The sequence below is a fragment of the Cricetulus griseus genome, assembly GCF_003668045.3.
Source record: "Cricetulus griseus strain 17A/GY chromosome 1 unlocalized genomic scaffold, alternate assembly CriGri-PICRH-1.0 chr1_0, whole genome shotgun sequence".
Classification (NCBI taxonomy): domain Eukaryota; kingdom Metazoa; phylum Chordata; class Mammalia; order Rodentia; family Cricetidae; genus Cricetulus; species Cricetulus griseus.
In genome coordinates this window covers 128241627-128313715 of record NW_023276806.1, presented here as the reverse complement: position 1 = coordinate 128313715, position 72089 = coordinate 128241627, and the positions used below count along the sequence as shown (strand labels likewise).

At 37.3% G+C, this 72089-nt stretch overlaps 6 protein-coding genes across 6 annotated transcripts in view; 1 reads left to right on the top strand and 5 right to left on the bottom strand.

Moving 5' to 3' along the window:
* Window positions 1-2515: 2515 nt before the first annotated feature.
* On the bottom strand, window positions 2516-3466 carry LOC100755509 (olfactory receptor 10A7). Its single transcript, XM_027391889.1, has one exon. The coding sequence runs from the start codon at window positions 3464-3466 to the stop codon at window positions 2516-2518; it is 951 nt and encodes a 316-aa protein (XP_027247690.1).
* Window positions 3467-11356: 7890 nt separating this feature from the next.
* LOC100752862 (olfactory receptor 10C1) lies at window positions 11357-12319 on the top strand. The gene has a single exon (XM_027391832.1). The coding sequence runs from the start codon at window positions 11357-11359 to the stop codon at window positions 12317-12319; it is 963 nt and encodes a 320-aa protein (XP_027247633.1).
* A 29345-nt stretch (window positions 12320-41664) lies between these two features.
* On the bottom strand, window positions 41665-42606 carry LOC100752561 (olfactory receptor 12). The gene has a single exon (XM_027391831.1). The coding sequence runs from the start codon at window positions 42604-42606 to the stop codon at window positions 41665-41667; it is 942 nt and encodes a 313-aa protein (XP_027247632.1).
* A 9550-nt stretch (window positions 42607-52156) lies between these two features.
* Window positions 52157-53101, bottom strand: LOC100752264 (olfactory receptor 12). Its single transcript, XM_027391830.1, has one exon. It carries the CDS (start codon window positions 53099-53101, stop codon window positions 52157-52159), a length of 945 nt encoding a protein of 314 aa, XP_027247631.1.
* A 9360-nt stretch (window positions 53102-62461) lies between these two features.
* LOC100755219 (olfactory receptor 9K2) lies at window positions 62462-63427 on the bottom strand. The gene has a single exon (XM_027391829.1). The coding sequence runs from the start codon at window positions 63401-63403 to the stop codon at window positions 62462-62464; it is 942 nt and encodes a 313-aa protein (XP_027247630.1). The 5' UTR covers window positions 63404-63427.
* A 7897-nt stretch (window positions 63428-71324) lies between these two features.
* Window positions 71325-72089, bottom strand: part of LOC100754927 (olfactory receptor 9K2) — a 969-nt gene continuing 204 nt past the window's right edge. Inside the window, exon 1 of the mRNA XM_027391828.1 lies at window positions 71325-72089. This exon is cut by the window's right edge and continues 204 nt beyond it. Within this exon, the coding sequence (XP_027247629.1) occupies window positions 71325-72089 (765 nt within the window).

The window sequence follows — 72089 nt, the reverse complement described above, 5'->3', positions numbered from 1 at the left end:
CCCTAAAAATTATATTGCCCTTCCAGGTCCCATTTCTAGTTTCGTGGTCTAGAACCACACTCATTTTCACATAAATACATATATATGTATGTATGAAGTCTAGACTCTAGGATCCACATATGAGCAAAGAAACACGGTATGCATCTTTCTTAGTCTGGGTTACCCCACTCAATATAATAATTTCCAGATTCAAACATATTTTTTTATGTGTGAAAATATCCACCAACAAATGAATGGATCACGAAGAGGTGTGGTATGTGTACACAGTGGAATTTTATACAACTTTAGTGAAAATGTATGTTATTTTCAGTGTCAAGCTAATCTAGGTGGTAGCTTTGTCATAATAAAAATAATGCTTGGAGCTATTCATGACATTAATATAATGGATTTAAAATTCAAGAAGAATAGAATTAAGCGGAGAAGTGGCCGCCTCTCAGTAATTCTGCTTTGTCAAGATATTTATGCTGTTTGATACTCATTTTTGTTCATGAAAAACAAAGATTCAGTAGAATTTAATCACTCGATTTGCCCCAGGAGTATTACCACAGCAAGTCATATTTGTAATATTGCTATTATTTTAATTTAAACATTTTTCCTTACAATATATTTTGATAGTGCTTTCCCCTCCCCATCTCCTCCCAGATCCTCCCCACCTACTCAATTTTATATTTTCTCTTCTCTCCTTTTCAAAAATGACACAAAAATGAAACTCAAACACAACACCAATTAGACAGAAAAATGTCAAAAATAAACAAAAAACCCATAACAAAAGCAAAACAAATACCCCAAACATGAAGTTTCTTTTGTGTTGACCAACTGCTCCTAATCATTGATCCTGTCTTGGAGTGTGACTGATATACTAAGCGATACTTCATTACAGAAAACTGATTTTCCCTTTGTTTGCATGTATCAGTGGCAAACAACTTCTTGATTAGTCCTGGGAGGCCACCTGATTTGAACCTGTGCAGGTCTTGTGGGTGCTGCCATAGTCTCTGTGAGTCCATATGTGCATCAGTGAGGTGTCTTCTTGGAGTCATCCATCCTCTTCGGTTCTTACAATCCTTCAACTTCCTCTTGCCATAGATCTCTGAGCCTTGAGAGAAGAAGGAGTTTGATGAAGACATCCTATTTAGGACTGAATGCTCCCAAGTGTCTCACTCTCTACACATTGTCCAGTTGTGGGTCTCTGTGTTAGTTCCCGGGTACTGCAAGAAGAAGCTTCTCTTATGAGCAAGGCACTGATCTATAGGTTTAGCAATGTGTCGTTAGGAATCATTTTATCATTTTGTTCACTTAGCAGAATTTTCTCTTAGGCCTGTGACTTAGCTACTCTTTTTTTTTTAAGCATACCAGTTTTTTTTTAAGATTTATTTATTTATCATGTATACAGTGTTCTGTCTGCATGTATCCCTGCAGGCCAGAAGAGGGTATCAGATCTCATTACAGATGGTTGTGGGCCACCATGTGGTTGCTGGGAATTGAACTCAGAATCTCTGGAAGACCAGCTACTCTTATTAGTCACTTTAGCACTGGCAGTTATAAGGTCGATCTCATGGAGTAAACCTTAAATCCAATCAAAGAGTGGTTGATCACTCCCGTAACATTTGTGCCAACTATGTAAGCATGTGTTGCAGCAGATCTCTGTTCTGGTTTGTGTGCCATGGTGTCATGTGAATACTTTTATTTAAACTATAAAGACAGATGATTAGCAAATAACTAATGCTGAATTTAGCCTCTGAGCAAAAAGTCCATAGTCATATAATCAAATTTTAATTCTAAGATAATTTTACTTTAAAGGCTCATTTAAGTATGAACCTCACATTAAGAGTTTGTATGCTGAATTCCTTGAATCTGTAAATCTCATTTTTTTAAAAAAATCTACATTAATTAAAAATAGCTTAAATAACCTTACATTCTTCTATCTCATTAACCATAGATCACATCATGGTTTGTGGTGGGTGTTTGCATTCACACTGCTTCAAATTTCTTACCCTTTTCCATCTGGCTCCTTCCCCCAAAAGTCTGGGTCTTCATATACTGAGTCAAAGAGAGTTTCATTCTCTGTTTCAGATTTGGTTTGGGGAAAAACAGAAGCCAATCATATATTTAAAAAGATAAAAACAGAGTAAAACTGGGATCACTGCTTTTTTTTTTTTTTTTTTGTGCCGAGCTCCTGTAGTTTTTCATATCGAATGTCCTGAGGGACATATGCATATGAGCAGTTAATAAAAGCACTTACCACTTCAGGCCAAGGTTGTCCAGTTTCCATCATGTGACCTCAGTGGCAAACACATAAACTTCCCCACAGTCTTTAATGTCTTTTCCATAATCTTTTCCTTAATTACTTCAACTTAAGAGTTCCATTTCTTTCTTGTGAGGATCATGTTTGATGGCCTGGGATGAGCCCCGTATTGAAGTGATTCTGATGGAACAAGAAAAACTGTCCACTCCTTTCCCTGAAATATGGGTGAATACTGTATCACCACTTTCCTTGAAACACTCTGTGTGAAGGATCTTATAATGCATCTAACTTCTTCAAGACCTTTCTAGTGAAAGTTCTCTTGACTGCGCCTTTCACTTCATTGTTCCTTAGGCTGTAAATGATGGGGTTTAACATAGGTGTAATGACAGTGTAAGACAGAGACACAAGTTTCTTGCTCTCAGGAGACTGGTTAGATTTGGGCCTTAGATAAGTCAAGCTGGCTGTCCCATAGAAGAGGGATACCACAATCAGGTGTGATGAGCAAGTAGAAAATGCCTTCTGTCGACCAGTAGCAGATGGCATCCTCAAAATGGTCCCAATAATGCGGGTATAAGAAACCAAAATGAGAGAAAATGGAAACATGATAAAGAGAAGAGTGGAGGCAAGTGCTTGCATTTCATACGTAGTTGTATCTTCAGTAACTAACTTTAAAACTGGAGGACCGTCACAAAAAAAATGGTCTACAGAATTGGGCCCACAGAAAGGAAGGGCCATCATCCAAGCTGTCTGTAGCATGGATACGGGAACACCAGACATCCAAGAACCTATGGCCATACACAAGCACAGGGACCTATTCATTATGACAGAATAACGGAGAGGGTTACAGATGGCCACAAAGCGGTCATAAGCCATCATAGAGAGGAGAAAACATTCAGAGCTGCCAAAGAAGAAGAAGAAGTACATCTGGGTGCCGCAGCCAATGAAAGAGATGACTTTCCTTGTTGATACTAGGTCTACCAGCATCTTAGGTACCATGACCAGAGTGAAACAAACCTCAAGCAGTGACAGGTTTCGCAGAAAGAAATACATGGGTGTTTGAAGAGCAGGGTCCACACTGGTAACTGTGACAATGAGAAAATTCCCCAGCAAGGTAACTGAATAGATTGCCAGAAACAAAACAAAGAGGGAAACCTGCATGTCAGGGTTGTTCGTGAATCCCAGAAGAACAAATTCAGTGATTCTGGTATGATTTTCACAAGTCATATTTTAGATAATTTCTGATAAAAAAATCAAGATATAATATATCAAAAGCATTCTACCAATATAACTACTATTTTAAATAAAATAACAATAAATAACAAACAAAAAATTCATAAAATAACATTCTTGTTCTCAGTAGATTATTGGGTTCTGATTTAATTAGTTATATCTTAGTGAGGCTGAAACAGTTATTCAAGAACCACTAAGCAATCAATTACCTTTTAACACAAGAAATAAACTTTTATTTCTCATTCTAGTTGATTTTGAAAAAAACTGTATATTTTTTTCATAAAAATAAGTTTGACTCAAATGTTGTTATGGGATGAATACCTATGAAAAGTTTTGAATATCTACAATATGAAACTGATGGTCTTAGGATTTCCTTAAAAATAACCCCTTTCTTTTTCATGAAATTCTAAAACCATCAGCAGAAAGGGGTTGTGATAGGGGGTGGGGGGGCAGTGGAGGAGGGGAGGGAGAGGGAACTGGAATTGACATGTAAAAGACGCTTGTTTCTCATTTAAAATTGGTCTAATTACAATTATAAAAATAAAAAAATTTCTTAAAAATAGCACTACTTCTTCCAACAAGTCTACACGAATATGAACAAATATCTTGGTGTCTGAATTGCACAGGCTTGTGTGATTAAAGTCCAAAGTTCTTCACTATTGCTTTATGAATACTCTGTTTTTAGCATTCCATGACTTTCCAGGTAATATAAGAGTTCCATCATCATTTGTTTTATTTTAATGCTAGAAAAAGTTATTACATTTTTCTCTAATTTAACAGTTCTATTATTTTTCTTAGAATGTTTTTGCAATACATGGATGCAAATATAGAAGTTGAGGGGAAAAAGAAGTCTCTGAGTATATCTTACCAACTAATGGCTGACATTTCTCCTTTAATTAGAAGTACAACAAATTTTTCAGAGTAATGATAACAGAACTTGAAATTTTCAATAGCTCAGTCTTCAGTGAAGCAAAAGGTTTAGATAGACTAACCTGCTTTGTTTGGCACTAAATGGTGGATATGTTGTAGTAATAATATTTAAAAGTGTAACTAACCTTGGGGAAATGATCTCTGGGACCTTCTAAAGGACTACTGTTAATTGAGCAATATTTTACCCCAAAGGGAGTGTATGAGTTGTTTTTTAGAATTGACTATGCTTTCTGTAAATTATGAATACATTTCAACATGAACTTCAGAATAATGCTTCTTTTGTTATGGGACTCTTGGGTATTACAAATATTACTGTATTAAGACTATTGAGGAATATATATTTTAATTTTTCCTATAATATTTTCACATTTATTGTGAGAAAAAATCAGATTCGGTATTTATATAAATTTATAACACAGACTTAAAACATAACTTTTAAATTTTATTTTAAATACCAAATAAACTAATTCAAAAGTGGTATATAAAATAACATTTAAACATGGAATGTATATAAAACTTTTACACCTGAGCATTTAAAACTGGGAATATTTATTTTAATTATATGACTACATTGTATGAACCCAAAAGTTACATTTTAAAGTCAAATAATGTACAGGAATAAACATGGAAGCTAAAATGTTTCTTTTAATATTAGATTAAAATACTACATACACATTTGAGATATTTTTATATAGACTAAAAAATTCATAAAATAAATTTACAATAAGAACTGTTCATTAGAAAATTCTAAGGGTAATAAAAACATGCTCAGCCAACACATTTACCATAATGCTCCAGGATACAGCTAACAATAAAATCCAGTGTATTTTCCCTGATAATTCAGTTCCAATACACTAATATAGAATTTTTTATTTCCAAAACAGATGGGTATCCTATCTAAGTACCAGCTCTTTAAGGTTTTTTAATAATAAGTGTATTATAAATTCTTGATGATACAAGTAAGATTTATATATTAAAGTAATATTCTAAATGTCACTTTAAATAAATGTTCAACTATTTAACCTATTTTTTTCAGTGCTAGAAAATGAAACAGTATATTGTGTGTGTTAGACAAGCACTCAAAAACTGGACTACAACACCAGCACTATTCAATGAACTAAAAATTATTTATGTTGCCACTTAATAGATAAAGATATAGTGATTTAGTCAGAGCCTGGATGAAGTGAGAAAATTCCTGAGACAAACAACTGGAAGAAGAAAGTATTTATTTTGGCTCATGGCTGCAGTCCAGGGTCACTTAGCTCTGTTGTTTCTGGGTATGTAGTAAGGCAGAATGCCATGGTTGGGATCACAATGCAACATGAAGCTGTTCTTTGCATGACAGCCAGGAAGCAAAGAGAATTCTGACTCAAACCCATTTTATAAAGAATTCCCAAAGTTATGAAATCCTGATTCCTCTTTGTTTAAGTTATTGGCTCAACTCTCTTTCTCTGTCTCTCTTTCTGTGTGTGTGTCTCTGTCTCTGTCTCTGTCTCTGTCTCTCTCTCTCTCTCTCTCTCTCTCTCTCTCTCTCTCTCTCTCTCTCACACACACACACACACACACACTTTTAATTTCATCACTTTGCTAAGAAATTTCCTCAGCCAGTTACCCAAGTCCAATATTTACAATCTCTGCTTCTAGACCATTTTAGTTTCTTTCTGGTTATTTTGATAAAATACCAAAAGCCCTTGGGTAGAAAATGGTTTATTTGGCTTATACTACCAGGTCAGAATTTATTAAAAAGCAAAAGTGTGCAAAAACTCAAGGCAACCTGAAGAAATGATGTTTGCTGGCTTACTTTCTGGCTCACCCATAGGCTCATGCTTAGCATTTTTATACAGAAGAGGACCACCTGCCGAGGAAATGTTGCTACCTCACAGTGGGCTTGGCTTCAGGGATGTATAAAATAAATGCATATAAAAAAACCTTACACAGTCAGATGTAGTATTGCATGCCTTTAACCCCAGCAATTGGGAGGCATTGTGAGATCACAAGTCTGCAGCCAAGTCTGTAGAGGGAGTTCCAGGAAGTAAGAGCTACATAGTAAAATCCTGTGTTTGAAAAAAACATGCAATTTAAAATTGCTAGTTCTCTGGGTTTGAACATTAGCATTGCAAAGAACAAATCGTTAAAATAAAGAGCAAGGAATTTGGCAGTTCTTTACATTGCACAAACACTAATGCAAAATGAAGGAAAATAATATTGTTTTATAGTTTTGCATTTTATCAGTAGATAAAATGATACAATTAATAGACTGGGTAATATATAGATAAGTTTTAGTTTCTGCATTCACATAAGGGCAATTAGAATTTTAATATATATTTTTATTTTAATTCTTATAAGTGCGCACTGTATTAATATAATTTCTATCTCTCCTGCTTCTGTCATCAATTACTCCCTTCTCTGCTCCACAGTTCTTTTTCAGATTCCTGACAATTTCTTGAAACCTACTCAGTTCATTTAGTGTTGTTTGTTGTATGCAAGTGCATTTAATAAAGAACTGAATGGCTGGTAGCTAAGCAAGAGAGAATAGGCAGGACTTCCAGAGGCAGAATGGAACTGGAGATGGATCTAGGCAGAAGGAATTCCATCAAGACACTGAGGAAGTCGGACATACAGAATGAAAGAGAGGTAAAAAGCCACATGCTAATGTAAAGTTAATCATAGTGCACTATATAATATTATTCCTGGTCAATACATGTAATGTTATAGTCTAAGCAGAAATCCTTGACATTTAATGCTTAATATTATGGCATCATCATGTAGTGCTCAACTGTAGGTGCCAGTTTGGCTGGTTAAGGATGCCTTGAAACCTAGCAAAGTGATATTATGATGTTAACTTGCGATGATGTTTGCAAAGGAGTAATAATCTGTGTGAGTCTTGAGAGATTGAAAAGGGAAGATCCACATGGAACCTTTTGTCCCTTCCACTACACCTCTATCTCTGGGTCTATGTTGTTGCTTGGTTATCATTTATTTAACAGCTAATGTCCACTTATAACTTAGTACATACCAGATTTACCTTTCTGGTTTATCTCATTAAGGATGGTCTCCTGGGAGGGGCAAATAGAATAAATTTTATGGGGCAGAAGGACAGAAACAGGAGGGAGCATGAAGTCAAGGGAAGAAAACTGGGCGGGGATAACTAGAATTGAGAGGCATTTTAGGGGTAGTGTGGAAAATTCCTGAAATACATGAAGGCAATCCTAATAATGAAGAAATCAGAGTCCCAACTGGCCATCTCTTGTCACCAAGCAAAGATTCCTCTGCTGGAACTGAATTGCATTCAATTGAATTGTTCCCATGGAAATCCACAAACATCCTGAGCTATTGCTAAGACAATAGGTTTCTCTCCACACACTGACTCCAGTGCAGAAGACAACACCCACACAACTCATTGAATATGGAGATGGTGAGCTGGTGTCTACATAGAACCTTCACCCCTAAATTGTAATGTCTTTGGTATGGGAAGTTACTCTCTAGCTATCAATAAGAGAAATGTAAACACCAACCCACCCACCAAACCTTTGATCTATGATCTGTCCTGCTGTGACAATATGCTAAAGCAATGGTGACACAAAGCTAATGGGAGTAGTCAACCAATGTCTGAATTGACAGGCCCACTCTGCAAGACTGAACTCTTATCCAAAATACATGGGTGACCAAGAACCAGAGACTAGATAGCCCAGAGACATAGGGTGAACGAATTATTTCTGGTCTAAAAAAGTAACAATGTAAGGACTCCTAATGTTATTTTTGCTATACTCATAGATAAGTGCCTTATTAAACCAATATCAGAGATGTTTGCACCTGCAACAGATAAGAACAAATACAGAGACCCACAGCCAGACTTTACACACAGAAAGAGACATTGGAATACGTGGTTCTAAATGCAATGTCTCCATAAAATCCTCTTCTCAGAGGTCAGAGAACATCATGGAAGAGGAGACAGTGTAAGAACCAAAGGGGATGGAGGACACCAGAAGAACAAGCTCACTAAAGCAACTGAGAAAACCTCATATGAACTCACAGAGACTGAAGTAGCAAACATGGGGACAACACAGATCTACATCAGGTCTTCTGGGTATATAGTATAGCTTTCAGCTTAGTATTTTTGTAGGATTCTGAGTGTGTGAATGAATGAGTCTTTGATTCTTATGCCTGTTCTTAGGATTCTTTTCCTTTTGCTATTCTGTCTTGTCCAACTTCAATGTGATGGGTTTTTATTTTAGTTTGTTGTATTTTGTTGGTAATGTCTTAAAAGCTTGTTTTTTTCTAATGAGATACAGAAAGGGAATGGATCCATATTGGAGGGGAGGTGGGGAGGAACTTCGAGGAGCAGAGGCAGGAGAAACAGTAATCAGGGTGTATTATATGAGAAAAGAATCTAGTTTTTATATAAGGAGAAATTAAATAAAAACTTTAAAACAAAATATATATTGCAATTGGAGGGAGAGAGTAAGAGCCACAGTCAATGTGGGCAATATGATCCAATTATAATAACCTGGTAAGTTGTGAAAAACCAGGAGAGATAGAAATCTGATAGGGAAATGCCAATCTGACTATATCTTTGAGTGTGGATACACTCTTCTTAATTTCTTGGATATGAAAACTCTGAGATCTCTGACTTTAGTGATTTACAATTGTATCCTCAGATTCTCAGACTTCCAGTCTCATACTGAGAACTTATATGGTTAATTTTTCTGCTCCTGAGACTTTGGGCTAGAACCAAGCTGTAATACCAACATCCCAGTGTCTCCAACAGGTAGTTGGTTGTGGAACATCTAAGCCTCCTTAAACATGTGAGTCAATTCTATTGAAACCCCAGTACTGTCTGTTCAATGTATCTCAATTTGTATATCTATGCACTCATGCACCTTTCTTGTCTTGAATCATTTCCTCCTCCCTTGAGAATTCTCTCTTCTAAGAACTCCAGTGTTTGATTGCAATTGGAAGTTGTAGAAGTAGAAGACAGATTTACATAAAATAATATCTTCCAACTTGGTTTCTCAGTGCTCATTTCTTTTGCTTTTAGTTCTTATGATAGCATCTGAGAATATTGACTGTCAGTGAAAAGGTGTACTTTAACCAAAGGATAAACTTTTAATTAAAAAATATTGTAATTATATTATTTATTTGTTTAGTGTGTGTGTGTGTGTGTGTGTGTGTGTGTGTGTGTGTGTGTGTGTGTGTGTGTGTGATGTATGCATAAGCATGTATGGTAACTTCCTTACCATCTACAATATGGGTTAAAGAATTCAACTCTGGTCATCAAGTTATTACAGCAGATTTCTTTATCCATGGGCTGGGATGAGAGACCTCGAGCTGTTCATTTCTCATTTTTTAAATTTCATTTAAATAACATTTTTTATTTTTTTCCATACTCCTTCGTGGTCGGTCAGAGGTTCTGTTCTGCCTGGTCCTGCCACCCTTCAGCTCCAAATAAACACACAAAGACTTACATTAATTATGAACTGTTTGGCAGATGGCTCAGGCTTTTTATTACCTAGCTATCTCTTAATTATTAACCCATTTCTATTGATCTAAGTATTTCCACATGGTCTCATTTTACTGGAGAATGCCCCAGCATGTTTGGCTACATGGTGTCCCTTGGTGGCTCCTCTCTGCCTTCCTCTCCCAAGAATTCTCTTTATCTCATAGCCCCACCTATATTTTCTTCCTTGTTACTGGCCAATAGTGTTTTATTCATCGACCAGTAAGAGAAACATATATACCGAAGGACATCCCCCATCACTCTCTCCTCTCCTCCCAGTGCCCCCCCCCCGCAGTTTTCCATCTACTCACTCCCCTTCCAGTCCTCATCTGTCTCCATTCAGAAAGGGCAGACCTCCCATGGATTTGAACAAAGCATGACACATCAAGTTAAGGCAGGACCAAGCTTAAAAGAAACATAATTCAGGTCGTGCACACCTTTTCTTCTACCCAAACTGAAAGATTGATAGTGAAGGGATGGGAATATCTGTGTATGTTGTTTGGACTCTATTTGTGTTCTAAACTACACCCGATTATATTATAAAAGCTCTGAATGGTAACTTTGTAATCAAGCTTCATAAAGATTGCTGTGGCACAGTCCGTAGAGTTTCAGGTGAATCATGGGTATCGGTTAGAAACTTTTAGTTAACTGTATCTTTAATGAAATAATTGATAATAATAGATTATCTTTGGAAATACATTAAAAAATAACAAAAGTCAAATTGCACAAGAAACATGGTTTTGTTGTTTTTGAACATATTCCTCCTGAGACTAACATAATTACACAATACAGGGATATAATCCCTATGGTCTCTCATAAAACTTAAAACGTTGCTTGTGCTTATGATTCATGTTGTCATTTGGCATTTTAGAACACTTACAATACCAACAGCAAGAAGAAGCTTTTCCTTCTAGGCAATCTTCTCAGCCACAATACCCTGAAAAAGTTTATTAAGAATGAAAAGAAGATCCTATATGTTTTTCTATTTCTGTGTGTCTTACTTGCCTAATCGTTAACATATTCTATTTAAGCCAAAATTAGATTATTAAGTAGGTAAGTGCTAAATAAGGGACTGGAATGCACTTTCTGTTGGATAATTAAGTGGAGCCTTGAGATGATTGTAGAGGTCAGGTAATCAGAACACGGACACTTTCTTATTTAATGTTCTACCGTTTTGTAATTGAAACACTTCCATATGTCAATTGTAAAAGAGCTTGTGTGAATCACCAGGAAAAAATTGGAATTCTTCACCTAGTTTCTGTGAAAATAGAACAAGATGCACAACAGAAATCTGCTTCCACTTGAATGGTTTGTTTGTCTCACAGGCATTTGGGTGTCTTTGTTCTTTTGTTAGCATGCTGATAGTGGGACAGTTCCATTGCTGAGGGTGACTGACACCCGTGGTTGCTGACTGTGGTGTCCCTTGGAACTGTTTGCCAGCTCTGTTGTCTTCACAGATGTCTGACTCTGAGCTCATGAATAATGGAAGCCTGTCCCTCTGCGCTGAATTCACATTGGTGGCCTTTTCTTCCCTAGCAGAGCTGCAGCTTGTCCTCTTCTTTGTGTTCTTGGCTATCTACTTGTTTACTGTGGGAGGAAACCTCCTCATCATCTGTGTGATCTGGACCGCCCCTTCCCTACACACTCCCATGTACTTCTTCCTGGTCAACCTCTCCTTTCTGGAAATGTGCTATATCAGCAGTGTGGTGCCTCAGATGTTGGTGCACCTACTGGTGCAGCACAAGACCATAAGTGTGAGAGGCTGTGCAGCTCAGATGTATGTGTTCACCATCTTGGGGCTGACAGAATGCTGCCTGCTGGCAGCCATGGCTTATGATCGGTTTGTGGCTATTTGTTACCCACTGCATTATACTCTGCGGATGGGCCCTTCTGTCTGCCTGAAGTTGGCTGGGGCATCTTGGGCGACTGGGACAGTGGTGGAGTCAGTCCAGACCGCATGGATCTTCACTCTGCCTTTCTGTGGAACGGGAAAAATTCAGCATTTCTTTTGTGACATCATGCCTGTGGTAAAATTGGCATGTGTGGATACCTCCCGGAACGAAATTGTGCTATTTATTGTTTCCCTGATCTTCATCATGAGTCCCTGTGTCTTCATCCTGTGCTCCTATGTGCGCATTCTTGTGAGCATCCTGAGAATGCCCTCAGCATCAGGCCGACACAAAGCTTTCTCCACCTGCTCCTCTCACATTCTGGTTGTCTCACTCTTCTATGGCACTGCCTTGTTCACTTATCTCCAACCCAAAAGTTCACACACCCCAGACACAGACAAGGCTACCGCTCTCATGTACACTGTGGTCACCCCTGCTCTGAACCCTGTTATCTACACTTTGAGGAACAAGGAAGTGAAAGAAGCCTTTCGAAAGGTAATGGAGAGGAAGCTGCTTAGACAAATGGACTAGTTTCGACCCGGCAGCTGAAACTTTTACCATTGTGTAGAGAGTTTATTCAACTCTATGATGCCTTTATCCTTCCATGTTGTTATTGAAGCATTGATACCCTAACAAATACGTTTGCTTTAAAGTTTTCACTGTGAACAACTAAAGAGTAACACATACTAGGGTTATTTATTTATTTAATCATTCATACATCCAAGTGTTTTTTATGGTATTTAGAATTGAACTCAATCTAAGACAGTGCACTGCTACTGCTTTTTTTTTTTTTTTTTGCTTTGAAGTTTTCACTGTGAACAACTAAAGAGTAACACATACTAGGGTTATTTATTTGTTTAATCATTCATTCATCCAAGTTTTTTATGGTATTTAGAATTGAACTCAATATAAGACAGTGTACTGCTATCAGGATAAATCTATTCCTGGTTTTGTTTGTTTGTTTGTTTGTTTGTTTTTACTTTGAACTTTCAGACAAGCCTTGAACTCACTCTGTAGCCCAGTTAGGACTGAGTCCATGGTTTTCCTACCTCAGTCTCTTGAAAATCTGTGATTACAAGGCAGCACTAAATCTGGTTTGTTCAAATTTTCAATTTTGAAACCATCTGTCATGGCTACCATTATTTTAAAACTCTTAGAAATAATTAATCATGGAGCTAAAATATTGTAAAACACAGTCAAAAATGTGTTTCTCTTGAGATCTAGTAAGGTACTGAGTACATTTCTCATAACACCTAATTTTGCTTAAAGCTTGTTCCTGGAAGATTGAGAAATCTCATGTCACTGCTTGCTCACTGTTGGTTAGTGCAGATTTATAGAAATACAGTAGGGAATTTCTGTAAGTGTAAAGCATTTGGAATTGGACTTTGGAAATTGTAAGTTAAATTGGAGGGATATAGAAGGTACATTATCAGTAAAAAATAGAAACAACTAAACTGACATAATTGGTGTACCCATATTTGTTATTCACTAAATTAAAGATGAAGGACATATAGATATGATAAAGAATTGGTTTGTGTGATGATTATTTTTGGTTGTCAACTTGGCTACATCTGGAATTAACTAAAAACCCAAGCCATTGGACACACCTGTGAGGGATTTTCTTTCAAGTTAATTAGATCATTATGGTAGGAAGAACCAGCTTAAATCCAGATCACTTGAAGTTGGAAGATCCACCTTTAATTCCACATCTTCTTATGGAAGGCGATATAAAGGATAAGAAGAAAGAAGCTTTTGCTCTTTGCCCATTTCCTTGACTCTCCTGGAAAGTTCATTCCTTCACTGGCCTTAGAATCTACATCTTTGTGATTCCAGTGTAGATTGAAGACAAGATGAGACATCCAGACTTGCTGATTAGATTCTTGAACTTTCCATTAGATTTTTAAGCACTTTTTTCCATTTTGTTTTTATTTTTTTACAAATAACATTATGTTGACAGAATAGGTTATATTTGTATATACATATATACATACATATATGTCTACAAGAACTATTAGTGGAAAAGAGGCCATAAATCTGAAAGAGAATGGGGAGGGTTATGGCGCAGGGCTTGGAGGGAGGAAAGAGAAGGGAGAAATGTAATTATAAATAACATAATATAAAATGACATATATATAGTGCTGGATATGTTATCTTTATATTTATATACATATCATGTATAATAACTAAGCACATATCTACTAGAGCATCTATAACTTTTTTCTATTCCACTTTTATTTAAAATAGATTTTTCTCTCATACAATAATCCCAACCATAGTGTTCCCTTCCTTCACTCCTCCTAGCTCCCTGAAACACCTCTCCTTCCCCCAGGCCCACACCCTTCCATTTCTGAAAAGAGCAGGTCTCCAAGAAAGGACAAACAAGACAAAACAAGATACAATAAAACTAGGTAAAAGCCTTCATATTGAGAATGGGCAAGTTAACCCAGTAGGAGGAAAAGAGTCTCAAAATCAGGCAAAAGAGTCAGACATACACCCACTACTACTGTTAGGAATTCCATAAAAACACCAAACTAACAGCCATAACCTATATGCAGAGGACCTGGTATAGACCTATGCAGGCTCCATGCTTGCTGCTTCAGTCTCTGTGAGCCCATGTGAGTCCTGCTTAGTTGATTCAGTGGACCATATTCTTGTGGTATCCTCTATCTGCTCTGACTCCTACAGTCTTTCCCTTCCCTCTTCCTATGGGTTCCCCTATCTTTGAGGAAAGGAACCTGGTGGATACCTCCAATTTAGACTATCTCCTTATAATGTCTGTCTGTGGTTCTCTGCACCTGCTCCCATCTGTTGCTAGGGGAAGCCTCTCTAATGATGACTGGACAAGGCACCAATCTGAGAGTATAGTAGAATTTTTCCCATTTTTTTATTTTTAAATTTCATTTTACATTCCAACCACAATTCTCCCTCCCACACCTCCTCCTGCCCCCCACCTCCTCCTATCCTCCCTGCCCAGCTCCCATGCACTCCTCCCAACAGGTAAGGGCTCCCATGGGGAGTCAACCTAGTCTGGCATAGTAGGCTGGGTCAGGGTCAGGCTTCTCTCCCATGCACTAGGCTGAGCATGGCATCCCACCATAGGGAATGGGCTCCAACAAGCTAGCTCATGTACCAGGTTTGTATTGTGGTCCTACTTCCAGGGGATAGCAGAGTATTATTAGAAAACAATTTTTTTCTGGTTGTGTTTGGTTCCACTATCTCTGGGCTATCCTGTCTCTGGTTCCTGGCCATCCAGGCAGTGTAGGGCATAGACTCCCTCTTGTGGCAGGGACCTCAAATTAAACCAAACTTTGCTAGCCACTGCAAGTTCTGCACCATCATTGCTCCAGCAAACCATGCAGGCAGGACAGATTGTAAGTGGAGGATTTTGTGGCTGGGTTAGTGTCCAGGTTTCTTTTTCCATAGCCTGCAAAGGACCTTCCACCTCTAAAGAGGCTAGAACTTAGGTGTGAAGGCTGCAAGCTGGCACCAGCTTAACCTCTCTAAATTCAATGGGCTGTGTGGAAGTTGTCCTTAACAAGGAGATGCACTGTCAGTTTTCAGAGAGGGACTTCTGTCCTTTAAATATTTCATCTTCAGCCTATTTCCCATCTCTATTTTATATCTCAGATTTCTACAAAGCTTTTTATTCTCCAACCTCATACTACCTCCTAAAACTCTATTTACATGTTTCTCCTTGTCTGGTGTACCTGCAACTCAAGATTTATTTTCTAGATACTAGACTCTTAAGAAACCATAATTGATTGGGAATGTTCTTCTTTTTGGTTGATAAATAAAACACTGATTGTTCAGTAACCAGGCAGGAAGTATAGGCGGGTACAAGATGAGGAGAATTCTGGGGAGAAGATTTAAAGAGAGACTACCAGAGCAGACGAATGTGGCTGCTGAGGGAGCAAGATTCTCCAGTAAGATAAGACCACAAGGAAATAAATACTTGGATTACTAGAAATGGGTTAATAATTAAGAGGGAGCTAGCCAGTAAGAAGCCTGAGCCATCCGTCAAACAGTTTATATTAATATGTATCAGTGTGTTTAATTGGGACTAAATGGTTATGTTTTTGTGAACTCAAACAACCTTCCTGGGATAATTACTTTCTTTGTTTCATTCATGCATAAAAGAACATTGAAACTGAAGTGAAATGGTCTATAACATAAGACTGTAACTCGCCCCTTCTTTCAGGCCCTCAGATCCCAGGTCTCACAGACACATATCTACATAGGTTGATGAAAATCAACACTATGTCTATTTCACATCCTGTGAAAATATACTGTTTATGCCATTTTAAAAAGTATTTTACAATTTCAAGATCTTTTGCATTACAATTCTAGTATAAAGGAGGGAGAGGCTGACAAGACTCAACCCCTAGCTGAGGAACTATTTGTAGATGGTAGTCACTGGGTGAGTAAGAGTTTCATTCCTTGTGGATTGGCAACTGGTGGGTTGCCAATGCCGTAGCAGATGATCACCAACCCATGTCCATATTAGCTGTGCTAATTAGAGTTATTTAAAATTTTTAAGTAGACATGAAGTTGGAAGGGTGATGCGTTGGGGGACGAGGGTAGCTGAAGGGGGAAGTAGAAATGGATATGATCAAAATATAAGGACTATATATGTCTGAAATTTCCAAAACTGAGTAAAATATCGTGAAAGGAGGGTTGTACAAGTCTTAGCCACCATGGTCTACATGGTTGGTACCAGGATCATAAACATATGACCTCTATGGAGGGGGGACTATAACACCATGTACAGAAAATCAAAAATGTAAACAAATAGATTTCACATGGTGGTGGATAAGAAGACTCAGCACTGGACACGTTCATTAGGATAATGACAGTTGTTTTTTATGCTAATGTAACAAGCATGCTTCTATCAGGCCGTCATCCAGTCCTCAATATATTTTTTGATATGAGGTTTCTCACTGAACACAGAACTTGTTGGTTTTGCTATACAGGGTGTCAAACAAGCATCAAGAATCCTCCTGTCTCCATACACCATGCCCAAGCACGCCAGCCCTGGGATCACAGCACTAAGCTGAAGTGCCCAGCTTTTCGCATGGGTGCTGAGGATACAAACTCAGGTCCACATGCTTATATGGCAAGTGCTTGGCATACCGAAGCATCTTGCTAGCCCATATTTCACACTTTTAGAACCTACTTTTCCCTCAAGCACAAAACTATCTTTAGCCAATTTTTTTCAGTAAAGTACTCATAAAAATCAAAAGAACTCCTGAATATGCCTCTAAAAGAAGTTTGGGTATGGGTTTCATCTTGTGGAATGAGCCTTCCATCAAATAAGATATTGATTAATCCCAGAAGCTTTACATAGGCACCAGGTCAACTTCTTCATATTCAATGAATTATGGAGGTGTTGTCTTCAGCTATGGGGCCTTTCTGTTAGTTTTTAGAAAGCAACCTATAGTCTTGGTGATAGCTTGGGTTAGTTAGGAATTCCCATGGACCTGTTTGGCCAAAACTTAATTAGATGTAAACCAATCCTGGTACTGGAAACTTCATTTGGTGACAAGAAATGTCCATTTGGGGCTCTGTCTTTATTATTGTTTGGTAATTTCTTTTATAGCACCTCAAAATATGTACATATTTTCATATTTAAGAAGCTTGTATTGTATTGTTTCTCCACTACCCCTCAAATGGTCCTTAATTTTGCTATCTCTCCTCTTACATTCTCACTCATCCTTCTCTTCCATCCCCATCCCAAAATTTACTTTTAGAATTTTTGAAATTTTAAAATAATGTCTAAATGAGATGAAACAAACACTTTCTCCTTTAGTTGCCACTGCTAAGATAGCAGTCTATAACTAGTGATTAAGCTGACAGTATTGCTTCATCTGGTAAAAAAAGATCCAGAATAAGACTTTACAAATTTTCACCAAATCATACACTTCTTCTATTTCACACAGTCAAATCATTGATTATTAAATAAATGCCTTTTAAGAAAGGAAATTTCCTAAATTACACTGCGCAACAAAAAGTAGTTATTTTACTATATGAAGGGTGAGGTGATTGGCATGCAGATGAAAATTTAGCAGTGCCATCTGGTGGACAGAATTACTCTGACTGTGACTGTAGCTGAATGTTTGTCATACCTAGGCATTTCATACTTTCAAAAACTCCAATATGACCAATTGTGAAATTTGTAATGCATTTTCACTAAAAACATATTTATTTAAAGTTTACTCAAGTTGCCTCATTCTGTCCTTTAGTCCTTCACTCTGTCTCATGTGTATACTAAATGCATAATTCATATATGGCTCACCTCTTCACACTTAACTCTATGTTTTGTGAAGCATTCCCTGGCATGCAGAGAAGCTAGGAAACAAGGAGGACCCTAAGAGAGACATACATGGTCCCCTGGAGAAGGGGAAAGGGACAAGATCTCCAAAGCTAATTGGGAGCATGGGGGGAGAGGAAAGGGAGCTAGGAGAAAGAGAATGGGAGAAGAGGAGGGGTGAGGAGGACATGAGAGAGCAGGAAGATCTAGTCAGGGGAAGAATAGAGGAGAGAGAAAAAGACATACCATAGTAGAGGGAGCCATTATAGGTTTAAAGAGAATTCTGACACTAGGGAAATGTCCAGAGATACACAAGGATGACCCCAACTAACAATCTAAGCAATAGTGGAGAGGCTACCTTAAATGTCCTTCTCCAATAATGAGATTGATGAACTACCTTATATGCCATCCTAGAGCCTTCATCCAGTAGCTGATGGAAGCAGAAGCAGACACCCACAGCTTAAACACTGAGCTGAACTCCTGGAATCCAGTTGCAGACAGGGAGACGTAATGAGCAAAGGGGTCAAATCCAGGCTGGAGAAACCCACAGAAATAGCTGACCTGAACAAGGGGTTGCATATGGACCCAAGACTGATAACTGGGAAACCAGTATAGGACTGTTCCAGACACCCTGAATGAAGAGGTCAGTTTGGATGTCTGGACAATCTATGGGGCCACTGGTAGAAGATCAGTATTTATCCCTAGTACACAAATGGACTTTGGGAGCCCTCTCTACATAGAGGGATACTCTCTCAGCCTAGACACACTGGGGAGGGTCTAAGCCCTGCTCCAAATGATATAACAGACTTTGAAGATCCCCCATGGAAGGCCTCCCCTCCCTGGGGAGCAGAAAGGGGTTGGAACAGGGGTTAGGGGGGCAGGGGAGAAGGTGAGGGAGAGGAAACTGAGATTGACATGTAAAAGAACCTTGTTTCTAATTTAAATATAAATAAATAAATAAATAAATAAAAACAATTCCCTGGCATGGAATTTCAATGATTTTAATTGGTTTCACATTAGGGAAGCTTCTGTCTTAGTCATTGATGATTTCCACAATACAGAACAAGAATGTCCATGTAATGCATGCCATTACTCTTCAAAAGGAAGACCCACAGAGTAGTAAACACAGGTACTTTTTAACTATAATGATGAATTAGTAGTGTGTTAACTTATCAGTGCCACTACATTTTGAAGTTCAAATATTTCAGTTGAGTCAGTTGACAGTGGTGGCCATAGTTGCTGTGTTTGGATAGCATAGACAAGATTTAACCACAAGTATTATGAAAGCTCAGTATTTTCTGAGAAATCTGAAGTCATTGACATTGTGCATTTAAAGGGTGCACAAAGGAATTTGACTGATTCTCAAGGTGCAAAATGTGAAACTTAAAAATGACATGGGGACTCAATGAAAAGACCTTTTTGCTCAAAAAGAGGAAAATTTCACAAAGAACCAAAGTAATTGAAAATAAATGAACTGCCTTGAAAAACAAGAAATTCTCTACTGTGGTGCAAGGATGTTGCCACTTCATTGATTATTGATTTAGAAAGTATTCTGGTAGAATTCACTTTGAATAACTAAATTGTTTAAAATATATCTATAGCACTCAGGAGGCAGGGACAGGGGGATCTCTGAGTTTGAAACCAGCCAGGTCTATAGAGCAAGTCCAGGACAGCCAGGGCTACACAGAGAAATCCTGTTTTAAAACACACACACACACACACACACACACACACACACACACACACGTGCGCGTGCATGCACGCGCTTTAATATGTATGTATATAATATATACATATAATATTAAACTTTGAATGAGGATACCTGAAATCTAACTTTCATTTTTCTTTTTCTCTAAAGTTTTTACTTCCTACTTCTAGACAGATTATGATTTTGAATCTTTGAGGACATTATTTATGAAGTAATCATATAATAGGGAGTAAATGTTTCCTTAGGAATGATTATTTTCTGCCACACAATTGTCTAATATTCTGTTGTTTAAAGCAGTATTCTCAGAAAGAAATGGCATTGATGTTCATAGACTTTAGGGTTATCTTAAACATTTAAAGCACTGACTGTCCCTTTTAAGTGGAGACCTAACCTCTACTTGATATAGTTCTAGGAAACGTAAAAGGGGCAGGTTTGAAATTTTTAACCACATAATATATTGATTTACCTTCAGTCGCAAAGTAAAAATTCGTTAATTTTGATTGACATATAATACATTGCCTTGCTTCCTTTTTCTAAAGATTACTTTTATGTGACTTATAGAAACACAACATTCTTAGCATTGCTTGTGTTTAAAAATTTTGGTCATTACAATCATAGAGTTAATTCCCCTAATGATTTTCCGGGTTATCCCAAGTTTGACAAGAATTTAAAAAAAATGATTGAATATAAAGCTGTATTTGAAAAGACACAGCCAGCATATATGTACTCAACTATTATTATAGTTTGGAATGTGACATTGATTTCTAATTGTGTGAAGTCAAAAGATCATTAACAATGGAAAAATCAATTCATAATTCTGCTGTGTGTCTGCTGTTTAAAATAACTAGCACATTGTAGAATACAGTATCTAATGCAAATTGAAACAGAAAAACTGTTATTGACCAAAGAATATCTGTGAATTACATATGTGAATAGTGTCTCTGAACCTGATATGAGCTGAATGGAAGGCAAACAGTGAAAAACCAAGGATGTAAACTTTGCTACACACTTATATGAGTGAGTAGTGGAGACCTCTTACAACTATCCCAATAAATGTTAGTAGCATATTAATAGAAATTGTTAAACTTTTATATTAACATTCAAATGCACTTTTTAAAAGGAAAACTTCTCAAAAAATCCTTCTGAAGGATTTTGGCAAAATATCACCTTAGATAACTATACTGGAAGCAATAGGAACTATAGTTTTTACAAAAAATTGAAAGACTTTCTGAAAAAGAGCTTTGAGGTTTCCATTTGTCCTAAGCCACATTGCTTATCTGATGTATAATGTAACAGCACTTTTACTAAAGGAATGCTAAGTGGACATTGGTTTTAAATTAGCTTACAAAGATTAATATAGAGTCATTTATAATGAAATCTATAAATTATCCTTTCAAATAGATTTAAAAGAGAAAGGAGGAAGCATGGCATAATGTAGGTATAATTCTCCATGGAAGGTTGCAAACACATCAAAGTTACTTTTAACGTATGAACGCTTTGGGAAATAGTCTAATACAGTTTGCATCCACTGTGTGGGACAACACTGAAAATTTAAATTTTTCTCTGTGACTCTGTAATTCTTAACATCTAAGACACTACTGGAAACTCTGTAATGATATATCCAGGGATTCCTTAGGGTTACTTCTAATTTTGTTCCTTGCTAAATTCACTTTTTAATAAAGCCCTCTGAGACTGATTAAATTCTTGAGATATTTTTACACATGCTTCACTGAAGGTAATTCACAGCAGAATACAAAAGTTTTACTCCACCCTTTGAGAATCATCTAGTTGCCCTGCTACAATTAATAACTAATTGCAACAAAGCAGATCAATTTTTAAGTTTGAAGAGTTATCTTCTACATACCTAAATTGTACCCTGAGACCAGCAAGGTCCCAGTTCACATTAACCTTCTTAAAGACACAAATTATCTTTTGGGACTATCTACCTAATGCACCTAACTGTAAAAGTGAAGTATTAGGTTAAGCATCCATAGGGAATCACTCTATTTATAAATTGGCAATGTAAAATTGGCTTGAATATACTAGATCAAGAACGAATTTAACTTTAATTAGAAATATTTGTAAAAGCCGGCTCAACTGATGAAAATAATTAGTGGCAAGCATAAAAGAGTGTTACGCAAACTTTTGGATTTTCTCCAATGTTCACTGCGTTAAAAGTGCAAATTTATATGGACTAAAAAACTTCAGAAACCACCCATACTTTAGGTGAAAAAGGCACCTTAAAGGGATTAATGGAAGAACAGCCTGTCCCAGAGCAAAGATGACATTCTCCTCAAAAAACCAATCAGAAAATATTCACATCGATTTAATAAATTCTCAGGTTTAAAATGTGCACAGGTTTTAGGAAGCTGTAGAACTTAGCAAATGGAGAATCCTGTGGCAGTGGGGAAATTGAACCTGTGATGAGTCTGAATACACATTTGTTACTTTGTATTCTGTGAAGTCCTTTTTTTAAAGTATGAAGAACTCTGTGCTTATGTCACAGACTGTTTTATAGATTAAAGAGACAATGAAAACAAAGCATGTCTATTATTCCAATGTTCAGACTGACACAACTTCAACCCAAATTTAGGTAGCAATCATACTGTAGAAAACAAACAAACAAAAAAAAGGCAAAATAAAAAAATTGCCATCACCTCTTATTTCCCTTACACTTCCTATTGTAGTTCTAGTTCTTGTCAAAACAAGGACTTAGCAGGTAGAATTTATGAATCTATTTATATACATATTCATAATACCCTGAGAGCAGCAAGGTCCCATCTCACATTAGCATTCTAGAACAAAGACACAAATTTATCTTCTGGGAATCTTTAACTAATGTGCCTAACTATGAAAGTGTAGGTTGAGCATCCATAGAGAATCACTGTATTTGTAAATAATCAATACAGAATTGGCTTAAACATACTATATTGAAAAAGAGTTCACCTTTTTCTTTTTTAGGATTTCATCTTTAATTTGAAATATATGTATAAACTCAATGGATGAAAATAATTAATAGTAATTGTAGAAAAGTGTTATGTTTGGATTTCCAAATTAGGTGTGTGTGTGTGTGTGTGTGTGTGTGTTGTGTGTGTGTGTGTGTGTGTTGTATCAATTAAAGAGACACAGGCCATGAATTTGGAACAGAGAGAAGAGGGGATGCTTAGAACAGGCTGAAGGAAGGAAAGGTAAAGGGTAAATAATGTAATCATAATTTCAAAAATAAATATTATTCTGAAAAAAAAAAACAACTATCATTATTTACCCTGTATTTGTTCTTCACAATTATTTTTTGTTTAACCACAAAGTAAGGAAATATTCATGTAAATTTCACCATAATGACCAAAATGGCAAAATGAGCTGATTTAGTTAAAATATTTAAGGAGAAATTGAAGTATTTTAGCGAACAAGTAAGTTTGGCAAAAGACAAGTGGGGAAACTTAGTGAAGATATACAGGAAATAATTAACATCACTGAGCTTTTATTCTTACAGAAGGAGAAAAATATGGTAAGTTTGAAAACAAAAGCAAGCCAAAGTTTATAAAAATGTCTTAAATGTAGTAACAAAAAAACCCTGAAATTGTAAATAATTATAAAACAATTTTTGAATAGTAGTATGCATATATTTGCCAATATAAAAAGTACCATAGACATTAAATATTTTATTTTGTTTTTAAAAAATGAGGTTGAAAGATGCTTCAACGTGGTTAAGAGCACTTCTTGCTCTTGAAGAGGAGCTCAAATTCCCAGCACCCACACTGGGTATCTCACAAATGTTTGGAAGTCTCATTTCAGGGATTCTGAATCCTCTAATGCCCCCATGGACACCTTCATGTACATGGTGCACACACACACACACACACACACACACACACACACACACACACACAGGTAAATGATGATAAGGAACTGAATATTATAATCAAGAAAAGGGGTATAGTTAAATATTAGAGTGCTTGTTTAGTATATGTTAGGTTGTAAGCATTATTCCCACTCTGAAAGGAAAATTAAGAAAAATAACAAGATTAACAACTTGCCCTTTGCTCACATTATTGCTCCTCCTTCTCTATGACTGGACTCCAGGAGTTCAGCCCAGTGCTTAGCTATGGATCTCTGCATCTGCTTCCATCAGTTACTGGATGAAGGTTCTTTGATGACAATTAAGGCAGTCATTAATCTGATTACAGGGAAAGTGCAGTTAAAGTATCCTCTACACTATTAGATTCTTAGTTGGGGTCATCCTTGAGGATTTCTGGGAATTTCCCTACAGCCAGGTTTCTCATTAACACCATAATGGCTCCCTCTATCAAGGTATCTCTTTCCTTGCTCTCCTTTTTGTCCTTCCCCCACCTCAACCATTCCATTCCCTCATGTTCTCATGCCCCTCCCCTTCTCCCATACCCACTTCCCTACCAACCTCCCCTGTTCCTCCATGCTCCCAATTTACGCAGGAGATCTTGTCTATTTCCCCTTCCCAGGGGGTGGGGCTGCGATGCGGGGGCAGAATCCATGTATTCCCGCATTCTCTGGGGTTGTGGTCTGTAGGCTAGTTATCCTTTGCTTTATATCTAATATCCACTTATACAGAAACAGCTGTCAGGAGCAAGTGGGAGCCCACTGACTCCAGACTGACAGCTGGAGAACCTGCGTAGGACAGAGCTATGCCCTCTGAATGTGGGTGACAGTTGGGTGGCTTGGGCAGTTTGTGGGGCCACTAGTATGGGAATCAACCCTTATCCCTAGTGCATGAACTGGCTTTTTGGAGCCCATTCCCTGTGGAGAGATAACCTTGCTCAGCCTAGATACATGGGGGAGGGCTTTGGTCCTGCCTCAAGTGATATGACAAGTTTTTTGATTCCCCATGGGAGGTCACTCCCTTTCCATGCGTCACTAGAAAACAAACAAGCTTCTAATAAAATAATAATAATAAAATACAATAAGATGAAACAAAATTAACACATCTGAATTGGACAAAACAAATAGAAGGAAAAGAACCCAAGAATCAGAGACCCAGTAGTTCTCAGGAATCCCATAAAAACATAAACTGGAAGTCAATACATTACATGCACACACGCACGCACGCACGCACGCACGCACGCTCGCGATCTGGTTCAGGTCCATGCAAGTCCGGCACATTTTGCTCAATCTCTGTGAGTTCATATGATTTTAGATAACACTGATTTAGAGGGCCTTGTTTTCTTTGTGTTCTCCATCCCTTCTAGTTCTTACACTCTTTCTGCTTCCTCTTTACTTTGGTTCCCTGGGCTGAAGAGAAGGATTTAATGCAGACATTCCTTCAAGGGCTGTGTTGTGGAATATTGTTTTAACTGAGCAAAGATGTGTTACATTTGTTTATGCTGCAGAATATTACTTTAACTGTGTGAAGGTGTGTTACTTTTGTTTGTGTTGCATTTGTTTAATTATGAAAAGACGCATTCCTGTTTCACCTTGCCTGCCTAAAGCACCTGATTGGTCTAATAAAATGCTGAATGGTCAATAGCTAGGCAGGAGAGGGATAAGCAGGACTATCAGGCAGAGAGGATAGATAGGAGGAGAAATCTAGGCTCAGGGAGAGAGAAGAAGGAGAGAGAGGGACACTCCAGTGGCCAGAAGCTGTGCAGCTGCTAGCCAGACAGGAACAGTGAAAGTAAGATACACAAAATGAAGAAATGTAAAAAGCCCCAAGGCAAAAAATAGATAAAGAGAAATGGGTTAATTTAAATGAAAAGACCTAGCTGGAAACAAACCTAAGCTAGGTCGAGCATTCAAAACTAACATTAAGTTTCTGTGTCATGATTTGACACCTGGTTGGTGACCCCAAAAAGAATGTCTGCTATAGGACCCAGTGTTCCAAGTTCTCTTAATCTCTACATAATATCTGGATCTGGGTCTCAATATTTATTCCCATCTGCTGCAGTAAAATGCTACTCTGATAATGGCTGAGCAAGGTACTGGTCTATGAATACAGCAGAATGACTTTAGGGATCATTTTATTATTACAGGTTTTTGTTGTTTATTTGTTTGTTTTTGTAAGAACAGTATTTGGTTTTAACCTATCTAGTCTCTAGTTCTTGGTCAAACAAGCATTCAAACAGTGTCAAGTAAAGATTCCAATTCATGAAGTAAGCATGAATTCAAATGACATATTTTATGTCAACTTTTTATTTCTAATTTTGTTAATTTAGATAATCTCTCCATGCCTTTTAGTTAGTTTTGATAAGGGTTTGTAGATCATAATGATTTTTCTCAAAGGGTTATCTCTTTGTTTCATTTTTTTGTACTATTAAATTTATTTTCATTCTTAGTTTTATTATTTCTTACATACTAGTCCTTTTGGGTACAATTTCTTTTTTTGTTCTAGAGTTTTCATGTGTGCTGTTAAGTTACTAATTTGAGATCTCTCCAATTTTTTGAGTAGGTATTTAATATTATGAGCTTTCCTCTTAGAACTGCCTTCATTGTGTTTTATATGTTTGGGTATTTTGTATATCTATCTTTATTCTAGAAAGTCTTTAATTTCTTTCTTAACTTGTATCTTGACCCAATTTTCATTTAGTAGTGAGTTGTTCAGTTTCCATGTGTTTGTAAACTTTCTGTTGTTTCTGTTGTTGTCAATAGCCAGTTTTAATTCCATAGTGATCAAATAAAATTCAGGGCATTATTTCAATTTTCTTGTCTCTATTGAGACTTGCTTAGTGTCCAAATATTTGGTCAATTTTAGAGAAAGTTCCATGAGGTGGTGAGAAACATATTGTTTTGTGTGAAATGTTCTATAAGTATCCATTAGGTCCATTTGGTTTATAATATTGGTTAGCTCCAGTATTTCTGTTTAATTTTTGTCTTGATAGCCTGTGTTGATGAGAATTGGGTATTGAAGTTTCCCACTATCAGTGGGTAAGGTCCATATGGGATTTAACCTATAGTGGTGATAATTTTACAAAAAAGGCTGCTTTTGTATTTTGGGCACAGATGTTTAGAATTGAAATGTCTTCTTGGTGCACTTTTCTTTGATGAGCATGGAGTGTCCTTCCCTGTCTCTTCTGATTAGTTTTGGAATGAAATCATTTTAGTCAAATGACTATACCAACATTTTTCTTAGGTCCTTTTGCTTGTAGTATCTTTTTCCATCCTTTTACCTGAAAGTGATACCTATCCTTGATGTTAATGTGTGTTTCTTGGATGCAGAAGGACGGATACTGTTTTCACATCCATTCTGTTAGTCTGTTTCTTTGTATTGAGGAATTGAGTCCATTGATGTTGAGAGATAGCAATGGACAGTGTTTACTGATTCTTGTTATTTTCTTTTTTAATTGTGTGTGTGTGTGTGTGTGTGTGTGTGTGTGTTTCCCTTCATTTATTTGTTTATATTTTGGTCTGGTATTTATGATGGGCGTTCTTTAGTGTGGTTAACCTCTATAGGTTAGAGTTTTCCTTCTAGTACCTTTTGTAGGGCTGAATTTGTAGATATTGTTCAAATTTAGTTTTGTCATGTAATATCTTATTTTCATCAACTATTGTGATTGGAAATTTTGTTGAGTCTAGGTTGGCACCTATGATCTCATAGATTCTATAGAACATCAGTCTGGTCCTTCTAGCTTTTAGAGTCTCCATTGAGAAGTTGGGTATTATTCTAAAAGGACAGGCTTTATATGTTACATTTTCCCCTGAAGCCTTTAATATTCTTTCTTTGGTCTGGATGTTTAGTGCTTTGATTATTATGTGCCAAAGGGAATTTCTTTTCAGGCCCAGTCTATTTGGTGTTATTATGCTTCTTGTAGCTTTATAGGCATCACCTTCTGTAGGTTAGGGAAATTTTCTTTTACAATTTTGTTGAAAATATTTTCTGGATCTTTGACCTGGGTTTCTTTTTTTTTCTTTTTTCTTTTTTTTCTTTTTCTTTTTCTTTTTTGAGACAGGGTTTCTCTGTGTATCTTTGGAGCCTGTCCTGGCACTTGCTCTGGAGACCAGGCTGGCCTCGAACTCACAGGGATCCACCTGCCTCTGCCTCCCGAGTGCTGGGATTAAATTTCGCCGACCAACCTGGGACCTAGGTGAGTGAGTCTCTGCCCTTTCCCGACTCTCGCCCAAAAAAGCATCCACCCCGACCACCCCCACCCTCCCAACCCCAACTGCGCCTGTGGGCTTGGGTTAGACACGCCCAGGCAGGGAGGAGCTCCCTGTGCCCCGAATCTGCTAGCACCCCACCATACCATTCTGCCGTCCAACCCAGGAACTAGTGAGGAGACTACCAGGAGAGTCAAGACCATTCAGAGTTGTGGACATTGAATTCCTGGCCCCCACACACCACTGGGTCACAAGAGGAGATAGAGATACCCCACCTGCACCCACTAAAAGAAGATATGGGGAGAACACAGAATAAGATTTCACTCAACAACAGAAAGACCAATATGACACCACCAGAATCTAGGGACTCCACTCCAGCAAGATCTGAAAAGCCCAACACAGAGCATGAAGATGAGATGGACCTCAAAAATTATCTCAGCAAGATGATAGAGACCTTTAAGGAGGAAACAAGAAAATCCCTTAAAGAAATAGAAGAAAAAGCAAACAAGAAATTAAACAAAATGGAAGAAAAGACAAGCCAAAAAATTCAAGAAATAAATAAATCTCTTAAAGAATCTAAAGAAAGCCAAGAAAAAACATCCAAACAAGTGAAGGAAGCTCTTGAAACAGTTCAAAGCATGAAAGCTGAAATAGACACAATAAAGAAAACACAGAATGAGACCATGCTGGAAATGGAAAGGCTGGATAAACGATCAGGAACTAAAGATGTAAGTATAACCAATAAAATTCAAGAGATGGAAGAGAGAATCTCAGCTACTGAAGACTCGCTAGAGGATATACATTCATCAACCAAAGAAAACCTCAAGTCCAACAAATCCCTAACACAAAATGTCCAGGAAATATGGGACACCATAAAAAGGCCAAACCTAAGAATAATAGGTGTAGAAGAAGGTGAAGAAACACTGCTCAAAGGTACAGAAAACATATTCAACAAAATCATAGAAGAAAACTTCCCCAACCTACAGAAGGATATGCCTATGAAAGTACAAGAAGCTTACAGGACACCAAACAGACTGGACCACAAAAAGAAGTCCCCCTGACACATAATAATCAAAACTCCAAATCTACAGAATAAAGAGAAAATATTAAGAGCAGCAAAGGAAAAAGGCCAAGAAACATATAAAGGCAAACCAATCAGAATCACACCCAACTTCTCAATGGAAACTCTGAAAGCCAGAAGATCTTGGATAGATATCTTACAAGCACCAAGGGAGCATAGATGTCAACCCAAACTACTGTACCCAGCAAAACTTTCAATTACTATAGACAAAACAGATTTAAACAATACATATCCACAAATCCAGCACTACAGAAGGCTCTGGAAGGAAAACTCCAAACCAACGAACATAACTACACTCACAAAAACACTGGCAATAGATAATCTAATTTTACCAAACACAAAAAGAAACAGGAGAACAAAACCCACACGAAAAGACACCACCAACAATAAATCCAAAACAAAGAAGAACCAATGAACAATGGACATTAATATCCCTAAATGTCAATGGTCTTAACTTACCCATAAAAAGATATAAGCTAACAGAATGGATATGAAGACAGAATCCATCCTTCTGCTGTTTACAAGAAACACACCTCAACTTCAAAGATAGGCGATACCTCAGAGTAAAAGGATGGGAAAACATTTTCCAATCAAATGGGATCAAGAAACAAGCTGGGGTAGCAATCCTAATATCTAACAAATTAGACTTTAAACTGAAAGCAATCAAAAGAGATGAAGAAGGGCATTTCATACTCATCACAGGAAAAGTCCATCAAGATGAAGTCTCAATCCTGAACATCTATGCCCCTAATACGAAAGCACCCACATTTGTAAAAGAAACATTACTAAAGCTCAAACTACACATAAAACCACACACACTTATAGTAGGAGACTTCAACACCCCCCTTACATCACTGGACAGAACCACAAGACAGAAACTTAACAAAGAAACAAAGGATCTGACAGAAGTTATGACACAACTGGGTTTAACAGATATCTATAGAACATTCCATCCAAACACAAAAGAATATACCTTCTTCTCAGCGCCACATGGAACCTTCTCAAAAATTGACCACATACTTGACAGCAAAGCAAACGTCCGCAGATACAAAAGAATTGAAATAACCCCCCGTATCTTATCAGAACACCATGCATTAAAGCTAGAATTCAACAGCAACACGAATTGCAGAAAACCTACATTTGCGTGGAAAATGAATAACACCCAATTGCTCCATTCCTGGGTTGAGGAAGAAACAAAAAAAGAAATTAAAGACTTCCTAGAATTTAATGAGAATGCAGACACCATCCGAACATATGGGACACTCTGAAAGCAGTGCTAAGAGGGAAGTTCATAGCACTAAGTGCCCACATGAAGAAACTTGAGGAAAGTCACATTAGAGAATTGACAGAACAACTGAAAGGTTTAGAGCAAAAAGAAGCAAACACACCAAGGAGGAGTAGACACCAGGAAATAATCAACCTGAGAGCTGAAATCAACAAAGTAGAAACTAGGAAAACAGTACAAAGAATCAATGAAACAAAGAGTTGGTTCTTTGAGAAGATCAATAAGATAGACAAACCTCTAGCCAAACTAACCAAAAGGCAGAGAGAGAGCATGCTAATTAACAAAATCAGAAATGAAAAGGGGGATATAACAATGGACACTGAGGAAATCCAGAGAATCTTTAGGTCATACTTTGAAAAGCTGTATTCCACAAAATTGGAAAATCTAAAGGAAATGGACAGCTTTCTGGATAAATATCACTTACCAAAATTAAATTAAGATCAGATAAACAATTTAAATCAACCTATAACCCCTAATAAAATAAAACAGTCATCAAAAGCCTCCCAACCAAAAAAAGCCCAGGACCAGATGGCTTCACTGCAGAATTCTACCAGAAATTCAAACAAGAACTAATTCCAGTACAACCTCACACTGTTCTGCACAATAGAAGCTGATGGGATATTGCCAAACTCTTTCTATGAGGCTACAATCACACAAAGATATGACTAAGAAAGAGAAGTACAGACCGATACCCTCATGAACATCGATGCTAAAATACTCAATAAAATATTGGGCAACCGAATCCAAGAACATATCAGGAAAATCATCCAACATGATCAAGTAGGCTTCATCCCAGGCATACAAGGATGGTTCAACATACGAAAATCCATCAATGTAATCCACCATATAAACAAACTGAAAAAGAAAAACTACATGATCATCTCACTAGACGCTGAAAAAGCCTTTGATAAAATCCAACATCCCTTCATGATAAAAATCTTGGAGAGAACAGGAATAACAGGAACATATCTAAACATGATAAATGCAATATACACCAAACCAATAGCCAACATCAAACTAAATGGGGAGAAACTCAAAGCGTTTCCTCTAAAATCAGGAACAAGACAAGGCTGTCTACTCTCTCCATATCTCTTCAATATTGTTCTTGAAGTTCTGGCTATATCAATAAGACAAGAAAAGGGGATCAAAGGGATACAAATTGGAAAGGATGAAGTCAAACTTTCACTATTTGCAGATGACATGATAGTCTATGTTAGTGACCCGAAAAACTCTACCAGGGAACTCTTACGGCTGATAAACACCTTCAGCAAGGTAGCAGGATACAAATTAACTCAAAAAAATCAGTAGCCCTACTATATACAGATGATAAATCCAGTAAGAAAGAAATCAGGGAAATATCACCTTTCACAATATCCACAAGCAACATAAAATATCTTGGGATAACACTAACCAAAAACGTGAAAGACCTGTACAATAAGAACTTTGAGACTTTAAAGAAAGAAATTAAACAAGATACCAGAAAATGGATAGATCTCCCATGCTCTTGGATAGGTAGAATTAACATAGTAAAAATGGCAATCCTGCCAAAAGCAATCTACAGATTCAATGCAATCCCCATCAAAATCCCAACACAGTTTTTCACAGACATTGAAAGAACAATACTCAACTTTATATGGAAAAATAAAAAGCCCAGGATAGCCAAAACAACTCTTTACAATAGAGGATCTTCTGGAGGCATCACCATGCTCGACTTCAAGCTCTACTATAGAGCCATAGGTCTGAAAACAGCTTGGTATTGGCCCAAAAATAGACAGATAGACCAATGGAATCGAATTGAAAACCCTGATATTGACCCATGCACCTACGAATACCTTATTTTTGACAAAGGTGGTAAATCTATACAATGGAAAAAAGATAGCATCTTCAACAAATGGTGCTGGTACAATTGGATTCGTACATGCAGAAAATTGCAGATAGATCCATACCTGTCAACATGCACAAAACTTAAGTGCAAATGGATCAAAGATCTCAACATAAATCCAGCCACACTGAATCTTCTAGAAGAATAAGTGGGAATTACCCTTTAACAAATTGGCACAGGAGACCACTTCCTCAACATTATGCCAGTAGCACAGACACTGAAGTCTGCAATTAATAAATGGGACCTCTTGAAACTGAGAAGCTTCTGCAAGGCAAAGGAAACAGTCAATAGGACAAAACGACCACCCACAGAATGGGAAAAGATCTTCACCGATCCCACATCTGACAGAGGACTGATTTCCAAAATATATAAGGAGCTCAAGAAGCTAGCCACCAAAACACCAAACAATGAAATTAAAAAGTGGGGTGCAGAACTAAATAGGGAATTCTCAACAGAGGAATCTGAAATGGCTGAAAGACACTTAAGAAAGTGCTCAAAATCATTGGCCATCAGAGAAATGCAACTCAAAACAACTCTGAGATACCACCTCACGCCTGTCAGAATGGCTAAAATAAAAAATACCAATGACAATCTATGCTGGAGAGGATGCAGAGAAAATGGAACACTCCTCCATTGCTGGTGGGAGTGCGAACTTGTAAGACCACTCTGGAAATCAGTGTGGTGGTTGCTCAGAAAAATTGGAATCAGTCTACCTCAAGATCCAGCCATTCCTCTCTTGGGTATATACCCAAATAGTGCATGTTCATACAACAAGGACATATGTTCAACCATGTTCATAGCAGCATTGTAATAGCCAGAACCTGGAAGCAACCTAGATGCCCCTCAACTAAAGAGTGGATTGAGAAAATGTGGTACATTTATACAATGGAGTACTACTCAGCAGAAAAAAACAATGGAATTTTGAAATTCGAAGGCAAATGGATGGAACTAGAGGAAACCATCCTGAGTGAGGTAATCCAGTCACAAAAAGACAAACATGGTATGTACTCACTCATATATGAATTTTAGACATAGAGCAAAGGATTACCAGCCTATAATGCTCTTCACCAAAGAAACTAGGAAACATGAAGGACTCTAAGGGATAAATGGTCCCCAGGAATGGAAGTGGCATGAACTCCTGAACTAGTTGGGGGCATGAGGGTAGGGGGGGAAGGAGCTGCTACAAAAGAGCAAGAGAAGAGGAGTAGAGGAGAGGAAATAGAGGGGCAGAAATACTGATTTGGGGGAAGAATAGATGAAAGAGAGCAGGTTGAGAGATACCCTATCAGAGGGAGCCATTATAGGTCTGAGAAGAGATCTGGAACTAGGGAGATCTCCAGAGCCCTACAAGGATGACACAATCTGACAATCCAGGCAATGGAGGAGAGGATAACCTAAAAGCCCTCCCCCTAAAATGAGATTGATGACTTCTCTTTATGCCATCCTAGAGCCCCCACCCAGTGGCTGATGGAAGTAGAGACAGACATCCACAGATATACACTGAGCCAAAACTGGAAATTTAGTTGAAGAGAGGGAGGAATGAAGAACGAAGGGGTCTGTACCAGGTTGGAGAAACCCACAGGAACAGTTGACCTGAACAAGGGAGAGCACATCGACCCCAGATGCTGTCGGGAGGCCAGTACAAGACTGATCCAGACCCCTGAACATGGATGTCAATAAGGAGGCCTCTGCATTCCAGGGAGCCTCTGATGGTGGATTAGTATTTTTCCCTGGTGCAAGAAGGGACTTTGAGAGCCCATTCCATGTGAAGGGTTACACTCTGGCCCTGGACACATGGGGAAGGGCCCAGGACCAGCACAGGAAGATTTGGTGGACTTTGCAGAGCCCCCTTTGAGGGCCCTACCCTGCCTGGGGAGTGGTGGGTGGATGGGATGGGGGTGGGCTGGGGGTGGGGAGGAGGGTTGGGGTGAGGGGAGGGAGAGGGAGAAGGGACTTGAAACAAGCTTGTTCTCTAACAGAACTAATAAATAAATTAAAAAAAAATACAGTGGTAGAAGTGAAAGATCAAAAAAAAAAAAAAAAAAAAAAAAGACGTGTGCCACCAATGCCCGGCGACCTGGGTTTTGTAAGACTCTTTCCTCTATACCTATTATTCTTAGATTTAATGTTTTCATAATGTTCCAGATTTCCTGGATATTTTGTGACGTGTTTTTCTTTTAGATTTAATGTTTTCTTTTACCAAAGAGTCCATTTCTTCCTTTGTGTCTTCAGTGCCTGAGATTCTGTCTCTTATCTCTTTTACTCTATGGGTTTAGCTTGCCTCTGAGGATCCTGTTTGAGTTCTATTTTTTTTTTCTAAATTTCCCTCAGATTGTTTTTTCTTTATTGATTCTATTGATTCAGGTCTTGATTGTTTCATTAATTTTCTTCCACTCTCTATGTTTTCATCGACTTCTGTAAGGGATTTATCCATTTTGTCCTAAGGACTTCTAATACCTAAGGATTTTCATAGATGCTACCTTAAGGTATTCAGCAATATTATGATACTCAGTGCATACTGTTGTAGGAGCTGTAGCGGAAACATATTGACCTGGCTATTATTGATTGTGTTTTAGGCTGGCATCTAGGCATCTGAATTTGGGAAGATTGTAACTCTGGTTGCTGGATGGTCTTTACTGGATGAGTTTTTTGTTACTTGGTTTCTGCTGCCTTTTCTGTTCATAGGAAAGTGTGGTGGTACTGTGTGTTGCCTAGTAGGAAATTCTTCTGATAGGTGTGGACACTGAGGGTTCTGGGTAAAATGTGTTTCTAGGTATTGAGAGATAACACTTAGGAATGGGGATTGGTTGTGAGGGTGGCGAGGGGGGTCCACAAGAGTGAGGAAAGCAAAGCAGGGTGTTTCACCAGTATCTGGTTTGTTCTTTGGGAGTGGGGACAGATAGTAAGTAGAGGCCACAATAGGTAGTCTACTACAGAGTGGAGATGATTCTGAGAGATTGGATATGGAGGAAAAGAGGAAGAATGAAAATCTAAAGCTTGCTCATCTTCTTTTCTGACCTACTTACTTTTCTGGTCTGCTTGGTTAGAGTTCCCAGAGAATGCCTGCTGGGTTTGGGTGTAGGTGGAAGTTTCTGTCCCTTCCAGTTCTGCAGCAGTTTAGTCCCAAATATACACACAGAGGCTTATATTAATTATAAACTGTTTGGCCAATAGTCCAGGCTCCTTATTGACTAGCTCTCTCCTAATTATTAACCCATATCTATTAATCTATGTATCTTCGCATAGTTTTGGCTTACCAGAGAATGTCCTAGCTACATTGCATCTCCCTGGCAACTCATTGTCTATGTTCCTCTTCCCAGAACTCTCCTAGTCTTGTAGCCCCACCTATATTTCCTGTCTGGCTACATATTACCTGCCTATTGGCCAAAACAGCTTTATTCATCAACCAGTAATAGAAACATATATTCACAGCATACAGAAGGACGTCCCCCATCATTGGGGGGGGTGGCAGGGTGAGTAAAAAGAAAGAGTAGAGAATATCTTCATGATCTGCTGGAGATGGAGGCAGAAAGGAGGGAGAAGCTGTAACAGGTGGTCTGATACAGAGGTGGGGATAAGAATGTAGGTTTGTATTAGGAGGAGAGGAGGGAAAGGGGAAAATCCACAATTAGGCTGTCTGTTTCCCTGGAGTGACCTGCAGATTCTCAAGGAAAGCCTGCTAGAGTTGGGCACTGGGATAATATGATGAGTGACAAAGAAAAGTTGGAGGGGAAGATCTGTGTGATCTTCTGGAGATGGGGGCAGGAAGGGAGAACATTGCAGATGGTCTGTTACGAACCTGAGGATGAACCTGGGCATTGAGTTTGGAGGATAAGAAGAAGAGAAGATCTGCTGTTAGCTAATTGTTTTTCTGGCTACAGTGGCTAGTAGGGATCCAGGGAATACCTGCTAGTGTTGGAGGCTGGAGTAATGAGATAAGGGGTTAGGGGAAGTTGGAGGATGTCTATGTGATTCATTGAAGGTAGGCATCCAAGAGGAAGGGGAGACCACAGCATGAATTTTGCTACAGAGCCGAGGATGAGTCTGGGAGATTGGATTTAGAGGAGAGAATGGATAGGTGAATATCTGTTGTTAGCTTACTTACTCCCCTGGATAGAGTGGACTGCTGGTATCTCCTTTAGTAGTTATGCAAAGTTTTCTTCATGTATCTGTTAAGGAGAGAAGCACTGAGGTGCCCCACCATGCAAGCTTTCAATATGCTTTCACTTATATACAAAAGTTACATAGAACCTCTAAGCCACCTGTAAATTAATTCAGTCTATTTTTTACCCTGAACCTTCAGTAAACTTTCCTAGTCATTATAACAGTATTATAAGGATACTCATATATGTTACTATATTATACATGTGTATACAGGAGTAATTTCAGTTTTATATGTAAATTTAAAAAAATATGATACCTTAGAAGATCATATTAAGATTTAGATTTTTCTCAGGAGATCATGTCCCTTTCCCCTTCTCCAGGGGACCACGTATGTCTCTCTTAGGTGCCTCCTTTCTTCCTAGCTTCTCTGGAGGTGTGGATTGTAGGTTGGTAGTCCTTTGACCCATGTCTAATATCCATAGGTGAGTGAGTACATACCATGCTTGTCTTTCTGTGACTGGGTTACCTCACTCATGATGGTTTCTTCTAGTTCCATCCATTTGCCTGCAAATTTCAAGATTCCATTGTTGCTTTCTGCTGAGTAATACTCCATTGTGTAAATGAACCACATTTTCTCCATCCATTCTTCAGCTGAGGGGCGTCTAGGATCTGGCCATTACAAACAACACTGCCAAGGACATAGTTGAACAGGTGTCCTTGTTGTATGAATGTGCATCCTTTGGTTATATGCCCAAGAGTGGAATTGCTGGATCTTGAGGTAGGTTAATTCCCATTTTTCTGAGAAACCGCCATACTGATTTCCTCACAAGTTTACACTCCTACCAGCAATGGAGGAGTGTTCTTTTTCTACATCTTCTCCAGCACAAACTGTCATTGGTGTTTTGATTTTGGCCATTCTGACAGGAGTAAGATGGTATCTCAGAGTTGTTTTGAATTGCATTTCCCTGATGACTAAGAATGGGGGGAGAGGGGGAGGGAGGGAGGAAAAAGAGAAGGGGAGAAGAGGAGCGTGGAGGAGAACATGAGGGATCAGGAAGACTTAGACAGGGGAAGAATAGAGGAAAGCAAGAAAAGAGATACCTTAATAGAGGGAGCCATTATAGGTTTAAAGAGAAATCAGGCACTAGGGAAATGTACAGAGATCTACAAGGATGACCCCAACTAAGAATCTAAGCAATAGTGGGGAAGCTACCTTAAATGCCCTTCTATGATAATCAGACTGATGACCACCTTAAATGCCATCCTAGAGCCTTCATGCAGTAACTGATAGTATCAGAAGCAGACACCCTCAGCTAAGTACTGAGCTGAACTAGAATCCAGTTGTAAGAAGTGAGAAGGATGAACAAAAGGGTCAAGATCATATTGGAGAAACCCACAGAAACAGTGGACCTGACCAAGTGAGAGCACCAGGACTCAGTCATAAAGCTGGGGAACCAGCATTGGACCAAACCAAACCCTCTAATGTGGGTGCCAGTTAGGAGGCCTGGGCAGTCTATGGGACCTCTGACAGCAAAACCAGTGTTTATCCCTAGTATACAAATGGACTTTGGGAGCCCATTCCCCAAGGAGGAATATTCTGTTCACCCAGATACACTGATGAGGGCCTAGGCCCTCCCGAAAATGATATGACAGACACAGACTTTGATGATCCCCCATGGAGGGCCTCACCCTCCTTGGGGATTGGATGGGGGGGTGGGTTGGGGGGTCAGTGGGAGGCATGGGAGGATTAGAGGGAGAGGGAACTGGGATTGATAGGTAAAATAATTTTTTAAAAAGGTTTAGATTTTTCTACCACCTAAAAGAAGCAATTCTCTTATTGAAGGCAAATTTGTTTCTGTTAAGGCCACATGACCTCCAGCCCTGGTATGGTCAGACATTGAATTTTTTATCAATGTAATTGAATTTTAAGGTAATTTTGGTCATTTCTAGTCTCCAACCATGATTTTCATAAAACACCCTAATACAGAGATATTACTGTTTTATGAAATGTGCATTAATAATGATGGCCTGCTTCGTATTGGTTGGCTGTGTGTTTGTTATAAAATTCAGTACATAATATTAGTTTTTTTTGTTTGCATGATCTTCTTAAGTTCACTTTTATAATATCTTCTTACATGTTGTTCTTAAATTCCATTACATCAAATGAAGAAAGTGGAGTTACAATGACAGTTAAGATAATTCAGCAGTATCAGCTTTGGAAGAAGAGACCTCAGTAATAAATAAAGTCTGTCTCAACAGATTACAATCAAGATAATGAAATGTTCCCTTGAGTTTATGGAATCCTCAGGATTCAAAACTTGAGGACTGTCTTCAGAAAGACAGAGATGTAAATTGTAGAGTTCCTTTAGATACTATCAGTGTCTTCATCATCAGCTCCAGGGTCTTCAAACTGAATTTCTTCATCAGCTCCAGGATCAAATGTGTTGGTTTCATTGATTTGGGTACAAAGGAGCTCACAGTATGCCTTCATAGTTCCAGCTTCAGCTGCATTGTATTTCAAAATTGCATAGGCTTTGTTGTCTTGCTACTCTCACAGCCCTACCAATAGAATGTCTGAAGAATTTATCCAAGCATCCTTTTCTCACTCTCCCTCTGCTGTGGCATAAGCATTTATACCCCAAATATATTGTGTCTGGTCACCAGTTTTCTAACATTTTGATGGCTTGAGTGCTCATATGCTCTTGAACACCAGCTCTCACTTTTCAGATTCATTTTCAGTCTTACCTCCAGATTTGTTTACCTCATTTTCAATTATTCTTGCTCATGGGGGCAAAGACTGGTTGGCAGCACATAGGACTGTCCTCCTGGCTGTGGGACAGTGGCAGATATGAATGTGGATGCTAAACAAAGTGCCCATGAAAGTGGAAGGACATTGCTCTGGAGAAGCTGGGCACCCCTGCTCCCAAGAGCCCCCAGCACCGTGCTCAGCAGTGGCAAATAATCTATTATTTTTATATCCTGTGAACAAATTTTTTCATCTTGTATTTTACACTTTTCTGTGTTTTATATTTCTTATAGCCAAAATTTCTTATTTTTTACCAAGTTAAAAATTCTTAATTTTTACCATATTTGTATATGCATTCATTTATATTCTTAGAAGGCTGGTACCTTTTATAAACTTTGAACAACATATATTCTGTGATATGGTTGACCTAATTTTGTGATTTCTATATAAAGGTCACATATAAGTCTTGCTAAACTATTCCTAATTTTTTTGTGAACTTTGACTTGAAGTTATGCATTTTCCTCTAAATTTGAAAAATTATTTCTATAAAATGACGTCAAATATTTTCTCATTTTTACTTGAGCCTTTCAATATCTGAGGATATACATACTTTCTCATTATATCCTATAATATGATGCTATTTTCTCCCTTAGACATCCAAATGGTTTTACTGTAAACTTCATTTTGAGTTTTATATTTATTTTTTAAGTGTCTCATGGTGGTATATCATTATAAAATCATAAAATGCTTTTTCTATGACTTTAAATCTTTTGAGAAATTTTTCCTATTACTCTGAATTTTCTAATATTAAATCATCAGATATATGCATATACATATATATACACATACACATATATACCTATATACATATATATATATATATATATATATATATATATATATATATATCCCCAAGGCACCACTCCTGCCTAAGGGCCCAAGACACACAAATGCTGCTCTGGCCTCTATGTTTCCTCCATCACGTATGTGATGGAGGGGTGGGAAACAGAAAAAAATGGAATAGAGCATGCCCTACGGAGAGATGGGACTGGAGACGTAATAGCTGTAACAGGTGACAGAGTTGAGGTCTACATACTGTCATTGACCAAGAGGGTCAATGGGATTTTGTACAACAGCCTGTAGCTTATGTAGAGGCACAGTAACCCCTCAAACCTGCTTCCAACTTCAGGATTGCCTTGGCTCTGGGCGATGATGGAGGCCAGAGATGAAAGAAAGTTTCACTTTCTGGATTATGATAATGCCTGAGACCCATGTAGACAAATACAGTTTGTGTTGCTGCCTAATGCCTTGGTGATGTCCTCGGGATTTGCTGCATCAGGAAGCTGATGCGAGTGGCACGTGTAACCAACTGAGACTATGTTAAGGCTTGTGGTGCATGCAGCCACTGAGGGCTATAACTGGATCAATGGTCCTGATACAGCCAAGGGCCATGTTGATACCTGTGGCCTGTGGTACCACTAAAGGCCATGTGGATGCCCATGATCAGGGCTGTCGCCTGAAGCCAGGTTAATGTACATAACAGTGGGAAAGCTGGATCTGCCCCTCAAAGGACAGCTTCCCCCTTGATGGCTCACAGCACTGCAATACAGGAGGAGAGCTAGTCCTACCCCATTCCTGCCACTGCACAAAATAATTAAAAATAATAATAATTTCCCCAAGATCATTTTCCAGTTTCAGTGCTTTTAACTATAATAATAAAATTAGAAAAATAACTTAAAAGGAATGGGTCAAGTAAATGGACTGTGCTGAAATAAGTAAGAAATCCATTTAAACAGTCCTATAGTGAAAGCAAAACTACACTCTACAGAACAAGAACATATGAAAATGAAAATGCACATCTATAATGATGACTATACAGCTCTTCAAAACAATTAATGAAACTCAGGTAACATTATTCAATATTTAAATTCATAAAAAGAAAGTTAATAAAAATCAGAAAACCTTAGAAAATAGAACAATTATATGGCATGAAGATTTGTGTACAGATATCACACATTTAATATATTCAGTATATGCTTTAATTTTGCTATTTTTATAATTTTAATATACTTCAGCAAAATAAAACTAAAGCAAAGACATGTGTAACAACTTGACACACCACCAGAAAATATCCAAAAAATAGATATGAAACTCAAAATGAGCTTCACAGCAAAACCCTTGGCATGTCTAAGGGAGAAAAATGGATGAAAGTACCAGGATATAATGAGAAAGTGTGCATGTCTGCAGACATTGAAAGGGTCAAACTATTATGAGAAAATATTTTATGTCATTTCATAGAAATAATTTTTCAAATTTAAAGGAAAAAGCATAATTTTTAATTTAGATATAAAATTTTGAAATAAGGCACAAATATTTGGGGCTAATTAGACAAGCATAAGTGATACTGCCCATCAAAAATTTATTAGATATGCTGTGGAAAATTGTTTTTAATCAATTTTACATTATTTAATTTGTTAATAATGCATTTAATTATAGTTTTAATTTTTGTAATACCTAGCCATGACACTATTGTTTTATAGAAGAAACAATGAAAATCTAGGATATATGGATCACTAAAAGTAAAAAATAAAACTTAGCATCCCAAACTTTGAGATACCTTTAATAGGGCTATTCCATAAATTGTTGATAATGTTGCTTTTAGTTGATTCCACAGTTTTGAGGGAAATTGAAAGTCAATGCTAAGGTATTTTTCTCAGCAATGTTTTCTTCAAAGCATTTTTTACCTCTGTATTCCTTAAGCTATAAATCAAAGGATTCAGCATTGGGATGATAAGGGTGTAGAACACGGCTACAATCTTGCTTTTCTCTGGTGAGGAGATGGACCCAGGCTGGGCATACATGAAGAACACAGTTCCATAGAATAGACTCACCACTGTGATATGAGAGCTACAAGTGGAGAAAGTCTTACTCCTGCCGTGGGTGGAGGGGATCTTCAGGACAGTGGAAAGGATGTAGCCGTAGGAAATCAGAATCACTGTTGTGGTGGAGATGATGATGAGAGCAGAGAGAATAAACAGTACGATCTGATTCACGAAGGTGTCAACACATGAGATCTTAATCAGAGCTGGGACATCACAGAAAAAGTGGTCCAGCCTGTTTTCTCCACAGAAACGCAAACTGAAAGTGAATCCTGTCTGTATCATGGAGTTTATACATCCACAGATATAGGAGCCAGCCACCAATCGAATACAAGCTGGCTGAGACATGCGTACAGTGTACAGGAAAGGTGAACAAATGGCTGAGAAGCGGTCATATGCCATCACGGCCAGAAGGAAACCTTCTGTCCCAACAAAAAGAGCAAAGAAAAAGAACTGTGTTGCACATTCATTGTACGAAATTTTCTTTTCCTTGGAGAAAAAAGTAGCTAGAGTTTTGGGTGCAATGACTGTGGAATAGCAGAGATCTAAATAGGATAAATTTTGGAGAAAGAAATACATAGGTGTATGAAGTCTGGAGTCTATTTTAATGACAATTAACATGCTGATATTTCCCAATACAATGATCAGATAGATAAGCAAGAATAGTAAGAACAAGGGAACCCGAGCTTTTGGAGTTACCCAGAATCCCAGCAGAATAAACTCTGTCAGCTCGGTGTCATTCCTGCTGTGCTCCAGTTTCATGACTGAGACCTAGCTGAGAAAATAGATCACAGGGCACTGTGGTCAACTTGTGGTTCCTTTGGGGATGGGGATGCTGATATAAATTGATGCATTTTCAATAACTCATCTGACAAAATAGTTTTGTATTTGGATTAGGCAATGTAGTGTCAAAAATGAAGCCATTCATTAGCTGTAATATAACAAGCCCTGATATAAAGTGGGAAATGTGAATAGGTAGAAGTAGGCTCATTTTATATTGGATGCTACCCAGCCATGCCATGACACTTAGTTTTCAACCTAAGTAACTCTAAGATGCCTCTCAAACTTTCAGTACATCAAAGTCCTCTCTCCTGTAGAATGGGAACTGTTAATAATACCTGCCATGTAAGGTTGTTGTGAGGGTTACATGAATGAAGAAGCAGTATTTATCATTACTCAAACACATAAAAGATTAAAAAGTAGTCAAATACTTAAATACATACACATATAATCCTTTGAAATTTAGAAAAGAGAAATTGGTTGAATCTACTTCCCCACCAAAAGATGCAGTTAATTTGGTTCTTTTAACACAATACTTTATGAAGAAAAGAAACTATAAATGTGAAAGATGGCAAGGAGTGGTATCTGGGGTAGGTTGGAGGAAAGAAATGTAAGTGGAAAATGATGTAATTGCATTATAATATAAAATAATAAAAGAAATAAAAAATGTCATGTGTATGTAAAGACATTAGGACACAAGAGGTTGCAGTTTCACAAGGTGGAGTGAGTTACCAGCCTGGAAGAATGTCATCCAAGTGAAAAATCAGTCTTGTGTTCCCTGCACCAGCCTTGCATAGGTAGCCTCTGTTTTCTGCATCATTTACTGCTCATCCCAGAAGGCCAGAGGCTTCTTTTTGGGAAGCCAAGCCCCAGCACTTCTTTTCTTTTACTATTTTAGACATGTAAATTATTTATTTATGTGAAAATGTCATGGTTGACACCTATGATTAACTTCCCTAACAAGAATTATTTTTCTCTGTAAATATTCACAAAACACAAAACAAATAAATAGTGTCAAAGTCTGTATCACACAGGCTCTGGTTTGCTTCGTAAGCAAATAGAAATTAAATAACAAAGAGTGCATGAATAAAAAAATTAATGACAAAATACGTGAAAAGTTAAGCACCTATTCTAAGTAGAATAGGTGCTATAATCCTGGGGACCTAACTGTCATATTTAATTTCAGACCGACTAAAGCAGTTCTTTCTCTTTAAGGAACTCACTTAACCTTTGAAGTTGTACATTTTTACTTCAAAATCCCATAAAATTAAAAGTACAAGAGAGACCGAGGAAGTGAAAGTGACTTAGCTTCTGTCATATTTTACGAAGGACAAAAGTATTTGTTCATAAAATTATGATATTTTGGTCCATATAAATTTGGGTTATAGTGGGTGTCAGTGAGGAGACCTTGGAAATCTATGGGACCTCTTGTAGTGGATCAATACTTATTGCTACCATAGGAAGCCCATCCCACGTGGAGGGATACTCCCTGAGCCTAGAAACAAGGGGGTTGGCCTAGGCCCTGTTCAAAAGAATATGACAGACTGTGAAGACCCCCCCCCATGGAAGGTCTCACCCTTCATGGGGAGCAGAAAGGGTATGGGATGGGTAGGGCATTAGTTGGGGGGGCAGGGGAGGAGGGGAGGGAAAGGGGCCTGGGATTGACATGTAAAATAATCTTCTTTCGGAAAAAAATTGGGTTATAGTAGCTGCTGTTTGTGTCACTGGCTGTGTCATTTCAGCAACTTGGTTAAATTCTGTGTGTTTCTATTTTACTATCAGTAACTTGTGGAATAGAACATTGACTCAACAAATTGTCATAAGGATCCTCCAAAGTTACATATAAAAGTTAAGTAAAATATTTAGCCCTTGGAAAATGGGAAGTACTGAATAAATAATTCTTACTCGAGGGAATGAACTGAGAAACAGGAATTGTTTGCTAAAGTAACGTAACTACAGAAGAACTAAATTTATTTTTGAAGTCCATATCTGAAAAACCTCACTAATGAATTTTAAAAGCTTGTTTTGAAAGAACAAATATATTTTATCTTTCATATAGATTATTAAGTATCAAACCACATGCACCAACCCGGCCTGTTTGTTTGCCCGTGTCACGTGCCTCACCTCATTAACCTCAGAAGAAATTACTACACTGGGTCTTCAGTTCAGACTTCAAGAATATCTTCCTTATATTAGCAAATATGAAACTGAGAGTAGCTCCTACAACTGAAGTCCTTTGATCCAGCAGCATAATACTTTCAAACCAGGAAACCAAATCAGAAATTATATATATATAGTCCCTGATTTATATATATATATATATATATATATATATATATATATATATATATATATAATAAGTCCCAGAGGTCAATTAGGTCAGCATTTACTCTACTATCTGACTCATGGGAGTCACCTAGGAACATGTTTTGCTTTTCTTTTCAATATTGATTCTTGAGTGGTACCTGAGTATTAATTAACTAATCTGAAATTGTGAAAAGTCTACATGGGAGATGAGTTTAAGGTAGAATTTGTTCATATTCTGATTCCTACTGACTTATAATTTCAGTTTCTGCAAAAAAGAGTTCAGAGATAAGTAGACTACAGTGCTTCCAAGTAGAATAGATACTTCCTTATGCAAAATTAGTCATTGATTATAGAGAATATTTGGAAGGATATTACATTATCCTTCAGAAATACTGCTTCTAGGAGTTCCTGCCTTTATTCAACAAAAATGTAATAAATTATTTCTCTTATTTCTGATGTCAGTGCATGCCAAAAAGTGGATCACACATACCTAATATTGCTCACTGGAAAAACATTTAATTAATTAATTTAATAATTATTGATGCTTGACATAAAAAATAGAACTAATCCCATTAAAATGTATTTTTTAAGTGTTTTTATGATTTTTTGGGTAATTTCTACTTTATGTAGATTTTTCTTGGCATTGAAAGGTTATTAAAAATAACATGAAAATAGTAAACCTTTGTAATATACAGTGTTGGGTCTTTATAATATTTAAAGAAGCTTTTGAGTTATGAAATCCAAATAAAACATGTTGTTATTTTAGTTACATGTAATTTTCTTATTTATATTAATTTATAAAATAAGTGCTGACCTGAAATAATTAGTAATAAAAATGAGAAAGAAGTGATTTTGCTGGGTGGTGGTGGCACAAGCCCTTAATCCCAGCACTTGGGAGGCAGAGGCAGGTGGATCTCTGTGAATTCGAGGCCAGCCTGGTCTACAGAATGAGTACCAGGATAGACCCCAAACCTGTCTTGAAAACAAAAAAAAAATAATTGAACAGTGAAACAACCATGATTTTTCTTAAAATTTGCAAAATATCCTTTAATATGCACTACATAGCCAATATTTCTCAAAATACAAAAGCTGGATGGGAAGATTGCTTACGGAGTAAAGCACTTGCCACATAATTTGAGGGCCTGAATTTGGATTCCAAGAAGTCACATAAAGATGTATGCAATAGAATGTGCTTGTAATTTCAAAAGTCCTAAAGAAAGATGGCTATGGAGACAGAAGAATCTATGGAAGTTCTCAGGATACCTAGCCTGGTGTCTGAAGTGGTAACAGTAATAAATTCTCTCTCAAACAAGATGGAAGGTGAAGGGAGACTGAGACCAGGGAGTGGAGTTAATAAGGGTTTACTGAATGGAGGTACTTGGGGTCTTAGTGGCCGATCAAGTATGTGTAACTAATCTTTTTATAACTCCTAAACTGATTTTTTTCAGAGTATTTTATCATAACCATCACAAAAGAAATGAAGACACAGACCTAATTCTCTCTCTCTCTCTCTCTCTCTCTGTGTGTGTGTGTGTGTGTGTGTGTGTGTGTGTGTGTGTGTGTGTGTGTGTGCGTGCGTGCGTGTGCGTGTGTGTGTGCGTGTGTGCGCGCATGTGTGTGTGATTGCTTTAGGATAATTTTTGTTTTTAACCTACTTTAATATATAGGAGCTGTTATGCAGCCTCCTAAGGGCTGGCTACAGGTGTGCCGACCACGCCCATCAGGGTGTGGTCAAGGAGATGTCAGGGTGATGTGGTAAAGGCTTAAAGGGATAGGGAATGCACATGGTAGCCCCTTTTTTCCTTGCTGCTTTGGCACGCTCTGGTTTCCTGTTGGTTGGCATTTATCTATTAAAAGTTATCCTAACCTTATGGACTATATATACATCAGTTATTCACCGCAATACTGTTACTTTGTTGTTTTCTTTTCCTTGGAAAAGAGTTTCATTAAAATGCAGTAATTTAATCAGTAGTTAAAAAAAATCTGAGAGCAAGAAAATGAAAAATTGATTATTCAAATCAGCTTGGGAGAGAAAAAATTTATTTGAACCTGTATTTTCAGGTTACAATCCATCATTTTTAGTAAACTAGTGGCAGCTACTTGAAATAGATGGTTGTATTTCATTTATAGTCAAAAAGATGAGATCAATGAATCCTTATCCTTAGACCTCTCTCTGGGTCCAGACCCAGCCTATGAAATGGTGTCACCCCTTTTTAGCATGGGTCCACCCACTTAAATTAACCCAGTTGAGAAAAATCACACACAGGCAGAGTCACAGGCCAATGGAATCTGTACAAGGTGGGTAATAAGACACTCTTCCTAGGGGACTGCAGATCTACCAAGAGGACACCTAAAAATAAATATGAAAGGATGACAGGAATAATTCTAATGCATGATAAGTTTTTTTTTTAAAAAAATATACTCTTTTATAACAAAATTGGTGAAAATGTTAAATGAAATAGAAACAGAACATTTCTAAAAATAATGACCAAAATATCAAATATGTTATGTACCAGAGCTACATATCCATAACAGCATTCAACAATGATTGTCTCTAGTTTCTGTACATGGTATGTACTCACTCATAAGTGGATATTAGACATAGAACAAAGGATAGCTAGCCTACAATCCACAACCCCAGAGAAACTAAGAAACAAGGAGGACCCTAAGTGAGACATCATACTTGGGCCCCCTGAGAAGGGGAAATGAACAAGATATCCTGAGTAAATTGGGAGCATGGGGGTGGATAGGAGAAAGAGAAGGGGGGAAGGAGAACATGAGGGATCAGGAAGATCGAGTTGGGGGAAGGATAGAGAAGGAGAGCAAGAAAATAAATACCTTTATAGATGGAACTGTTATGGGCTTAACAAGGAACCTGGAACTAGGGAAATGCCCAGGAATCCACAAGGATGACCCCAACTAAGAATCTAAGCAATAGTGGAGAGGCTACTTTAAATGCCCTTTCAAATGAAACTGACAACTACCTTAAATCCCATCATAGAGCCCTCATCCAGCAGTTCATGGAAGCAGAAGCAGAGATTCACAGCTAGCACTGAGCCAAACTCCTAGAACCCAGTTGGAGAGAGAGAGGAGTGACGAGCAAAGGGGTTAAGACCATGTGGGAGAAACCCACAGAAACAGCTGACCTGAGCAAGTGGGAGCTGACAGACTCCTGACTGACAGCTAGGGAACCTGCATAAGACTGAACCAAGCCCCCTGAATGTGAGTGTCAGTTGAGGGGCTTGAGAAGTATATGGGGCCACTGGCAGTGGAGCTAGTATTTACTCCTAGTGCATGAACTGGCTTTTTGAAGCCCATTCCCTATGAAGGTATACTGTCTCAGCCTAAATACAGGACCAAATACATTGGTCCTGCCCCCAATGATGTGACAGACTTTGATGGTTTCCATTGGGAGTCCTCAACCTCTCTGAGGGATAGGGAGATGGTGAGGGAGAGAGTGAATGGGAGGATGGGAGGGAACTGGGATTGGTATGTAAATTAAGGTTGTTTTTAATTTAAATTTAAAAATTAATTAAAAAGAAGAAGAAAGTAGCTGTGTTCTTGTTGTTGTGGCATATGACTTCTTCACAGATTTTTGTCCTGTCTTAAAGTATCTGTGAAGCAGGCTTTGAACCTAAGTTTGCTGAACCCATAATAATCAATACTGTATCATTGATCTTTCTTGCCTGACATGTTGGCAGCATAGCATGCAGGGTCCACAGCTGATCAGAATTGTGAGTGAAAATTAATCCCCAACAATGAACAAAGTACACTTTGGAACCAAGGAAGTCAGCTAGCATATACCACCACCTCCATCATCAGTTTGATTTCTGCATGTCCTGCAACCAAAGCTTGCAGTATCCTCAACAATATTGACTTAGTCTATAGTTCTGGCATGGAATCAACAGCAGTAACAATAGCCTTATGGTTTGGGAGGCCTCCCTCATCATAATTCATAGGGAGGTAGCTCACCCTAGCACTGACATTTTCATCTAACAACATTATGGCTTCTCGGAGTTCTTTTTTTTAAGATTTTATTTATTTATTATGTATACAACATTCTGCTTTCATGTACATCTGCACACCAGAAGAGGGCACCTGATCTCATAACAGATGGTTGTGAGCCACCATGTGGTTGCTGGGAATTGAACTCAGGACCTCTGGAAGAACAGTCAGTGCTCTTAACCTCTGAGCCATCTCTCAGAGTTCTTTTTTTCCCCACACATGTATGGTGCTTTTGTTAAAACTTTTCAATTATTTTTGTCCCTCTAGGAGCTTCAAAATCCATATGACACTCAAAGGACAACATATCATGGAAATAAAATTTAAAAGAGAATAAACAGGATCCTCAAAAATTTTCCATCTTCCATTGCAAGCAAGTTCCAATTGGTTTGGGTATTCAGTAGGTAATAAAATAATAAGATAAAACATTAGCATGGTTTGATACAGCATGAAAGATCCCATGATTTGAATGAAACATTACTCAAAAGATCAACGTTGGGGCTCATCAGCATATATGGGGTATATTACCATATCTAGCACTCTCTAATCCACAGTCATTTTCTATGAATGAACCCTCATCTTGGTATTTGGTTATTGTTGTAGGATCACTGCACATCTCTTATTTCTAGTGGTCTTGGCTGGGCCAATTGGGACTACTCAGGCAACTAAAGTTCAGAAATGGAACAGGGCTACAATCTTACCTCTGCATTGGCCACACATACCTGCTGAGTGTGCTCCAGGTTAGGTGGACATTCTCAGATGCCATTATTATTATTATTATTATTATTATTATTATTATTATTATTATTATTATTTTATTATGCTTGGGATATATGTAAACAGTGTACTCTTTGGGGGAGGAAAATTGTTTAATCTTCACAGGCTGAGCTGTTATGCCCTGTGTTTCTTCTATAAACAGTTGCTGGGCTTTATACAGAAGATGAAGGACATATCACTTGTTTCTCTGTCAGCATCTTCCTTATGACATCTTGCTAAATAAAAATCTTTCCACATTTACCTTCAAGAGACCCAGATGAGCACTGTTATCTGTTTTACCCCATGCTTTTTCTCCACCAACTGCTTTATGAAACCAATTTAAATGAGGGACTAATTAATCCAGATCTTTAGAACCTCTTCTACTTCATAAAGATCATGTCCAGTTATGAAGTTCAGCAAATCTCCTAACACTCAATACCAGTCCCAAGGTCTCTTCTGTATCAACTCCTTTATTAAAACTCCTCTGTGAACTGAGCATCAAATGCTACAGCATACATATTGAGTTACTTCAGTATGCTGATTCTTCTTCTATTTTCCTCCAATTTCTTGTATTCATGGCCTCAGAGAGAAATAACCAAATGCTCCTTGGCTCCTATACCTAGTCTTTCAGAGAATGAGTTCCCTTTCACTGCTTCAGGTTATGGAACCTGTCTCAGGCAAGGAATGGTAGACATACTACTTTGTTTCTCTGCTTCCAAAGCACTCCGAGTTCCTTTCAACCCTACCTCCCCCAACCCCAGAATAGAGGCTTTAAAAGACTCTTTCATTCTTTGCTTATTTATTCCATAATTAAAGCAGTTCAGATACAGAGTATTCAGAATCATAGTTTCCTATCATTATTAGACCTAAATGGTATGCTCTATAATTTCATCTTTTCTCCTCGGTTTCCCATGAGTTCCAAGTCTTTGGATCCCAGGAAGGAATGTTTAACACATTTCTACTTTGTACGATCTTGCCCTTGTATTATGATAGCTATAATAAACGAAAAACCAATATTCTCTTGTCATCCTTCTTTCTTACCACATTCTCTGATAAATTTCAGGCTGATGATTAAGCATCCTTATGCATTTTCCCTACTGTAATTCGTTTCTTACAGAGCTAAGTTTCTCAGGTCAGGTATCTGTGCCTTGGCTCCATGTCTATGATAAATGTCATGATACAGTTGCCAGAGTTTGATTACATTCCCGTCCCTTATATACTTTCGATAACTACAATAGACCCTGTAGTCTACACCCATTTGTTGCTATCCTTGTACTTATGAAGTGGTTCCCATTTGTCAGTGATGCATGCTACCATGTTCTTCATAGAGAAAAACTATGTGGGACTTCCCCTTACAATCCACTCTTTGATGCATTATTCTTTGTTGTGTGACATATCCTATCACAAAGAGTATCCAACTGTCACAACAGCAAAGAGGCACACCATTTCTAACATATAGGGAATTGTAGACATATACAGACTGCTCCAATGAACACTTCACTCTCAGATGAATCAGTCTCAATCACAAGTCTTGTCATCTTTCTCAAGAGCCTCCCAATTCATCCTTGCGTCTATTGGTTGGTCCCTCTTTGAGTACCAATTGTGTTGTGTGACTTTTCTGTGAAGACATGAATAAATATTTACTTATCCCAATGATTCCACCCAAGTCTAGTTTGTTAGACTGATTAATTTATTTGAGGGTGTTGATAGGAGGATAATTGCTACAAAGGTAACTAAACCACCACCAAATCTACCCTACTCTTACAACTCATGAAAGTTACATCCATGAGCTTTCTGTTTAATGTGTGGCCAGCTCCACTAAAGAGAGTCTTATCTCCACAGAAGTTCTTTACTGTTTTATATCCTTGGAACTCTTAACTGCCAAAGCCTATTAAGTTTCATGAACTTTCTGAGTCATTAAGTTTCATTTAGCTTATAGAGTCCTATGAGCTCTTATCCTTCCCACAGGAGCACATGTTTAAATTAATAGAAAACAGCTATACAATATTTTATGTAGTGTAATACTTTGTATTAGAGGGGGAATGGGAAAATACAGTTTAACAGAATACTATTGCCATATATTTGTGTGAAGAAATGCTTCACATATATTTTTTTTTAACTCTAAGTATGATAGTTCTTAGAATGTGGCTACTTGGACCACAAAATGTACTCTATAATCATGATTTCACTTAGCCACTATCACAATGCCTTTGAACTTATAATAAAAAGAGTGTAATACACATACATGGCATAATTTTTAACAATTACATAAGTACAAATTTTCATATTTACTAACCAAAGAAATTATATTATAAAGCAAGAAGTTATATGCTTTCACATATTAAGTACAAAGTAATGTTCTATGCATCTGTAATAGAATTATTACTCTATAAAACTTATAAAATTATATTTTGTCATATACAAGTTAGAAAATAAATTTGTTCACTAAATAAAGATTTCATAAATATCATTGAGAACATTTTCCACCTAATATTTTTTTCACAGCATCTTTCACGTCTTTGTTTCTTAGGCTATATATTAGAGGATTCAGCATTGGGATGATAAGGGTGTAGAACACAGCTACAATCTTGCTTTTCTCTGGTGAGGAGATGGACCCAGGCTGGGCATACATGAAGAACACAGTTCCATAGAATAAACTCACCACTGCTATATGTGAGCCACAGGTAGAAAAGGTCTTATTCCTGCCGTGGGTGGAGGGGATCTTCAGGACAGTGGAAAGGATGTAGCCATAGGAAATCAGAATCACTGTTGTGGTGGAGATGATGATGAGAGCAGAGAGAATAAACAGTACGATCTCATTCACGAAGGTGTCAACACATGAGATCTTAATCAGAGCTGGGACATCACAGAAAAAGTGGTCCAGCCTGTTCTCTCCACAGAAACGCAAGCTGAAGGTGAAACCTGTTTGTACTACGGAGTTGATGCATCCACAAATGTAGGAGCCAGATACCAACTGAACACATACCTTTTGTGACATGTGCACAGGATAAAGGAGAGGGGAGCAGATGGCTGAGAATCGATCAAATGCCATGACAGCAAGAAGGAAGCCTTCAGTTGTAACAAACAATGCAAAGAAGAAGAATTGGGCAGCACAACCATTGTAGGAAATTTTCTTCTCACTTGTCAAGAAGTTGGCTAAGGTTTTGGGAGCAATGACTGTGGAATAGCAGAGATCTAAATAAGACAAGTTTCTAAGGAAGAAATACATAGGTGTTTGGAGTCTGGAGTCCATCTTAATGACAATTATCATGCTGATATTCCCTACCAGGGTGATCATGTAGATCACCAAGAAGACTAAGAATAAGAAGACTTGAAACTTTGCAGGGGCTCCAAATCCCAACAGGATGAACTCTGTTACCTCTGAGTAATTCCTCTTCTGCTCAATCTTCATAGCTAATAGGAAGATAAAACTGGAAAATGGCAAAAATAAAAAAAATTGAAGGGTCAGAGTTTTAGTAAAAACAACTGCTGGGTCAGCATGGAAGGAAACTTACCTTGCTCATTTTATTTTGTAAAACATCATGAACATAAACAGTCAATCCATTGCTATTATTAAAGTCTTCCCATTGAATAGCTCAATTCAGTCAGGATTTTCATTATACTTATCTGTAATAAATACAAATTGTGCCTCTAAGTTCTATGTGGGAAAACAGAAATTCCAGAACGATGCCTAGAATCAAGAGAAGTTTCATTTTGGATTTTCCCCCTTGATTTTATCATCTGTTTACTGTCATTAAATTTGTGACCATAAATGGTTGGTATTTATTGGATACATTGTAATCTTTCTAGAATATATAACCTATGGAGGATATTAATGTAAAGATATTTGAATGAACTTTGAGCACATATTAAAGTTTATTTGATTTGAATGGCTAGTTTTATTTACTAAAGAAAAAGTAGCATATATCATTACATACATATGCATATATATGCAATTTTATATATGATAGGGAATCTTTCAGTTTAGGCAATTTTATCCTTACACAATAACCTCATGTCATTATGTGCTCTGTTGCTTGTTCATAAGATGATAGAAATGCTTGGAGGCGCAGCTTAACTGTCAAAGTCAGTCATCATTTTGCTTGTATTTACTAAATGCAATAACACTAGACTCTCATTTTGCCCCCACCTCTCCTTCCCTCCTTCCTTCTGTTTCTTATTTCCTTCATTCATTAGTTCACTCTTTCTTTCCTATTTTATTCCTTTTTTTCTTTTCTCAAACTTCCCTTCTTCCTTTCAATCTTTATCAATATGTAAATGCAAGTAGAAACTTCTTAACTCTTTAGTGAAGAATCCTCCTTTTGAAAGAACCCTAGTTATATGTGCAATGGTACATGCATTTGTAAAACCCGAAGACAATACAAGACAATTTAAATATATCTGCTATTTAAACAACAAAATTAAGAATTTAGACAACCTTCAGTTATCTTTATTTAATCATAGACTGTTATGACTGTGACATATTAACTAAAATACAGCATAGACATAGAAGAAGGAAGGAAAGACTATTCCAACTTTATGATTTTGAGAGTTAAAATATTAAGAATATATTTAAGTGACTTAGGGTCACTAGAGTGAGAAACATGCTTGTCTACTACTCAATAATCTATCGAAGATTAGAAAAAGAAGCTTATAAACAATTGTTCAATCACTTACTATGAGGTTGACTTTTAAATTGTATAATCATATACATTAATTTTACAGCATGTATACTTATACCCAAAAAAGTCTCATAATTGCTCTTATTCATGCTGCAGTAACACTATGAATTTTCATATGTTAACACATTTTGAACCTTTGAAAGTATGTTAGAGTAAGATTGGCATATATGGAATAGTTGACCCTCAAATACAAATGTTAGTATTCACAACTAGAGAAGTGATTAAAAAAAAAAAGGCCTCTATCAAGGGCTATTAACTAACAAAAAAAAACTGTTTTCTTTAAATCCATAGCTTACATTAACAAGTTCCTGATTTTAGCAGACTTTTCAAAACATGATTTAGAAATAAAAGCTAAAAGAAGTCAGTGTTTAGATAAAAAATTGAGATATATTCTTATTATCTTAGCAAACACTATACATAAATTAAAGTATGCTTAAGAACACATGAAAACATAGATAGAAGCAAACCTTTCATTAATCTGAAGTATTCCCACAACAATGATTGTAATTCCTCAACGTTCAGCTCCTGACTCACATTTACTGGCATTAGCAAATAGTAGCAAAGTTTTTACATGATATCTTAATGTCATGTTTAATGGACTTACATTTTTTCTTGTGCTATTTCACTGATTCAAGTGGCAAGTAGTCCTGGCATGAATCCAGAAACAAATTTCCCACTGGGGATGGAAACCAAAGAGCTGGGCAGGTGGCGCCTCCATAAAATATTTACATAAAATCCATGGAGATCAGAAGTCTCTATCATCAGTAATATACTTTGTGTCATGGTTCTGAAAAAAGAAAGAAATGAAAAGAAATAGAATAAGGCACGTGGCTTGTTACTTCTCCTCAATGCTGTTCACCTGACTTCCTTTGTGTCTAACTGGTGAATCTCATGCCTCAGCTTCTTTTCCAATGTCCCTATCTCTGCCCAGAAGTCCAGTCTACCTGCTCCTGTGGAAATATTTGATGTTTAGCTCTTTATTAAGCCAATCAGAAGGTGCCTTAGGCAGATGAGGTAGAATAGAGACACATCTTCCCACAGTGTACAAAAAGATTATCCCAACATAAAGTTGGAGCTTTGAGTTCATATTCTAAATCGTCTCAGACTGGCATAATAGGTGGTGGGAGTGATAAGAAAGAAGGCAGGAGAAGAGGGTTGACTCTGAAAGTATCTTTTTTTCCTCCATTTTTTTATTTAAATTAGAAACAAGATTATTTTACATGTCAATCTGTCTCCCTCCCCTCCTCCCCTGCCCCCGACTAACACCCTGCCTATCCCATACCCTTTCTGCTCCCCAGGGAGAGTGAGGTCTTCCATGCAGAGCGGGGGGGGGGGGGCAGGGGGGTCTTCAGAGTCTGTCATATATTTGGGATAGGGCCTAGACCCTCCCCCGTGTGTCTAGGCTGAGGGAGTATCCCTCTATGTGGAATGGGATCTCAAAGTCCATTCCTATGCTAGGGATAAGTACTGATCTGCTACAAGAGGCCCCATAGATTTCCGAGGCCTCCTCACTGACACCCACATTCATGGGGTCTGGATCAGTCCCATGCTGGTTTCCCAGTGATTTCTCTGGGGGCCAAGAGCTCCCACTTGTTCAGGGCAGCTGTTTCTGTGGGTTTCACCAGTCTGGTCTGGACCCTTTTGCTCATCACTCCTCTGCAACTGGATTCCAGTTCAGTTCAGTGTTTACCTGTTGGTATCTGCTTCTACTTCCATCAGCTGCTGGATGAAGGCTCTAGGGTAGCATATAAGTTAGTCATCAATCTTATTATCAAGGGGGGCCCATTTAAGGTAACCTCTCCACTGTTGCTTAGATGGTTAGTTGATACCATCCTTGTAGATCTCCATACATTTCCCTAGTGCCTGATTTCTCTTTAAACCTATACTGGCTTCCTCTCTGATGGTATATCTTATTTTGCTCTCCTCTGTTCTTCCCCCTACACAACCTTCCTGCTCCTTTATGTCCTCCTCACTCCTCATCTTCTCCCCTTCTCATTCTCCTAGCTCCCTTTCCCCTCCCCCATGCTCCCAATTTGCTCAGATCTTGTCCATTTCCCCTTTTTGGGGAACCAAGTATGTCTCTCTTAGAGTCCTCCTTGCTGCCTAACTTCTCTAGTGGTGTGGATTATAGGCTGGTAATCCTTTGCTCCATGTGTAAAATCCATATATGAGTGAGTCATATCATGTTTGTATTTTTGTGACTGGGTCACCTCCCTCAGAATGGTTTCTTCTAGTTCCATCGTTTTGCCTGCAAATTTCCAGGTTCCATTTTTTTTTTTACCCCTGAGTAGTACTCCATTGTGTAAATGTACCAAATTTTCTGTATCCATTCATCAATTGAGGGTCATCTAGGTTGCTTCCAGGATCTGGCTATTACAAATAATGCTGTTATGAACATAGATGAACAGATGTCTTTTTTTGTATGAATGTGCTTCTTTTGGGTGATTTTATTTGAGCCATTCTGACTGGAGTAAGATGGTATCTCAGAGTTGTTTTGATTTGCATTTTCTTGATGGCTAAGGATGTTGAACACTTTCTTAAGTGTTTTCAGCTGTTTTAGATTCCTCTGTTGAAAATTCTCTATTTAGTTCTTTACCCCACTTTTAAATTGGATTATTTGGTGTTTTCGAAACTAGCTTCTTGAGTTCTTTTTAAATTTTGGAGATCAGCCCTCTGTCATATGTGGGGTTGGTGAAGATCTTTTCCCATTCTGTGGGATGCTGTTTTGTCTTGCTGACTGTGTCCTTTGCCTTACAGAAGCATTTCAGTTTCAGGAGGTCCCATTTATTAATTGTCTATTTTAGTGTCTGTGCTACAGGTGTAATGTTCAGGAAGTTGTCTCCTGTACCAATTATTTCAAGGATACTTCCCACTTTCTCTCTTAAGAGGTTCAGTGTGGCTGGATTTATGTTAAGGTCTTTCATCCATTTGGACTTAAGTTTTGTTCATGGCAATAGACATGTATCTATCTGCAGTCTTCTACATATCCAGCACCATTTGTTGAATATGTTTTCTTTATTCCATTGTATAAATTTAGCGTCTTTGTCAAAAATCAGGTGTTTGTAGGTGTGTGGGTTAATATCAGGGTTTTCAGTTCAATCCCATTGGTCTACCTGCCTATTTTTGTGCCAATACCAAGCTGTTTTTAGGACTATAGCTCTAAAATACAGTTTGAAGTCAAGGATGGTGATGCCTGCAGAAGTTCCCCTATTGTACAGGGTTGTTTTGGCTATCGTGAGTCTTTTGTTTCACCATATAAAGTTGAGTATTGTTCTTTCAAGGTCTGTGAAGAATTGTTCTGGGATTTTGATGGGGGTTGCATTGAATCTGTAGATTGCTTTTGGCAAGATTGCCATTTTCACTATGTTGATCCTACTATCCAAGAGCATGGGAGATCTTTTCATTTTCTGGTATCTTCTTTAAATTTTTTCTTTAAAGACTCAAAGTTCTTGCTATACAGATCTTTCACTTGTTTGGTTAGTGTTAGTCCAAGATACTCTATGTTGTTTGTTGCTATTGTAAAGGGTGATGTTTCTCCGATTTCTTTCTCAGCCCTCTTATTGTCTGTATGTAGTAGGGCTACTGATTTTTTTGAGTTAATCTTGTATCCTGCCACTTTGCTGAAGGTGTTTATCAGCTGTAGGAGTTCCCTGGTAGAGTTTTTCGGTTCACTTATGTAGACTATCATATAATCTGCAAACAGTGAAAGTTTGACTTCTTCCTTTCCAATTTGTATACACTTGATCTCCTTTTGTTGTCTTATTACTCTAGCTAGCACTCAAGGACAATATTGAAGAGATATGGAGAGAGTGGATGGCCTTGTCTTGTTCATGATTTTAGAGGAATCGTATTGAGTTTCTTTCCATTTAGTTAGATATGTTCTTGGATTCGGTTTGCATTCCCCTTAGGGGTCAGCATCAGTAGATGTGACAGACCAAGAAGTCTAATGCTGTTGGTTTGGGGCTTTTAGTGCCTTTAATGGGTGTCAAGAAAGTGAAGACTGAGTGGTTACTTTTCTTTTGCTGCTCTCAAAACTGATTTATCTGATTTTAACAATTTTATTGTATTTCTATGATGGTGGATGGATTTAGAGGCACTCAGATCCTTAAGTTTAAATGTCTGGTTTCCTCTTTCAGTTGACACATTTTCAGGCATTATTTAAATAATCTTCTTGCTACTCTTTTTGTGTTCTTAAACTTCAGAAATCCACACGTTTTTCATAGTGCCATATAAGTTTTGGATACATTTTTCACTTTTTAATTACTTTATTGTTTTTAATGATTCTTTTGATAAAATCATTTCATAAATATATTTCAACTTTATTTAAAATCTTACCTCCAATTAAAGCCTACTGTTTTAACTCCTCTAGTGATGTTTCATTTTAGTTATTATAATTTTTATTCCTTAACTTCTTCTTTTGTTCTCTTTTATAGTTCTACCTCTCTGTCCCCAGATGTCCCACCTAATCTCTTCCTGCCTAGCCAGTAGCCATTCAGCTCTTTATTAAACCAGTCAGAGGGCACCTTGGCAAAGACATATCTCCACACAGTGTAAGCAAGTATTTTGCAACATGGCATCTTTTGCAACCCCCAGTTTATATACACTGGCTTTGTAAAGGGAGCAACCAGTTCCTAAAAGTATGTGAAATATTTTTAGGAGAATGTGAAATCTCTTAGCCTTTGTACATAACATCACCAAGAGGCACACCACATTATTTCTGTGTCTTATGTAAGCAGCATACAATAACCTGCCATTGACAGTGTCTGAAATCATGCAAGTTCTCTAATTCTACAACACCATCTACCCCAGTTTTTCATTGATTTCAGAAACATTCAAACAAAGTATGTACACTGCTCCTGACAGAAAACAAAATGATACCATTTCTTCTGAAAGTCTCCTAAATAACCAGGATTCTGTGATTCTCTATCCTCCCCTTACCTCAAGATATAGAAAACTCAAGCTGTATGCTTTTCCCCAACTATGCCTAGCTAGCAGATGCAGCAAGCTGCTCTACTGTTATTGTTCTGTATTTCCAGTGTTCCTTAACATCTAAACTATCTTGATTTCATTAGAGCTTCAAATGATTTAAAAAAAATTATTTAGTTTTCTGAAAACTCATTGTGTTGGTTCTGGCATCCAGTCCAATATTTTCCTGCAAAGTAGCAAGCATAAATAAATGTATTCTCTAGATACTTAGATGAGCCATCTGTACCTGAGTATATATTCCACATAGACAAAATTACCCATTTTGATGAAGGTACTCTTGACTTCATGGTTTCCTATGGGGTTTTGCAACATTTTAACTGTATTCTGGAATTCTCACATATGTATTTTGTTCTGCATTATTGTTAAATTTGTGTTTACATAAAGTAACTAGAAATGAAAATTCTTTCATTAATTTTTTAAAATTTATTTTACATAACAACCACAGTTTCCCCTCCCTCATCTCCTCCAATTCCCTCCCCTCACCTCCCCTCTGCCCACATTCTGTCCATCCCTCAGAAATGGCAAAGCCTCCCATGGGAGTCAACAAAGCATGGCATATCAAGTTGGGGCAGGACCAAGTTACTGGGATGTTTTACATTTCAAATTGTACTTTTTGATGCTATAAAGAAAATAAATTGACCTTTGTATATTAACCATATTCCAGGAAACTTACTATAACTAATTGTTAGTTGCAGGACGTCTTGTTCCTGGTACTGCTGAGTCATTTGAATTTTCTCTGTATGTCACCATTTTGTATGTAAACAAGTTCAGTCACTTATCTGTCACCAATCATCTAACCATATGAGTTTTCTCAGTCTGTCATAACGAAATACAACTAACTGGGTGTAGTTATCACAAAAATACTTTCTCATATCCATGGAAGCTGGTGCCCAAGATGAAGCTACTATCAGAGTGAGCTCACCTTAAATCTTTCTCTTGGTTTAAAAATGGCAGTTTTCTTGGTGTCTCTGCATATGTTCAACTCTATGCACCTGAAGCTCTGGAAATTCTCTATGTTCTTGTAATTTCTTCCCACAAATATCCTGATATACTATGAACTGTGGTCAACTTGCTGTCCAACTTTATTTCATCTTTGAGGACACTATCCAAATTATAGTCTTATTTTGAAACATTGGAGACTTGGGCATTGTCTTAGTCACTGCTCTATTGCTGTGAAAGGGCACCATGACTAAGGCAACTCTTAATAAAAGGAACATTTATTGGGGGCTTTCTTATGGTTTCAGAAGGTGAGTCCCTGATCATCATAGTGGGAAACAGAAAAACATGACAGTGGATCTGTAGCTAAGAGCTACATCCTGATCCACAGGCACCAGGTAGGGAGAGACTGGTGTAGGATTCTGAAACCTCAAAGCCCACTCCCAGTGACACAATTCCTGAAACAAGGCCACATCTACTCCCCTATGGCTGCACCACCTAATCTGTCCCTAAACAGTTCAACTCCTTGGTGACTAAGCATTCAAATATCTCAGCCTAAGGCATCATTCTCATTCTCATAAAACATTTAAGTTATACAATTAAGCTACAAAACATTTGTTTCCAGTTCTTATTATATAATGTAGAATTTCTGGTACAAGCTTAAACAGATGTGTTAAAATATGACGTAGCATTGTTATGAATTACATCAAGAAATCTTCAAATTTTTAACATTGAGGATAATGCTTGTTATAGATCTTTTTAAACACACTGATTATAAGAGATGCTCTCTTGCATTAATATAGTGAAAGTCCTTTAATTTGTTTTTATCACTGATGCTGAAGATCAAACCAATGGTCTGATGAATTGGGCAGGTACACTCTTAACTTAGTTCTTCTCATTGACTTTCCTACGTAGACAATCACCACAAATATTGATTCTAGTTTAAAAATGAAATAGCATCTCTGTTCACATAGTTTTGGCTCACTAGTCCTTTAACTTTTGCTTTTATTTGCTAAATGTGATTTTTAAAATGTGCCTTTTCCTCAGCAACATGAGTAAACTTTAAGATCACATCACGAGTGTTAGCCACAGCATCCATCTCCCTACTTCCAATCTTATAACTTTTAAATCTATTTTCCTCACCACCCTTGTTTACCAACCATCAGCTCCCAGTCACCACACCATGTGATCTCAGAGAATCTTTGGCACACAGCCTTTGATACTGAATGGATTGACCAAAAAATTGACTCTGATAATATATTATGAACTTCTTAAAGAATGAAGTGGTTTATTCCTATGTCTATCATGATACCAAAACATGATCAAATATATTGAATAAAATTTAACAAATAAATAAATATGGTCAGAGAGCTAGAGGAGTATACTTTAGAAAACATTCTATTTTTGGTGGTTCCTCTACTTCTATATTTATTAAATACCCCCATTAATAATTAACACAAGGCATTATTATCAAGGATCAAATTGAGCTAATGAGTACTCCAAACTTGCCAGTGCTTCATCTTCTAAGTTAGTTCTTTGTATTCAGATTTGTGTTTTGTGTGGCTCAAAGAACTCCACAATGCCTGTCATTCTCAGAGAAAATTTGAAGTTAGTGTATGTAGTGAGTTTACCTACAGCTTCTTCAATATTTTATTACTTCTTTGTAGAGTATATTTAAAATACTTATCAAGCTGAAGTTTGATGAACACTTAATATACTAATAATAGTGGAACCAGAAAGCCAATACATTTTTAAAAATAAAATTTGCCATTTTGAAAATATCCAAATTGTATGTATGAGAGAAAGAAAAATATTAGATAAAGTCAACATTAGATTAAGAGTTATTTAATAAAGACAGTAAAGATTAAAACATTTTAAATGCTATCAGACAATGATTACATGAAATAAAATGCTATTAGATACGGGAAGAAGGGATGATGTATAAAAAGCTCCTGCTATTTATAGGACATCCACATGTCCAAGAATTTAAGGATTACTGGAGGGGCAAGATGTTATATTTCATGAAGATGAACTGTATACTACTAACATTGGTATTGTCAATTGCAGGCTACTAATAGCATTATTATAATAGTTAGGGAAAAATCATCATTGGCCACAGGAAGTATGAAATCAATACTCAAAACACTACTGGAGGAGCAGGAGAAAAATCAAAGAATGGATTTTTTCTTGTCTAAAAATTTGCTTAGAGCATCTTTAACATCTTTGTTTCTCAGAGAGTAGATTAGAGGGTTCAACATAGGTGTAACTAGGGTGTAGCACAAGGAAGCCAACTTACTCAGTTCAGGAAATCGGTTAGGGGTGAGATACATGAAGAAGACAGCACCATACAGCACACTCACAACACCCAGGTGAGAGCTGCAAGTGGAGAAGGCCTTCTTCCTTCCCTCTGTGGAACGGATCTTTAGAACAGTGGACACAATATACATGTAAGAAACAACAATAACTATGACAGTCGGTAAGATAATGACACTGGATAAGGAAAAAGATACTATTTTGTGTATGAAAAGGTCAGAACAGGAGAGTCTCTGAAGTGGACGACTATCACAGTAAAAGTGGTCAATAGCCCGAGAAGCACAAAAGGATAAAGTAAATGTCATACTGGTCTGGAGAACAGAGCTGATGCAGCCACAAAAATAAGAGCCTGCCACCAGCTGAGCACAGAGACGTGTGGACATGTGAACAGAATACAGGAGTGGGTTGCAGATGGCAATGAAGCGGTCATAAGCCATGGCTGCCAAGAGAAATCCTTCTGCCACTATGAAGAGTGCAAATAGAAAGATCTGGGCCACACAGCCTGCAAACGAGATGGACTTGCTCTCAGTCCAAAAGTTGCTCATAGCCTTTGGTGCAACAACAGACGAATAGAAGAGGTCGATGAAGGAGAGGTTGCCTAGGAAGAAATACATTGGTGTGTTCAGCTGGGGATCAGTCATAATAATGGTCATCATCCCAATGTTCCCTAGAAGGATCATGGCATACACAAACAGAAAGAGCAGGAAAAGGAGGGTATGGAGCTCAGGACCGACCCTGAAGCCTACAAGGATGAAGTCAGTCACTCCTGAGTGATTGCTTGTTCCCCTGTCACCCATGGAGGAAACCTGATAAGGTAAAATAAACAAACTTTTAGATTGACCTTACTGTTACAAATAGCTGCTAACAAGCTAGAAAACCTTGAACTTACCTTTGGTCTGCCTCTTGATTTGTGTCCCCAGGCTCAGAAAATATTATTTTAATTATGGTTTTCCCTATGTTTTGTGATTTCAATATAAAAAGGGGCTTATAGCATAATAAGAGTATAAAAACAGTAGCGACGTATGTTATTTCCATGGCTATTTTAAATGTTGAAAGTAGAATATTCATTAACTTAGTAAGTAATTAGAATTGTAGATAATTAAAAGTTAGGTTATATTTTTCAGGCCAAAGAGGAGTAAGATATCCAAGTAGAGAAAGAACCTGAAGTAGTCATAAACTAATTTTAAAAATAATGTATTTTTTCACTTTTCTTTGATATTGTCTACAGGCAAGAATGAATACTATTTTAATTTTTAAGATTTATTGCTATAAATTGATAAAGAGTCATGGTATAGCTGTGTTTTAACATTAAAAATGAATGTACTTTACTCCCCCTTTCGCAAGAGCTTTCTTGAGATCAAGCCCAAGCGTTCTCTGTGTATCTACTATCACCATAACATTCTGAGTCTAGTAATACAAATTAATCATTATAACACATACCTATTAGGGCTAAAGGAATAGCTGAATGATGGTAGGGTATGAGGATTCCAAATGAGGGCATTAGTCAATAACTTATGTTATGAATTTGATAGCTTATAACATCAAAAACTTTAGTAAATTTACTAAAGACATTCTGTCTTATGAAAGGAATCTTTCCCAGAGTAACTAACAAACAGGAATCAGTTTGTGGCATTTATAATTTGTCAAATCCAAATGTTGTAAAACTTTCTTTTACCTTGTGTGGTATAGAAGTTTGTCAGATTCTGTTAAAGATGAAACAGAACTATGAGGCTTCCCTTTTTGATGTTGTTAGTTTTAGTTACACAAATGGCAAACATAAAGTTAATTATCAGTGAAAATTACTTTGAGATTAAGAGGAATCCATTCTACAAATGCATATTCATTATCCTACTTTTAGAGTAGACCCTTCTCAGAAAAGGTGTCATGTATATCCCTTGTGACTTTACGGATTAAACCGCCCTTTAGCTGTTGAATTCTTGAAAAAATGTCTGAGGTCTTTTTCAGAAGAGAATAAAGGTGAATTTCTGAGTGATGTCCTGTCAATGTTGAGCTAATATTGGGGAATTGTGCTATGAAGCCACACAAATGAAACTGCAGAAGGCAATTCAGCCTCCCCTCTGCATCTTTAGATTCTTGCACATTTATAAGGAAGGGGGATTGTCTGTCATGAATAGATAAGTAAAGCCCCTGACCACATGGTATCTCTTGTAAGTCTGCCAAAGCACAAAGCACAGTCCATGAGGGCTTTGGACTTGGAATAACAGGGCAATGTTTTCAAACAGTTGCAACAGTAAGATTTCTCTCACCTTCTGGGAGACAATTCTCCAGAGAAAGAAGGAAATGGGTCAATTATTAAAACATCTGTGTTTCAGAACAACAAAGTCCAAGAAGAGTATGGAGAATCTGGATTTGGTAATACAAAACTGTGTCAAGTGTAAAATACAGAATTTCATCTTTCCTTTTGTGAATCCGTTTAGGCTGACGAATAAAGTCTTCTGGTAGTAAACTCTACACAGAAAAAGGAAACATTTTTAGTTTACCCTTATAACGTTAAGTTTTTATAAGGAAGGGAAAACAAACATTAAATGAACAAAGTCTTGGTCAGACTCAAAAAACTAATTTCTATCCTATTCTGGAATTCCATCCATTAAAAAGTCTTCCTGGTTTCAATTATATCTTGTGATATATTTGGCGATAAATAAATGAAAATAGAGAATAGTGTATAGGCAATGTCTAGCAAAGGCCATCCAGTTCATCAGTGAAATTTAATGATGACTGACTATAATTAACCAGGTTTACTTCTAAGTTTAGTTGCCTGAAAGTTGTTTATCCAGCTATCATTTTGTCACATATTAATTTAGTGATTTCTCATTGGTTGTACATTTTAAATAATTTTAAACATTGGCAAAAGAAATCACAATTTGTATTTTAAAAAAAATAAAGAACAATCTAGATGCTATAATCCCCCAAAAAGAACATGAAAATGAATAAGCAAAGTAAAGAACACACTGGTATTCAGGGAGTCCTAATATGTGCAGCTAGCCAAAAACTCCTTCATATATGGAGGCTGTAAGTTGACATCTAGTGTCTTTTGTCACTGTCTAAATTATTTCTTGAGACAAGGTAAACCCTATCTAACACAAGACATTGCAATCCTGTATTTGTTTTCTTATCTGAATAGGATCGGATGGAATCTCTTGCAGTTTGAATTTCTCTGATGAGTATTGTATTAAAATTTTTTATTGCTGTGATAAAATTCCTTAACAAAATCAATGCCAAAAAATGATTTACTTTACCTCACATTTCAAACTTAAAATCAGACCTCCCCCTTTAATCATATTAGAGACAACCCTAAGTGTCATCATAGAGTCTACATCCAGTAACTGATGGAAGCAGATGCAGTGACCACAGCCAAGCACTGGGCTGACCTCCTGGAGTTTAGTCTAAGAGAGAGAGGAGGGATCATATGAACAAGGGGGGTCAAGAGAATGATGGCGAAAACCACAGAGACAGCTGAACCGAGCTAGTGGGAGCAGATGAACTATGGACTATGGATTGACAGCTGGGGAACCAGCATGGAACCAAACTTGTCCCTCTGAATGTGGGTGACAGTTATATGGCTTGATCTGTTGGGGGGCCCATGGCAGTGGTACCAGGATCTACCCCAGATGCGTGAACTGGCTTTTTAGAGCCCATTCCTTATGGTGGGATACCTTGCTCAATCTTGATACAGTGGGTAGAGGCCTGGTTCTGCCTCAACTTGGCATCCCAGATTTTGTTGACTCCCCAATGAAGGCCTTACCCCCTCTGAGGAGTGGATGAGGGTGGGATGGGAGAAGTGGAGGGATAAGAGAAGGGGAGGGAGGGGAACTGGGGTTGGTTTGTAAAATGAAAACTATTTTTTTAAAAAATTAAAAAAAAAATCCACCTTTGGGAAGAAGGAATAACAACAAGAGCTAGAAGATTATTGCTATTAGTAGCTTGCTTTCTCCTTTTTATTCAGAAAAGGATCTCAGACCATGGGGTGGTGCTACCCCAGTAAGGTGGGCTTTCCTATCTTACTGAATATAATCTAAATACTTCCTATTCCATAGACTGTCTTAATCTAGATAATCCCTTGCTGAAATACACATGGCTTGTCTTCTAGATGATTATAGATCTAAGTTGGGAATTAATAAAAATCCATTACAGATAGTGTGGTTAAAATACCTTTCCTATGTTTACTGGCCAGCTGCACTTCATATGTTGAGATGGCTGTTCTTATTACCTCACTTAAAGTTTTTTTTCATTTCTCAAGTGGGTTTATTATTTTTTGTTTTTTTCATAGATATAAACTCTCTGTCAGATGTGTAGATATCAAATAATTTCTCCCATTCTGTAAGCTGTCTGTTCACTTGACTGTTTTAGGCACCATTTAGAAGCTTCTTAATTTCGTGAAATCCTATTTACCAAATAAGCCCTAGCTTTGTTTCCTATGCAACTGATTTCATTTTCCCGACACAACTTAATGGTTGTAACATTAAGCCACTATGACTTGGTTTAATACTGTGTTCATTTAGCAAATAATTGCACCGGGTTCTTCCTTAGAGCATATGACTTTTCTAGGCACAGATTCCTGGCCTGGTCATGATGCCAGGTATGGATTTCATCTTGTGGGCCAGATCAAAAATCTATTCTGAAAATTCACAGGGTTCACAGATGGATAAGAGTGATAAACATTCTTTCCCTTGGTAACATGCACAGCACCTCCCAGCATAGTGAAATCCAGCCAATAGGGATGAAGTTTCTATGTGAATACCAGTTTTATTTCTCCATGTTTTGTTGGGAGCCAAATCTCAGGCCTTGGCATGAGATCCTAGGCCATGCTTGGCAGGCCACATAGTTAACCTTTACATAGCAGTTCCTTAGAACCTCAGCTCAAAAAAAAAAAAAAAAACCTTGGCCCAGTTCTCCTCCCACAGGCTCAGTCACCTAGGTACCCCCTTCCTGGACCTCTTACTCATGAACTCTTGACCCTGCCAAACATCTTCTTTGTGGCTTCCTAATATCCTGCCTACACTAACACCTGGCTCACAAATAACCCATTCTGCCCCTCCCCATATCCTGACTATATAAGCTAGCCTGAGAAAAGTAAAGTTTGCCACTTATTAGAATCCTGTCTTGTGGTCGTTCTTTCTGCATCTCTTGTCCCCATTCCCTATCCCTGACTCTCTTGCCCCAGGTTGATGTCCTGCAGGTCGGGACAATGTTTTATGACTCAAGTATGTACTCTCTTCAGCAATATGGTCTTACTGCCAAGTTATGAAGTGGAACCAAGAGCATTAGCAATAGTCTGTAATGTTCAAGGGCCTTTGGGACATCACTGGCCAAAACCATTTCTGGCATTATGATTTTTCTATATATGTGTGCATATATTTTAGTTCACTTCTATAGTAGTATACTTTCTTAAGATTTTTTGAAAGGACTATAGCATTAGTTGTCCCTAACCATATTCCCTCTTCTACCTGGGGGATACAAAGGCAATAGGACTCCCTGAAAATTAATAATCATCTGCCACACAGATTGATAACTTTGAAAGAGTCATATTGCCTTCTATTTCCCAAGTTTTCCTTCTCCTCCCAAGGTGTTTTGTTGTTGTTGTCATTTGTGCAACTGTAGTAAATTTGTTTATTGAGTTTTTGATTTTAAATAATCCTTATCTTTTTAGTGAAAGTATTTGAGATATTCAAAAGGAATTAGGCTGTTTAGGTCTTTTTTTTTTTCCTTTGTTGGATTGGAGTTCTAGGTCAGTAGTTAGATTCTTTTTTTCAAACACATGCTCACAGTACCAGGTTCAATCTAGTATTACCTGAGAATATAATATCCTTTATGAAATAAGTCTTCTTTTCCTCATACACATGAACATCTTCTGGTTTCCAATCTACCTTTATTCCCATTTAAGCATATATAATTAACATTTAGACACTAGGATCTACATATGAAAGAAAATGTTTAGTGTTTGTCTTTCTAAATCTGTTATTAGAATATTTTCTAATTTCATACATTTCCCATAATGTAATTTTTCTTTATAGTTGAGAAAAAATTCCATTTGTACTTGTACTAGATTTTAATTAACCAGACATCTGTTGATGAACATTGAGGCTGATTCTATTTTCTTGCTATTGTGAACATGTGTTAGGAAGAAGAGTCCTCCTTTTCTTTTTGCTGTGGTAGAGATTGTAGCCCTCTCCATCATTTCTCCTCATGTTCTATTTTAAAATTTGTTTCCTCCAAAACTCAAAGTTCAGAAATTATGCGTTTATTTTATCTCCATTATTTGTCGTTGTCTAATATTACTGACTCCTTTGCCCTTTGATCTACCCCATTTCTTCCTGAAGCCTGATTGATTGGATATTGTGAAGATATAGAATGCTTGGTATAAGTAATTTAACAGCTTCCCCTGTCTCTGAATTGATACATCTTGATGTCCTTCTCATAGCCAATGGTCTTCTACAGCTATTTATTTTATAGTTACCAGGCACTTACATGGAGTATCATATATTAATAACCAATTTTAGCTGAAGATAACTGACTGCATACAAATGATTTATTACTCACTACTCCCCTATATATACACATTCTATATTACTGTTATAATATATTTATTATTATATATTTATACTACATTTTATTAAGATTTTATGCTTTGGCTTTTTAAACTTCTGTCACAGTATAGTTTTTCACAGCAGCAACTGTGGTATTTATAATATTGTATATTTTCCAAATTCAGTTCATTGAATGTGATCTCTACTCTTCCCTCTCAAGGTAGAAATCATGAATAAACATAATCTCTCATAACTGAGCTGAATCTATCTGCTCTTTTTACTCATTTGAATGAAGCTGTTCTTGACTGTATGGTTGTTCCTTCCTGATCTCAAAAACATACTGTTGCACCTTGTGTAGTCACGATTTTGGTATTGAAAGATGAATTTTTAGCATACAAATTTGAAAATATCACAATTTCTTTATCTTATGTTGTTACAGAAGACATTGCTACAATACAAGATCAAAAAGGTATACAAGGTATGACATTCCTCCTTTGGCCCCAGTTTCCTAATTTCTCATCATTAAAGGTGAGGTTAAGTGTAGGGTACACACGTGCATGCTCACTATTACCAAACCAAGGAAAACTCCTTTTGTTGACTTACTGAGAGATCATTTGTGTTTAATATTGTTGTTAGGTTTTGTGTTTGCTTTGTGGTACGGAAGTTCAAGCTCAGAGCCTCCTCATTCATGCCAGACAGGCATTCTGCCAGTGAGCTGTAGCATCAGTTCTGCGTGCTTTCTTTGGAACTGTTCACTTTCTCACTATTAACACTCATGCAAGTTCAAAAACTAGAAGACACAATTCTTTTTGGAGCCCTATCTTACTACTCAGTTAACTTTTCTTTGTATAGTCCATGTAGCTTTCAAAATATGCTATGTTAAAAACAGTCATGTTTTTGAACATAGGTAAACATTGCAGACTCATGACAGAATTTCCCTGGTAAGGCTAAATTATTGGCCATTTAAATTCTTCTGATGCATTACCTAAGGGGACTTTCAATGATATCAACCACTGGTCCTCAGTTATTTTACTTGATGTTTTCTTAAAATGTGGTTGGCACAGCAATGTGATTATTAATTGTTTGTCTAAGGATTTAATTCATTAATTAATTTACAAGCTCTCTAAAAAGTAGAGTTTACCATAATGCCAAAATACTAACATGGGTGTTCACCAAAATTTATCAAATAAACAAATATGTCTATGTGAATAAAAGAGTAAATTTTAGAATATGCCCTATTTTAATGATTCAATTGCTTCTAAACCTCCATTAAGTATTCCCCAGTAATAATAAAAACAAAATAAAATTAAAAACATAATATGTAGAGAAGGATCAATACTCAAAATACTCAAAAGTATTTTCAACTTTCTATCTTCTAATTATAGTTCATTGAGTAACTAGCACTTTATCAGAGCACTACACAAGTCCACAATGCTTTAAGACAATTGCCCAAATAAACGTTTATAGAAAAGGATATTTATACTTTGTTTCATCTTTTTATCAATTCTTCTCTGAGTATAAGCTATTTGATAAAGCTAAAATATAATAACTAATTAAAAGTGTTAATGAAGGAGCTGGAGAGATGGCTCAGAGGTTAAGAGCACTGACTGCTCTTCCAGAGGTCCTGAGTTCAATTCCCAGCAGCCACTTGGTGGTTCACAACCATCCATTATGAGATCTGGTGCCCTCTTCTGATGTGCAGATATGCATGGAAGCAGAATGTTGTATACATAATAAATAAATAAATAAATAAATAAATAAATAAATAAATAAAATCTTTAAAAAAACTCAAAAAGGTGCTAATGAAATTATAAAATAGAAAAAAAGTTTTATTTTAAAAAACATCATAATAAATTTTATACAGAGAGGAGAATGAAAAAGACAAACACTAGTTAAATTATTGTTAAGTGATTATAATGAAACATTAAAATATTGTTCAATACTATAATATATATACTGATTTTGCAAAGTAAATTGTCATTGGAGATGTGAGAAAGGAGCATGATCAACAATGAGTCTCTAATGTCCAGGATGTCCACACATCCAAGATTTCAGAGAAGAAAATAATATTTAATAAGGGCTTGTTGCATAAATTCTACTAATAGCATAGGAGAAATATTGATTATAAGACATATGAAATAACGCTCAAAACACTACAGGTAAGGAAGAACAATTAAAGAATGGATTTTTTCTTGTCTAAAAATTTGCTTAGAGCATCTTTAACATCTTTGTTTCTCAGAGAGTATATCAGAGGGTTCAACATAGGTGTAACTAGGGAGTAGCACAAGGAAGCCAGCTTACTCAGTTCAGGAAATCGGTTAGGGGTGAGATACATGAAGAAGACAGCACCATACAGCACACTCACAACACCCAGGTGAGAGCTGCAAGTGGAGAAGGCCTTCTTCCTTCCCTCTGTGGAGCGTATCTTTAGAACAGTGGACACAATATACATGTAAGAGACAACAATAACTATGACAGTCGGTAAGATAATGACACTGGATAAGGAAAAAGATACTATTTTATGGACAAAGAGGTTAGTACAGGAGAGTCTCTGAATTGGTCGAGTATCACAGTAAAAGTGGTCAATAGCCCGAGAAGCACAAAAGGATAAAGTAAATGTCATACTGGTCTGGAGAACAGAGCTGATGCAGCCACAAAAATAAGAGCCTGCCACCAGCTGAGCACAGAGACGTGTGGACATGTGAACAGAATACAGGAGTGGGTTGCAGATGGCAATGAAGCGGTCATAAGCCATGGCTGCCAAGAGAAATCCTTCTGCCACAATGAAGAGTGTAAATAGAAAAAACTGAGTCACACAGCCTGCAAACGAGATGGACTTGCTCTCAGTCCAAAAGTTGCTCATAGCCTTTGGTGCAACAACAGACGAATAGAAGAGGTCGATGAAGGAGAGGTTGCCTAGGAAGAAATACATTGGTGT

Coding starts and splice junctions, on each gene's coding strand:
- LOC100752862 (XM_027391832.1), top strand. CDS start 11,357: ATGTCTGACTCTGAGCTCATGAATAATGGAAGCCTGTCCCTCTGCGCT.
- LOC100752264 (XM_027391830.1), bottom strand. CDS start 53,101: ATGAAGATTGAGCAGAAGAGGAATTACTCAGAGGTAACAGAGTTCATC.
- LOC100755509 (XM_027391889.1), bottom strand. CDS start 3,466: ATGACTTGTGAAAATCATACCAGAATCACTGAATTTGTTCTTCTGGGA.
- LOC100755219 (XM_027391829.1), bottom strand. CDS start 63,403: ATGGGTGACAGGGGAACAAGCAATCACTCAGGAGTGACTGACTTCATC.
- LOC100752561 (XM_027391831.1), bottom strand. CDS start 42,606: ATGAAACTGGAGCACAGCAGGAATGACACCGAGCTGACAGAGTTTATT.